Source organism: Poecilia formosa, unplaced genomic scaffold, assembly GCF_000485575.1.
Source record: "Poecilia formosa unplaced genomic scaffold, Poecilia_formosa-5.1.2 Scaffold403, whole genome shotgun sequence".
Lineage (NCBI taxonomy): Eukaryota > Metazoa > Chordata > Actinopteri > Cyprinodontiformes > Poeciliidae > Poecilia > Poecilia formosa.
Window position 1 is genome coordinate 138,635 of NW_006800342.1, and position 69,396 is coordinate 208,030.

The window sequence follows — 69,396 nt, forward strand, 5'->3', positions numbered from 1 at the left end:
GAAAGGAAAAGGTTGACTACATGCTTTTAAAGACAGATTTTGGGTTTTAAAGTCATACTCAGTCATCCTCTGTCTCAGTCAGCAGAAACCTTTAGCCACCTGCTGTTTACCAAAGAAATCACACTATGGATAAAATCACCCTGAGATCAGATCAGCAGTAATACATGACATTACCATACAAGTGTTTTAACATTTACAATTGATGAGTTGATCTGCCTCTCTATTGAATTTCATCGAAGTCTCATAATTAATATTTCTATTTAGTTTGACCGTTTCTGTTGGTTTTAGTGGTTTCATGTTTGTCATTTTTTTCTTGGTTCAAAACTGCTCTGTGTAATGGAAAATTGTGTAATATGCCCCTCACCCCTCTTCTGCTTTAGGTTATCTGCATAGTCTAGTCATGAGATTGGTCAAGAGACCTCTGCAGTGTCATAACGGCCAACATACAACTTATCCGCCCTCGTTAGCATCAAAGAACAACCTCCTTTCCTTAACAATAGACAAATGGCCAGACCATCTGTGTTGGGCTCCACAGAGTCCCTGGTACATCACAATCAGAGATTCACACCTCTTGTCCAATCAAGTCTCTCTTCTCTGACCAGAACCTATAAAAGGAAGCCAGATCCAGAGCAGACTTGACATGTTCATTTGACTCTGTATTTCTGTTCTCATCTTGNTCTGACTTTTCTGAGAACTTTGAACCGAGCAATGCGATGGCAATAGTGAAGAGAGCAAAGCTCAGTATTTTTCAGACTTAAATTATCTGAACTACTCTCAGGTATGTTTGTATGTGTGTGTGTGTGTGTGTGCATGGTTGTTTGTCCTGTGTTGCCTTGTGATAGACTTGCAACTTGTCCAGGATGTAACCTGCCTCTCGCCAAATGCTCACTAGACCTGCATAGATGAAAGCAATGCATGTATGGATGTTCATCAGACCAGGAGCATAATCTCCTTGAAGATAAAAAAATAACTCTGAATGTGACAAGCAGCCAACAACACAGATACAAAGCTGGATAAATACAATCTGTCAGGCAGAAGAAACATTGCACAGGTTCTTGTGTAATCACATTGTCCTGTCAAGAATATGTTTCAAGTGTTAACAATGTCTTTGACACACACCTGCCTCTAATGGTTTTTATTTAAAAGGACAGCGTGATCACTGTTATTTCACGCTATTAAAGACCAATGCCAATTTTCTGTTGTTTGGCTCAGAACAGATCTGAAGCATGCCTGTGTTAGTTTATGAGTCAAATATACAAGTCTTGTTATTACCTGTTAGCCAGCATGTGATGGCAGAAAGACAGAAATTCTCTCCTGTGTTGAGACTTGTGACCTGGCTTTGCTCCCCTTTTCATCAGACTTCATTATCATCCACAATATAACTGTAATGAAGGCTTTAAAAGTTCAACACAAGCACTGAACAAGATACAACTTGAAGGGCTGAATGTACGTGGGATCAACGTCAAGCTGCAGCAGCTATAAAAACTGATGTTGCTTCAGCTTTGTTTTGGGATGTTATTAGGGACTACCATATGGCCTGTTTATTTTAAGCTGTCAGTTCAACATCAGCTACATCTGAAAACAGATATTTTCAGCTCTGCCAACAAGATTTCTATCAGACTGAGATCAGAGTTTTGTGAAGCCCACTACAAAACACTCACTTTGTGTCTTTAAGCCACTTTGTAGGTAATTTTATAGCATGCTAGGGCCATTATCCATTTGGAAGATCCATAAGTGCCCAATCTTTAACTTCTTGTTTTTTTTGTGTTGGTAAAGTCTTTCCTCATGATTCAATAATTGCATGAATTACACCAATACCTTCTGCAGTAAAGCATCTCCACAACATGATGCTGTTACTGCTGATAAAGGTACTTTATCAGCTTTAGTCACCGTCTTCAATAGATCTTGAGTTTGTGATCCGCACAATTTGCACCAAAGATGGGAATCTTAGGGATTCTGTATATTCATCAAAGTAATTGTTTGAACAGATAAACATGTCAAGTTGGAGATTCATAAACCGATCTTAAGGGAGATGCGCCTCCTGTCAGAACCTTGCAAAGCCATGAAATCCTCATCTGGGCTTTCCCAAATTTCTTAGAAGTATGGTAATTTTAGTTAATGTAAAATTCCAAATTTAGAGAAAGCAATACAATTTTACAAAGTTTTTATTATTTAGACATGTAGAGAAATAAATGTTTTGCTATATTTGATTTACTTAATACGAGATCAATCAGTTTACTCGCCTGTTTAATCACCATGACTTGTCATGTTCTACAGCCCTGTATAAACATTGTTTAATGTTATTATATTAAGGTATTAATTAATGGCACTGACCATTTGTTTGCGTTCAATGACAGCAATTTGCTTACTTTACAAATTGCTGTAAAGTAAGCAGCAATTACTGCTTACTTTACAGCAGTAATTGCTGTAGATAAACACCACCACTATGATTCACTGTTTTAAATAAACTTATAGTTTTGTTGTGACTTTTACCTATTTATCTGTTAACTTCTAATCTATTCTTATTGTGCTGTACAGTCAGGTGGAATGCAATGACAATATGAATAGTTTCTATTGATGAAATAAAAAATCACGATTAAAAGAATTTCCAGTTAAGCAGACAAGTTACCAATCAGTCTTTGTGCTGTAATTTGAGTCAACAAGTGACAAAAATACAAACAGATGAAACCAAGACAGGAAGAAGTTGGATGTAACTGCTGATGTCATGGATGACATGCAAAAGGCTTTGATTAAAAGTAAGTTATGCTGCCCTCTGGAGGTCAAACTAAGTCTCTTCCTCGTTTCTTCTAGGCCTGGTTAAACACATTTAACGTACTCCCACCCTACAAACAGCTGTAGACAACAAGTAAATTGATGGATAGTAAAGGCATGTCTTCCTTTGGCAGCTGGTCTTTATACAACTTTATTATTACTTATCTGATCTCTACTATCAAAATTATACAGAAGTCTGACAGTAGAGAACTCTACTGTCCATCTTCTGGATGTTCATCAAAGTTACTTTTGCTCTCACAAAAATTGTTTAACCAATACCTCCTGCAGTAAAACATCTCCACAACTTGATGCTGTCACTGCTGATAAAGGTAAGTTATCTTTTTTCTTGCAGTCATGCTTGACTCAAGCAACTAAATGTTTTGTTGCTTGTGTGAAGCATGACTGCAAGAAAAAAGATAACTTGTAATTTATAGTCTTCTGTGGTCAATTAAAAATGATTTTCATTGCTTTCTTCAAATTTAGTCCTCAGTATCTCCATGTAATTTGTGAATTATTTAAAGTAAAAACATATTCAGCATGTCAACTTCAAATAGAAAATTTTAGGTGTTTTGCAACAGTGTATTTGAATTTTGTTTGTGAAATTTAACTGTAGAAAGCTGAGCTGCTCAGCTTTCTACAGTGTAGAAACTATTTTCTATAGTTTCTGGGTTACTATAGAAATTTACAGCATAAAAAAGAGGATAACCAAACTAATAAATGTTGATTTATCAAATCTTTCTTTGGAAAACTAAAGTGCATCTTTGCTTTGAGAAGATCTTCAGTGAGTCTGAGCTGCTCAACTTCACACTCAGCTGCAAACATCAAATGACATAAAGCAGAGAGTTATTTGACTAATTATCAAGATGTTTCTGCAGATGAAAATCCTGTAGACTTCAGACTAATTCTGACAATCAAAAATCGAACAAAGAGGGATGGAAAACTTTACTGCTTCAGTGAAGCTACTCCCAAACAGCATCATTGGACTTAAAGAGCAAGAGGATGTCTTCTGCACACCAAGAACAATTGCTCCCTAAGCCATGGTCAAAACAACACTGCTTAGCAATAATGAATAAATAAATAAATAAATAAATTTAATATTCTCTGCTAATAGATGCAAATCTCCCAGCTCCATACTGAAGCTGTTGCTGCTAGTTGGACCCAGAATGTTTCAGCTGCAATCCACATTAGGAATAAGCATATATTTTTTATTTTTTTCTTGGCCCTATAAAAGGTTCTCTATAAAGATCAGTTGACTCTCAAAAAGCAAGGCCATACATTTCTACTCATTTTAAGAATGTACACAATTTTAAGAAATGTTTTCACTTTTTTTGGATTCCTTTGATCCTGTAAAGATAAACAGGAATTGATGTCGAATGGACAGATGAATAATCTGAATATTCAGATTATTCATCTGTCTTGCACGTCAAGCAGCACAGACTTGCAAGACAGAACTTATGGTTCATTACAGCATCTCTACAGAATAACGCAAATAACCTTCAGTGGTTTGGCAGAGATAAGTTTAATCATATCTGCATATGGTAAAACCTCTGACACATAAGCAGTGTTTTAAATGTGTATGTGTGAAGATTAAGAAGGAAATGATAACGACAATTAGTTTTAGTTCCACTTGTCAAATATGGTTAAAAGGTTTTCTTCCAAAGAAGAGGGAAAATGCCAGCTGAAACTGACAGTGTGGGTTTTCTGTCTGAATAGTTTCACTACTTCTTGCTTCTCGTCTGTATTGGTAGAAGAAGAAAACTGGAAAATCTTTTATTATAAACGCTGTACAATTGATACAGAAAGAAGATAAAAAGGTCAGAGATAAGGTCAAATGATGCTACATTTATTACCTCCTGATAAGTTGAAAAAGCAGGTGTTTTTGTTTTTTAATTTTGTACTGCTTTTGTTTGAATCAAATATAGAAGTTATGATTATTTTTCCAGTTATTTTTATTCAGTTTACCAGACTGCAGTTTTTTTTATTCTGTTTATGCCCTTTTCAGACCTCTACAAATTATTACTTTTTTAATGTAAACTTTCAAGCCTCCTCTACATCTTAAAGCATATATCATGTCTGCTTCTCTATTTTCTCAGATTTTTCTATTCCAGCACAACATTTTTTTTTTTTAATAAATTCTTATTTCTTGGCTTTTATAGAACATGCATTTCTGATTACGCAAAGATGTAGCATGCAAGCTCTGTGTCTTTGTGTTATTTTAAAAACAGGAGCAACTCAAATAAAACATGAAGTTTTAATAATATATGAATTTTATAGGACATTATCCTAAATCAGTAACAGAAGTAGTGATGCAGTGTCTCCGGTTTTCCACTAGAGGTCTCCTCTTTCTGACAGGAAAATGATAAAGTAGGAAGTGACTGTCAAGTCTATCAGACAGATTCACATGAAGCAGCTTTCATTAGACGCTGTTGAGCTGAACTGTTCTTCTTTTGACTATTTTAATAACCTTTCATTAAACTGCAGCTGGAATAAAGCAAATAAATTAATTCTATCATTATTTTAATAGCAGAATTCAACAACAGTGATGTTTTTATCAGCAGCTGGATGTTTGTTGATGGTTTATATTCTCTGCATCTCAGGTACGTAGAACTGCTTTAGCTTTTTTAATTTAATTTTGTAAGTTTGTGATCAAACATAGGTTTGACTTGTTGAACCTTAATGCAGCATTTAGAAATATGGACACAGTTTGTAACAGTGTGATGAATGTGTTACTTTATAGAAAATTACAGCAAAAACAGGAAAATCAAATGTTAGTTGATCAAATCTTTGCTTCAGGTGTCGAAGGAAAACCAAACAGCGTCTTTGCTTTGAAAGGTTCATCAGTGAATCTGAGCTGCTCAGCTCCACATTCAGCTGCAAACATCAAATGGTACATTGTGAGCAAGAGTGGTGCAGAAAATGTTTATCATGATGTATCCGCACATAAAAATCATGAAAGGTTCATAATTTCAGAAGATAATTTCACTCTGACAATCAGAGATCTACCAGAGTGTGAGAGAAATATTTACTGCTGCAGTGAAACTGTTCCTAAAATGAGACCAGATGAAACCGACAGCTGTCAGCAGAACAGCATTCAGCTCAGAGTTATAGGTATGGAGACAAATATTAAATATATTTGAGTTATAAATTTACTGATTAGTAAATTTACTGATTAGTAAATTTATGCTTCTTTTATCAACAATATCTCAGACCTTCAGGTAAAGGTGTTTCCTGCCTCAGAACGACAGAAAGTGACTCTGATGTGCTCAAGCAGCTGTTCTCTGACTGAAAGCCCTGCAGCCTTCATCTGGTACCAGAATGGAGAGTTCCTCTATGAGGACTGGTCCCCCTGGTACCAAGAGCTGGTCAACAGTGACCAGGCAGTCAGATACTCCTGTGCTATCAAAGGCTACGAGGATCTCAGAGCTCCTGACGTCTCAGTGGGTCAGTGAGCAAGATTAGTTTCTTTTCTATCTCTTCTGGTCAGACTCTTCCTGATCTCTGGTTCTGTTCAGATTCTGTCTCAGGGAGCTGCTTCAGTGTGACCTACGCTGGAGGCAGGATGTGTTCCTACAAATCAGAGAAACAGTCCTGCTCCATCACATTTCCTGCAGGTGATGACACAGTCTGCTGGTTTTACATCTGCTCTAATTGCTCTAAAGTAATTGTAAAAATATTAATACTTTATCAACCTGATCACACTATCTACTTACAATAGTCTTTAAAATTCAATAATGTGTCTGATTAACATAAAAAGTAAATATTAAAACATGTTCATTATGTCCCAACAGAAGTTCGTATTGAAAGGACAGAACCACACAACAGCCATTCCAAGATGACCTGCAGCTCCAGCTGTTCTCTGACTGACAATAAAACTTCATTTCAGTTGTATAAAAACACAGAAAGTGGTGAACAGAAAGTTAATCAAAACTCTTTAGTTCTCATCTCATCACCAGAGAGCTTCTTCTGTACAGTGAAGGATCATCATGATCTGCTTTCTAATGAAGTTTGTGAGTATGAATGAATCTGTAGTGTTGATATAATGATTAAAACAGACAGAATACCATTGTTTATTATAAATTTCTGTTTATTCAGAAACATTTTAATTTGAGCAATAATTTTCATGTATCACTCTCTCATATTCAGGTGCTGATGGCAGCGACTGCTGGAGTGTGAGTTATGACAGCAGGAGAATCTGTGGCCTGAAAGGTTCATCAGTGAACATCTCCAGCAAATACTCACATCCTGAACACCAGCAGCTACAGACTAAACGCTGGTATAAAGTGAAGATAAATACAAAGCTGGAAGAAGAACTGATGGAGAATAAAGGAGATGTGAATTATCAGGATGACATGAGGAACCAACACATCCTCAGATTAAACAACCTGGAGGAGAAAAACTCAGGAGAATACGAGTTCAGAATGAAAACAGAGCAACGGAAACGGAAAGCAATTCAATTTCCTGGAGTTACTCTGATAGTAACAGGTAAATATGATGATATTTTATATGTAATTGTTTCCCATCTAAATGTGTTGCTGTTACACTACATTGTGAAAATGTTCATGTTACAAAATTTAAAATGTAAGTCTGGAATTTTTATGTTTAGCTAAACATAACGTTTGTACATTTAATTAACATTTCATATCTTAAATATGAAAATAACCCATCCTGTAGCTGGAGGTAATTCATAATAAAATTACTAAACTACAATTTAGTTACATCTCTTGAGTCTATTTTCATAGAACTACTGACTAAATGTTACTCATCTGTTCACTGATTAGTCCAACTGTCTTCCAGATCTCCTGGTGGATGTGCGACCTGCTGCAGAGGTCACTGAGGGTCAGAGAGTCACTTTGACCTGCAGCACCAGCTGTCCTCTCAGTGAAAACACAAACTACATTTGGTACTTGAACAGTCGGCCTCTGAGTCTGACTAAAACACCAAACAAACATCTGATTATAGATGCAGTTAGCAGTCGGGATGAAGGAAACTACTCCTGTGCTGTAGAGATGATCAGCTCAGTTGGAAAGACTCTGACTGTACTAAGAGGAAGAACAGCAACAACAACAGTAAACTGGGGTCCAGCTGCCAGATTCTCAGTATCTCTCCTGGTTTGTTTACTTCTCTCTGTGTTTGTGTTTTTGTGAGTATCACAGCGCTGCTTCTGGTCAACATTTTACATAAATTATGAATCTGAANCTGCTGGAGTGTGAGTTATGACAGCAGGAGAATCTGTGGCCTGAAAGGTTCATCAGTGAACATCTCCAGCAAATACTCACATCCTGAACACCAGCAGCCACAGACTAAACGCTGGTATAAAGTGAAGATAAATACAAAGCTGGAAGAAGAAGAACTGATGGAGAATAAAGGAGATGTGAATTATCAGGATGACATGAGGAACCAACACATCCTCAGATTAAACAATCTGGAGGAGAAAAACTCAGGAGAATACGAGTTCAGAATGAAAACAAAGCAACGGAAACGGAAATCAATTGAATTTCCTGGAGTTACTCTGATAGTAACAGGTAAATATGATGATATTTTATATGTAATTGTTTCCCATCTAAATGTGTTGCTGTTACACTACATTGTGAAAATGTTCATGTTACAAAATTTAAAATGTAAGTCTGGAATTTTTATGTTTAGCTAAACATAACGTTTGTACATTTAATTAACATTTCATATCTTAAATATGAAAATAACCCATCCTGTAGCTGGAGGTAATTCATAATAAAATTACTAAACTACAATTTAGTTACATCTCTTGAGTCTATTTTCATAGAACTACTGACTAAATGTTACTCATCTGTTCACTGATTAGTCCAACTGTCTTCCAGATCTCCTGGTGGATGTGCGACCTGCTGCAGAGGTCACTGAGGGTCAGAGAGTCACTTTGACCTGCAGCACCAGCTGTCCTCTCAGTGAAAACACAAACTACATTTGGTACTTGAACAGTCGGCCTCTGAGTCTGACTAAAACACCAAACAAACATCTGATTATAGATGCAGTTAGCAGTCAGGATGAAGGAAAATACTCCTGTACTGTAGAGACGATCAGCTCAGCTGGAAAGACTCTGACTGTATTAAGAGGAAGAACAGCAACAACAACAACAGTCAGCTGGACATCCGCAGCTGCAGGACTCTCTGTCTTTCTTTTGGTCCTGGTACCTTTGGCTGTTTTCTTGCATAGGTGATTATTACAGCCCTGTTAGTAATTATCAACATATTTTACTCACTGTGAACTCCAGCTTCATTATTTATGTATTTATCAATTTCACCAACCAGGAAATTCAAGCCCTCTCATCAGTCTTCTAAAAGTGAACCTGTCAACAATATGGATGAGGTAAACCTGTTTTTTCTGCTCCTTTCCTTATCCGTATATTGTCCTATTAACATTAATATGTTTCTTTTCACTCAGAAGTGTTACCAAACGCTATACCTTTATGTCACTTTAAGAGTGAAGATTTGCTCACTTGAATTAAAAATTTTGTATTTATTTTTCCTTAGATAAATACTGGTCGTATGTATGAGGAGATTGCAGCTCAACCAGCAGAACAGGAACTTCATTACAGCCAGATAGCTTTGGAGAAAATAAACCCCATTTACTCCAGCTTCCAGCACCATCAAGAGCAAGAGCATGTCTCCTATTCTGTGGTCAAAACAGGAACAAGCACAAATTCAGATTCAACTAGATGCAACCAACAACTGTGAGTCTAATCATGTATTGTGTTTTTTTTTTTTTTTACTTTCAAGACAAAGTTTAATTGTGGTTAAAATGACAGTGTTATTAATAAACAAACATAAAATATATTGCTTGTGCCTGCAACCTGGTGTTCACTTCAGGCATAAAGGTTTGTTTCTGTATTCAAATTGTACCTCACATTTCAGCAACAGGGCATTTCAAAGAGCTTTACATCATAAAACCACATAGTCAAGCATCATAGAATCAACAATCGAAACAATACATTAAGTCAAGTGTCATCATTAAATTCTTAGTCCATTATACTTCAGAGGCAAATCTAATTAGCTGGGTTTTTAGTCTAGATTTGAAGGCACTCAGTGTTTCAGCTGTTTTACAGTTTTCTGGAAGTTTGTTCCAGATTTGTGGTGGATTGAAGCTGAATGTTGCTTGTTTATGTTTGGTTCTGGTTCTGGGGATGGAGAGCAGACCAGAACCTTGGGGGTCTGGACGGTTGACACAACAACAACAGATCTTTAATGTATTGTGGTGCTAAACTGTTCAGTGATTTATAAACTAACAGTATTTTAAAGTCTATTCTCTGAGCTACAGAGAGTCAGTGAAGGACTTTAAAACTGGTGTTATGTGCTCTATGTTCCTGGTTTTAGTGAGAACGCCAGCAGCAGCATCTGGATCAGCTGCAGCTGTTTGATTGATTTGTTAGTCAGTCCTGTGAAGACGCTGTTGCAGTAATCAATGCAACTGAAGATAAACGCATGGATGAGTTTCTCTAGATCCTGCTGAGACATAAGTCCTCTAATCCTGGAGATATTCTTCAGGTGACAGAAGACCGACTTTGTGACTGTCTTAATGTGGCTCTGAAGGTTCAGGTCAGAGTCCATCACTACTCCTAGGTTTCGGGCCTGATCGCTGGTTTTCAGTTCTATTTCATCCCTACTGACAGCGTTAATGTCCTCTCCCGATCTTGATCTGTTTTTCATCATGCTGGACATAGCTGACCACGTCTGCTTCTCATTGGTCCGCTGGATTTTCTGTAATTGGTGATGGTAGCGCTTTCCGCCCCCTTTCCCAATTGTAGTCTGCTCTGTCTGCCTGTGCTGGGACTCACTTCAGTTTTGGCCATGAATGGCTCCCACTGTTGTTCGGATTGCAGGGCTGTGCTTCAGGCAGATGATGGTCGTGTCCTGTGCCCTGCCTGCCTCAGGCATGATCACCTGGTTGAAGCCTGTCAGACAACTGATGAACTGCAGCTACATGCCCCATGCGGTGAATGTGGCTTGACTGGCCCAGTTACACCCCATGTGTGTAAATGACCTTCCGCCTTCTGGTCTGGTGGCCACTCCGAGGCACTCTAAGCGCAGAACTGAGGCCACAATCTCTGACTCCTCCTAAGAAGAGGCAATCTAAGTCTGATAAGGGCCGTTCTCCTTCGACACTTAAGGTATATGTAATGGCTATATCAACTAGTCATGCTGACCTTGATGGCTGTACAGTCGGACCCATAATCTGATTTCCTAACCCTGACCCATTTCTTACTTGTTCTGATATCTACTATATAAGGGCTTAAAGGGGCAGTATTATATATTTTCACATGCTGCCATTTTATAGCACAATCAAGTAACTATGTAACCTTCAGTTGTTCTAAAAATGCTTTATATATTAAATGTCTTAAAATAAATTTGACTTCTTAACTTAAGGCCTTGAAACTGGGCCTGTACCTCTTTAAGAAACTCCTGCAAAGATAGCTTTTGGTATCTTTGCCAATTTTATATTTATCTTATTATTAAACTTAAATTTATTTTCTATTTTTATCTACCTGTGGTGTTGTTTGTTGTGAAACACTTTGGTCAGCTGAGACTGTTGTAAATGTGCTGTATAAATAAATTGTACTTTTACTTTGCTCTTTCCGAAACTCCACCTTTATAAAGTGATCACAACACTCCTTTATTAAACCTTTCACATTGTAAAACCTTTAATAATGTCTTTATCAGCGTTACACTGGGAAGTAGCTTGTATAATGAGCTCAGCAGATGTTCCACCAGATGTTTGCTAATTGCCTGTAGCTAGTCTGAAGGAGCTGAGTGGGGAAGTTCCAGGGCTGCACTGTGAGGCAGAGCTCAGAAGCTGCAGCTCAGAGAAGGAGCTAGGAGCTTTGACCTCGAACGTGGAGCTAACTCCACCCAGGCGATTTGAACAGCTGGTTGACATGGAGATTAAAGGATTTCTCAAACATGCATGAATGAATCAAAGCAAAACTCCTGGTATGTTTTGATGAGGGAATAACATTATAACATGATGCAAAGCTCAAAATACATAAAACTGCCCCTTTAACAAGAGTTCTGCCCTTAAGTTTATGTGAAGTATCAAACATCCTGGCCAGAAAAGAATGTGATCCCAATCTTGCCAACTTGAGCAAAAGAACTACTTTGTTCTTGTGGAGTATTGACCTTAATGAGTCTGTTTTCATGAGGTGCTTTAAAGATAAAACCAGTAGACACACACTGGGAGAACAATTATTTTCTGTCACCTTGGTAACCCAGTATTTTACTGCTAGAAGTTCATTCTATTTATTGCTTCTATTTAAAATTATTTAATCTTAGCTGTGTAAAAGCAAACATTTTAAAAATGTGTTCCTCGTGTGTAGGTTCCATTTGCTAAAAGAAAAGTGAATATGACTAAATAAAGGTAAAGAGATGTAACTTAAAAAGTTATGTTCTGAATGTGCTTGAGGTTGGCTCAGCAAAGAGGATTTAGTTTTTTTCTATCTGATCTGAGAATGTAATGATGTGGCTGAACATGAGAGACAAGTGTGAAATGGACATCCAGAAACATACAATTTTGATACAAAGATACTGAATTAAACCTATACTTTTGTGAACATTTGTGTCTATTTTTTTTTTTTTTTGTTTTGTTTTGTTTATTTTAAGAACTGGTCAGCATTTGCCCAATAACTCTTAAAGTCAGTCCCAGTGCACCAATGAAAACACTTACTGGACGTAAGCTGCCTTTTTGAGGAAGTGAAACCAGAGACTTTTTCATTAGAACTCTGTCACACTAACAACACAAAAACAAAGTGACTAAGACTTTTCAAGGCAAAAATGTCTTCTCCTTTTTCTTCTTCTTCTTCTTCTTCTTCTTCTTCTTCTTCTTCTTCTTCTTCTTCTTCTTCTTCTTCTTCTTCTTCTTCTTCTTCAAATTTGTTTTAAGAAGATAAAAACAAATTTCAATATGCTGTGTTGATACATGCTCTCATCACACGCCTGACCACTAATCCGGAAATATTTTTTATCTGATTTTGAAACCAAAACTGATGCATCAACAACATGTTGCAGAAGTTCATTTTGTGTAGTTTTTAAGTTTGCCGTTTTCTTAATGTTATAAAGGAATATAACTTTTCTTTTTTAGGTAAAGTTATTGAAAATAAGAGTTTCAGATATTTAGAAAATGTCCAGAAATGTGCATTATTTTAGGAGGGAAAGTGTGAAGTAATTTTATATATTAGACTTAAAAAGGAATTCATTTTTTTTAGCATATTTCATTATTATTTTAAAGTATCTTTCCAACATTAGCAACCCTGAACTACAGGATTTCAATCATATCTCGATGTAATTAGTTAAATTCTTAAATTCCTTCTCCTTTTATTCTGGTTGTGCTGCACTCACATGATTTTAGATACTTAATTTACATTCATGTTCAATGAATTACAACATACATTGTGATGAGTCTTATCTGTCAGATTATAAGTACATTTTTAAAAAATAACCTTTAGGAAGTCTTTTAATAAAACCCACACATTTTTAAAGAGTTTATTTTTTATTCTGATGAAATCCTAAATGTTTTATTAGCTGTGAGTAAAAAAAAAAATCATGACTAAGAGAAATAAAGATGTTAAAACATCAGTCTTTGTCTAATTCATTTATTTAATATGCAGTCGTGCCAACCGCCTTTTTATGAGTTGTTTTTTCTGCGTGTGTGTGTGTGTGTGTGTGCGTGTTCTTAAGAACTGGATCAAAAAATTGCAATAAACTGTAACAACAACAAAACAGAAATTGTAGCAACAAAAAACAGAAACAAATCTTATGCCAGTAGTAATAAAATTTATTACCATGTAAGTAAACACCTCAATAAGTGATAGAAAGAAAAAAAAACGATACAAAATCATTATTTGCCTTTTTTATGTTTGCAAGTAGCAGCAGGTCACATGATCTGTTACATTTAAATCTCTGCAAAAGTTTCCAGTTCACATTATGGAGACAGAAAACACTTGGAAATAGGCAGTAAGGAGTGTAGGAGTGCGTCTAAATAATACAACAATATTAATGACCTATAAATGAATACAAAGGATGATATGTGGAAAGAAAACATTACGGACGTGTAAGTCAGATCTGGTGAGTCTTCACAGCTGCCCTACATGGGTAATGAAAATAACCTCCAGCGGTTTCCGGTGGTTACTTTAGACGATAAAGTAACCATCTTTAGAAACAAAACCTCTAACTCGAATGGTTTTATAGATGTGTGAATATGTGAGGGTAAATGAAAACGTCGCTTAAATTGTTTGTCTTCAAGAGAAGGAAGCAGCAGTTTCTGTGTCCGATTCTGTTTTTAACCACTTCCTCCATTGTAAGATGTAAAAACACTTACAACAGAGGGACGTGTTTTTACATCTGTGGAAAGTTTTTATACTGGGGAAGTTTTTATGTAAACTTCTCCAGTAGTTTATATAAAAACTGTGAACCTGGTGAAGAAAGCAGAAAACACAGTCAGTTATAAGGTCAGTGCTACTCGTCTCTCCTCTTCATAAATTCATGCCAAGTTACTTTCAGTGTCAGATTTCTGTCAGGTTTAAAACTTCCTTTCACACTTATTTCAGTCGAAAGTTTCAGTGGTTTGTTCTTGCACAGAGCCTTCAGGAAGCACCAAGAATCGTTGTCTCTCTTTAGAATAGTGGTTGTTCTTGTAGCTTGTTAAATATTCATAGGTTTCTATCTGTGGCCCCTCTCTGTCGTCTCTTTCTCCCGTCAGCCTCACAGCAGCGTTTTCGCCAGGGATTGGAGCACTTCCCGTTTCTCAAACAGATACATCTGCGTTTCCCACAGCATGTTCACCAGAACCTCGTCGCTCACTTCGTCCAGCATCACCTCCTGAGACAGCTGGGGGCTCAGTCTGCACAACAAAACACACAAATTTGTTAATTACTGCAGTACTTGGCAAACCTGTTTGAATGCATTATACCTTTAAGTATCAGGAGCAATCAAATTTTAGATGCAACAATTTTTAACTTTGTCTGATTTTAGGGAAAATGCCTGTTGAAAAGAAACGTTTCTTCCGGTCATATGCTCAATTAATTCAGGTCACTTTTACAAATCAACTCATACTGATACTGTAAACCTAAAGGAAATTTTCACAAGAAATATTTATAGGACACTTTTTTCAACTTGGTCATCTCTGAAGTCTCTAAAGCCTTTAAAAAGAGATGTGATTTAGTTGATATGTTGGCAAAAAATAGGGAAGTGTCAGAAAGCTGAAAAATCAGGATATAGCAAAGAAAGTGGCACGTTGATGATCAGCTGACCTATGGTAGATGGTGTCGATCATCTCACACCAGGCTCTGGCCCGGTCCACGGCGCAGCCATCAGAGTCCGTACACTGCGCATCCAGACAGGTTTTGAATTTAAGACAAAACAGACGATGCAGAACGTTTTGGTTATGAATCAGGAGCAAAAATATAAGATGGGAAATGTCTACAACTCGGCATAAGATGAGAGTGGTGCACTCACACAGTCCACCAACATTTTGCCCAGCTCCTTGGCGCCTACGAACGTCTTGGCCAGCTCCAGAGGGTTAGACGGTCGGAAAACGTCCACGGAGGTCACCACTTCCTGTGGAGGTTTGCCTGGAAAGATACGACATCACCAGTGACTTCACCCAGAAACCACAAAACCCCTGACTGCTGTTCGTGTGAAAACGGAACTGAAAGCAAGTTGTATTTCATAGAAATTTATTTGCAGGTATTAAGTCTCTGAGCGTACGATGAGACAATTAGACCCCACACTAAGTGGACACAAAGGCAGGTAACTAAACCACATATTTTGCATTTGAAACAGCATTTTCAGATGTGCATGATGAATGTAAATGACTTTCAGTCACATCAGCTGTAGTTTTCTGTTAGACCCACCTGTTCCAAGAGAAACAACTATGCCCAGTTTCTTGATGTTTGCTTCACGACCCTGAGAAAGACAACACAGATCTGTAGAACAGCTCAGTGCAGCTTTACGGATGAGTCAACAATGCAAAGCGTGCAAATCTGCTACCTCAGCTTTTAATGACTTGTTGAACTGATGGATTTCTGCCATGGCGTCTAGCGTCGGGTTATTGGCCAACAGCCCTCCGTCCAGGAAGCGGCCCATTGGTCGGAAGTAGGTGGGTGCGGCGCCGCTGGAGCGGGCGGCTCTCCATATGAGTTGTTCTGACGTAAAGACACAGATTATGTCAAGGTGAAGACGTTTGATGCTTTTAGGTTTAAGGTTTGCTCTGGGAAAACAGATGAGCTCAGAAAGGGCCAGCACACGACTAAAGTAAGACTCATTTAGGTTTCTGCTGTGATCTTGAGGTTTTACCGTAACGTTTTTCTTCCATGCCATTTTACAATATTTCTTTTTCATTTGTTTTTAATTCACATCCTATTGGGATTAACAGACTGAATTAATCCCAGTCTGACGAAGAACGTGAGTGAGTTCAGTGGGTTTTTGGTCTTTGAGTTACTTTTTCCAAAATAAATTTAGGAACTGTTGAGAAGTCTGATCTACTACAAAAATAAGACAAAACAAAACTGTTAAATCTCTGTTATGACTATGCTCTTTCTTCACTAGATTTATCTCAAAATACTTAAAGGGGTGGTATTGTATATTTTCCAGATGCATATCACCATTTTATAGGACGGCTTGAACAACCTGATGGCAGCAGTTTTAAGCCACTTCATTAAAAGCAGCTTCAGCTTCCTGCATGTTTAAGAATATAAACTTCTTTACACACGTCATTGTTAGTAACACCACTTTAATTTACAGATGTGACAAAAAGGGATTCCTAATCTAATATGAAGACCTAAATGAGGAACATTTCAAGATATTTTAGGCTTTTCGTTTTGAACAATTTCATGACTCGACTTTGTCCTACACACCTTCATCTGTCACCTTCCTACGCTTTCTGGGCGGCTCATCTGTGTATCCTACTATCAACACATCCTCATCCTCCCACCCTGCAACAACAACATGGCTGCCACTCAAACAGAACAACTGCATTTCTTCATTCATTTAGAAAAATGACATGGGGAAAAAAAAAGGAGTCTGTGGGAGAACTGCTCACTTTGTCGCCATCTAGTGGTGCGCAAGGTCCACATATATAAAATGAGTGCGGTAAGCTTCATTTAAAGTCTGGTGGGTACCTTGTGGGATGGTGAGAGGCTTGAAGGTGGCGGTGGTGGTGTAGGAGGGCTCTCTGCGGACAGACGGAGGGTCATAGTTCCTGAAGATATGGAGCTCACCTGGATGTCTGTCGGCCAGAACGCTGGTCACCATGACCCTGGACAGACGGACAGAAAATGGAGAAATGGAGAAATGGAGAAAGGATGGCTAAGATGCTGGTAGAGGAGAAGAAGATTTATTCAATTATGAGAACAGATCTCTAAGAACTGAGATAATGACTGAATTTACTTTTGTACTTTTAGTGCATGACTAAGTAAGCAAGGAAATTATGCTGAGATAATTTGTTTATTTTACATATAAAGTATGAACAAATTTACTGATATTTCTTTGGACTCTTTTTATTTAATGACTGTTACATTAATGCTAACTATAGTTAGCATCACAGAGTCTTTTGAGGCATTCAGCCTTAAGCAAACATGGGGTGGGTAGTTTGGATCAACCTGTCTGCTGATCATGCAAATTATGGAAACACATAAAAGAAAATCATCAAAAACAATTTAAGTTTTAGGATCTGACAGTGACAGATCTGTCACATGTTAACTCATAGTCATCTCATGGAGATGAGTCATCTCCATGAGATGACTCATAGATAACGATGAGTCAGATGACTCATCGTTATCTATGAGTCATCTATGAGATGACTCATAGATGACTGAGTCATCTATGAGTCATCTCATAGATGACTCATCCGCTATTGATGGAAGTAAGACAAACTCAAATTTCCCATTTGAGTTTGTCTCAAATTTCCCATAATGCATGCTGACTATCACTAAAGTTTATGGGATTATAATCAGGTTTTTTTTTTTTTTTTATAAAAAATTCATCTGAATTAATGAATAAAATAAAATCTGTTTTGTGTTAATTCAGAAAAAGCGATATCACTAATTTGTGAACTTGAACTTCTTTCTGGAATATTTATGTTTTATTTAACATGGAGGAAGTACCAACACATTTCCCCATGTCTGTATTAGCTGTTCTGGTGAATAAAAGCATTTTATCACTTTTTGCTTTACAACAACTTTTTATTATTTTTAGTACTTGTTTTGAAATGTTCCTTTTAATGCCACAATGTGAAGTAAACCTTGGGAATCTGATGTCCGTCATCTTTGTGTTCTCTCCGAACTCTTTCTTCAGGAAGTCCTCCAGCGGTGCGGATTCGTACGGCCTGGACCCTCTGAACACCTGCTCCTTCATTCTGAAGTACAGGCAGCGCAGGTACTCCATGGACTTACCTTCACACAGAGGACACAACCCTTTAGCTCTGGTGGCGCACGCACGCACGCACGCACGCACGCACACACGCACACACGCACACACACACACACACACACACACACACGTTAGAAAAGCGAAAACACACCGTGGATTATTGCTAAAGCCAGGATGCCTCCGGTGCTCGTCCCAGCGACCCAGTCGAAGAGCTCCCTGGTCGGCCGACCCGCCTCCTTCTCCAGGGCGATCAGCATCTGGATCAGAACCAGGCCTTTGATACCGCCACCGTCCAGACACAGCAGTCTGTCTATCCTGCAGTCAGATTTGGATTAAATACTGTTAACCATTATAGAAAATTACAAATAAATTAGATAAATGACAAGACGCAATAACAATAAAGATAGAAGAACTGAAGGAAATGTATTGTGTAAACTTAGAAAAATGTTCCCACTTATACTCCTTTAAATTTTGCACATTTCATCAGCTTATAACCTCAAATAGCAGATCAACACAAATTAGAACAAAATAACAGAGTAAGGGATGCACAGATTGCAGTTTTCTGACCAATCACTCATATTGAAAAAGTCTGACCTGCTGATTCTGACTTTTGCTGATTCTTTTTTAAAAGTTGCTCACAACAGAACAAAGGGCCGATATTCAGAGGTGGATAGGATCGGTTTCTCATGCAAGTATTAGCCGATCATCCAGAATTAAAGAAATGAAATACATTTCCGCTCTCAACAAATATTTCACATACTTACTTCTTTTTCTCCATCACTTGTCCATCAATTTCAGATTTGCCAATTGCTCCTATTGCAGCCCCGACGTACATGATGTCCTCAAACCCTGTAAAACAGTGATAAAACCTGATCAACACGTGCTGTTAAAATGATAAAAAGGCGAAGAGGAGACTGAGATTTCTAAAAGCTATGAAGCCATTTGAAAAGAAACATCAAGTATATATTTAGAATCACTTTAAAATAGCAAATTACCCATCTTGATGCTGCATTTGTACTGAAAATAAATTAGTTTATATAATTTCAGAGCACTCAAAAAATTGCAAGCAATGCCTTAATGTAAATACAGTCATATTCGATAAATGGAATAATAAGAGGCCCATTTGTCAGATTAAAGGTACCGCTTGAAAATAATAAAATATGAGTTTCATTTAGCTCAAATTTACTTTTTAGTAATATTTTTTATTGTTCTGTTGTAATATTCTAATGTTAAAAAACATTTTTTCATTAGCTGTAAGTGGAAAATCCTCATAGTTAACAGAAATAAAGGCTTTCAGAGATCCAGTTGTATGTAACTGATCTATATAATCCACGTGTCAAACTCAAGGCCTGAGGGCCAAAACCGGCCCACCGTAGCTTTTCATGTGGCCCTCTGATCTAAAGGGCCACATAAATACAACCTTCAAGTTAACAACTCTATGCTAAAATACTGTTTTACCAACCAAATCAAAGCAGGTTTTATCTGTTTACTGCCAAATTACATCAACGTGAAAAGATGCTCAATATAATTTAATTTTAACAAGTACTCATGAATACAGAGTTAGCTACTTATTCATATTTTTTGCAATTTTTCGATAGATTTTATCAATATTTTCTGCCACCACGGGCCCTTTGTGAACATTTATGACCTCGATGTGAAATGAAAATAAGTTTCAGATGTGAAATGAAAATAAGTTTCAGAGTTTCCCCCACGGCATTATAAGCCTCGCAGGTCACCAGGCTTTATTTGCCTCCCTCCCACCAGGCTAAGCATCATTTACTCATTTTAATTTTTGTTTTTATTATTATTATTTACACCAGTCACGGTGATGGCAAAGAAAGGTTAAGCAAAGTTTAGACCTGCTGGGCTTAGGCAGATCTCTGGGGGGAAACCCTGAACACCCCTGATCAAAATGTGACTCATTTGATGCTAAAGCTCCTGAAACAAACGGGTCTTCTCAGGGTCCTGGCGTTACCTATGGCTCGAGGCTTGGTCTTGTTTGAGACTGGAGGAGGAGGAAGAGGAGGAGGGCTGCTGGGGGAGCGAGGAAGGCAGCGCTGGACTCCTACACTACACAGCATGTCCAGCAGGATCCTTCTATTAGGACCTTTCAGGTTAGTTCAAAACACAAGCCGACATGGCGGGCATGCAGGCATGCCACGAACACAGGACAGACAGACAGACAGAGAGAGAGAGAGATGGAGAGATACGTAACAGACAGAGAGAGAGGAGGGAGGAGAGTAAGCAGAGAGATGTGCAGACGGTTAGCAATCGTCATGCATCTTCAAAAAAACGACAAAAAAATCAATAAATGACAGGAAACTCAATTAAGCATCATTTTCCTCTCAGAACAAAATCAGAATTTACTGGAAACTTCTCTATGTCAACAACAGATCCACTTTGAAAAAAATACTACTATTACTACTAATAATAATAATATAATAATAATAATTTGTGGATCATCTAAGAGATGCAGTCTTTCGGTAAGCATTTCAACTTTTGGTATAATATCTGTTGGTATTTTAACAGTTTAAATGTCCTTAATGTCTTCTCAACATTTTTGCATAGACATGTTTACACAGAATCTGCTCTACAATTGTTCTATTTTTGAAATATAAGCAAATTAATTTCCACACCCTGGCTGTCCACAGAAATGGTTCTTCAAACCAGATTTTTTTTTTCACACTGAGAAACGAAGGAACTCAGAGTAAAATAGTGATTTCTGTGTATTTTTTAGGATTATCAGATCAATTTGTTTTGATTGTTTTTATAAAAAAAACAATGAACAATAGTCCAATTAACTGAAATGTCTGACCAGACCAAGGCGTCATGGATTAAAAATAATGTGATGAGCAACTTAAAAGCTCAAATTTTTAAGTAGTTCATCACATCATGAACTCTTTTTTAAACTGAGGGGTAGTTTTACATTAAACTGTGAAAAAAAAATTCCTCTTTTTATTCCTCTAAAGATTAATTAATAAAAACAAAAATTACACTTTAAAATACAGAATTTTAACGTAGCCTTTCCTGGACATTTTCACTTGTGAACATGCACATCTCTGTTATTTACACTGCAACACATGCTTTTAAGTCTCAGTTTAAAAATAATAACTTACTTTATTAGATTTTTTTTTTTTTTAAACAAACCGTTCTAGCAGCGGTCGCGGTTTAACATTCGATCTCTCCCACCTTTGCTGGTGCGAGCTGCGATCAGCCCCGGTGTTTCTCCCAGGTCGTTGTGGATCTCAACATCGGCGCCAAACACGATCAAACCTTTAATCAGCTCCATGTGGTCCATCTAGTGAGAACAGACACAAAAATAAAAATAGTTTTAGAAATAAACTACAGTTCTGATGCAGTAAACGGCATCAAAACATTAAATATGAAGTATTTTAATAATAAATCACTGTGGAAATCATTTTGCCATTATAGATCGCCATCACTTAAAAGTTTTATTTATTCATTTCAATAAACTGTACAAATGTCCATGAGATAGTGTCGTTTTGACCCCATAAAACGATGAGCTAGCGTATCCTCACCTTCATAGCGAGGTGCAGGGCCGTGTTTCCGTCCTGGCCCTTCAGGTTGGCGTTGGCCCCGTGGGTCAGCAGCACCATGGCGGCCTCAAAGCGGCCCTTCTTGGTCAGAACGTGGAGGGCGCTCTCACCAGTCTTACTGAGGTAGTTTATCTCACAGCCGCGGTCCAGCAGCAGGCGGCACATCTGGCAGAGAGGAAGCAAAACGGACAACCTTCCTTCTTCATTTTAAGTTTAGTTTAAAGTTTAATGTTTAAAATTTCATTTAAAGCTTAGTGGGGAAGTTGGTTCATTTAAAGCTTTAAATGAATCAACAACGCAGCTTTCTGCCATCAGCTCAGGTCATCTAACAGGCCTGTCACAATAACACGTTTCGCTGGACGATAAATTGGCCCTGTAATTATTGCGATAAACGATAATATTGTCATCTTGAGTCCATTTCCAAGTGATGTATCAGTAATGCCATAATATTGCATGTTCGCCCTCGTAAAGACTAATGAATAGAAACGCACCAGTCCACTATTAATATCTGTAACGGTCCTGATACTGAAAAAAATTCTAGATGGGGTATCTGTGACAATGTGCCTGATCATAACTGCCCCAGTTGTGTTGTTTTTACATGTTCAACATGTAAAGACATGCCTCTTAAAGCTAATGGTGTATTTTAGTGTGCTGTTCTGGAGCAGAGTTATCAAATACATTTGTAATTCAGTACATTTATGTCTGTAATTAAAAAAAAATAAAAAGCAACGTTTCAAGTGGACCCAGCTCAGTTTATCTGTATCGGATCGGTACCAGCCGATAATGAACCTCAGATATCGGTATTGGAAATGAAAAAAAGTTAATCGGTGCATTAATTTCATTAAGAATATTTAACATGGAATCTAGAAGGTATTTTAAATATCCAAAATAAAACATGACAACCAAAAGCAATAAACAGAAACGAACACACAGCTGAACCACACCGAGTCTCTGTAAACAAAGCTGCCTTTTCAAACAATATTAACCATCAGAATGTAAATTATGGGGCTCATTGTAATTGATCATGCGATTAATTAATAACATTAACAGTTTGAGAGCGTGCACAAGTGTGTACCTCGGCAGTTTTGGCCCAGTGCAGCGGCGTGCCTCCGTACACGCAGTCCTCGGCCTGCAGCTGGAACGGATCCGCTTTGAGGATCTGCTCCACGCAGCTGACAAACAAGCACACCGCATGAACAACCTCGCATTAGATAAACTGAATCATTTATAGTTTCTAATGCTGATGGCATCTTCGCTGGGATTTAGCAGGTTTGTCAAAGTTTCATTTTAGCTGAAACACTGTTTCATGCGTGTGTAAGGCTGTTTTATAATGATGTTTCATACACAATTACTGCAAAGCACAAAACGAATCATAAACACTGATTTAATTAGTCTGCAGGTCACAGGAACAACAAACGGAGCCACTTCCTTCCTGGAGACAATGTAGCTCCTTGTAGCGCAGAGAGGAAAAAAAAAAGAGAGAGAGAAAGAGAGAGAGAGAGGGAGAGAGAGAGAGGGAGAGAGAAAGAGGGAGACGGCTCCAGCTTGTTCTTTTCATAGCTGCTTGTAAACTCACCCCTTCTCGCTGTATTTCATGGCGGTGTGGATGGGGTTTCCTGTGCTGCCCCTGGTGTCGCACTTGGCCCCCCCCTCCAGCAGGGCTTTGACGGACTCCACCCGGCCCAGACGGCAGGCCACGTGGAGCGGCGTCTCTCCGTTGCTGTTGAGCTCGTTCACCCCTGAGCACAGCCGTGAGCACAGAGCCTGGACAGGAAAGTTACGTTAAAAAAAAAGGAATATTGCGTATTTATAGGTTGTAAAGAATTATTTAATTATTACTTTTAGTGATATCAGAGCAACAACCAACCCGATCTCCAGTTTTTCTAAACCGTTGACCCTCTGATACAGATTTAAGCCAATTCTGATTCCTTTTCAAGAGCTAATTTATTGGGAGAACTAAGAGCTGAATTTAAATATTTTTCTGAGTCTCCCTGCCCCCGAGTTGTCATGATTTATTTATTTTAGATGCTGAGGTCACATTGTGCGTGTCCAATCTGTGCACCCGTCGTATCAACATTTAGTATAAAATGCAGCTTCTTTTTAAACAGGATCTCTGGTTTTCCAGCTTACATAGTTACAGCTTACATTGAATCTTCTTCAATTCTGTCGGCTTTCTCTAGCTACAAATAATCTCTCCCAGACTCACAGCCTGTGTGCACTTGTCCAAATACTTTGAAAAAATGTACAATTACTAGGAGCCCGTTTCAAAATACGTTTTCCAGTAAGACTAACGCGCCCCTTGACCTGCAGAACTCTTCCCACAACAAGTCAGGCGTGATTATTTGTGACAGGCCGCTGCAGGCTTCAGCTTCACATTTTCCCAGGTGTGAATCGCCGTCGCCGACAGCTACGTATCCCGAGTGGGAAAGCAACACGACACCATGCTGTCGAGAGATTCAGGGCATCGGTTTGACCTTAAATATTCAGGATGTTTTTCAGTATTTGCTCCTGAAACACATTTAATAGCTGAACAAAACCAAAAGTCATCAATCATCAGCGCAACCCCCTCCCTTCGGACTTTAAGCGCCCTTTGACCTGGGCGTCGTTCAGGTCTCACCTGGATGATGACGGGAGACTCCTGCTTGGAGGCGTAGTGCATGGGGGTTTCTCCTTTCTGGTCCCTGATGTCGGTGCGGGCCTGGCTCTCGTCCAGCAGCTCCTTCACGCACGCCAGGTCGCCCCGTTCGCACGCCAGGTGCAGAGGCGTCTGGCCCGACGCGTCCCGCGCGTTGATCTGGCTGAGAGCAGAAATCGTAGGAGGTTTGACATTTTAAAGCACAACATCGGAGAATGACTTACTAAACAGCTATGCTGGCTGTTAAGAACAGGCTCCCAGGAGGTTCCAGTTACATCCACAGAGAAACAACGGCTGGCCGAGCTTTTAGGTTTATGGCTGGCTTGTGTTTTAACGGCGTACTGCACAGACCGACGAGCAGAGCTTTGAACATGCAGAGAATCTTTGTCAGTCTACTAGTTTGAACTTTGGGAAACTAAACAGAAAGATTCCAGAAGTACAAACAGAATATTTATATTTTCTTTTCATGATGCATAAAGCAGGCATTTAGGAGTTAGTCGAAGAAAGTAACAGTGTTGTGAATGCATTAAGAGGCTAATGGGCTTCAAGCTTTTAACAAGAACTCGTCATTGATTTTGACATTTTCAAGGCGTTTTAAATCCTTAATGGCATCGAACGCCTGTTAGCTGGAGTGGCCCATGCTGACTGTTTATTACTTCTGTTACCTTTGGAAAGAAGGAAGCTTACAAATCTTTAGTTTATCTGGGTAGACTGAACCTGTTCGTTTTTGGAAGAGTACATCTGTAAATTGTGGTGTCAAATAACATTTGATTACTTTGTCATTTTCACAGTTTTGTGCTCGGTTAGCTACCTCTGAACGTAGTTGTGTTTGAGGCACTCTCTCATGCCCGTCTCCACGGCGATGTGAGCAGAGCTCCAGTCAGGATGGTTGCGGATGCAGTCCACGATGGTCTGCACCGTGTCGGCTTTCAGGGTCAGACTCTCGTAGAAAGGTCGCAGCTTGAGGGCGAACTGGGGGAACCAGTTCATGGCATCCTCCTCTGACCCCACCTGAAACAGCCTGCGGACGGCGCAGCGGTGAGCCCAAACGTTTCCAAGAAGTGAAAGGAGAAACTGAACTTTGCCCCGTAGAAATGCGGTGAACCTAACCAGTTTGATTTCTATGAATGGCAGAAACACCTTTTCTTTTCTCTGCTAAATGCAGCTTTTGAATATTTTCACGTCTTATTTTTATTTATATTTTATTGGGATTTTATGCAATAGACCAACATAACAGAGTGTGTGACTGTGAATGGGAAGTAAAATAAAGCATGACTTAACATAATTAGGAAATAAAAATATGACTGTTTTATTTAGGGGTATTCGAGAAAAAGGGGCAGAAAAACAGGGTTGTAATAGTTTTAGTGTGTTTGCTAGTTGTTACCATTGTTTTGTTTTAGTTTAGCTTTGATTAGTTATAGTAGTAGTTTTAGTTTTGGTTTAATTTGAGGTGCAGAATTCAAAAAGGTCAAAGTATTATATTGTGATTATGTATAATACTCAACATAAGATACCATTTTGAGATGAGATGTGTGTTTATAACATTGTGCTTGCATGGGAATATTTTAGCAAAGCACTTCATGGATGTTTTGTATATAATTACATATCACAATATTTGGCGTTTTAAACCTCAGGCAGTTCACGTTTAGGAGTAGCTTTATAAAAATTCAGAAAAACACACAATAAATTCCACGAGTAACTCTAGGAAAAATACACATTGGACAGAATATTCCTTAACTTGCTCTACGGGTTTTGAAGGAGCTGAGGTCATCTCAAAATGTTCATGACCTGTTTTTCAGGTTTTAGTCTACATGAGAGAGAAAACTATAGACGTGCTTAACAATGGTGGTCAAAGGTAACCAAAAAAAAATAAAAAACAAACAAAGTTGAGAAAAACTTTACAAAAAAACTTTTGAGACGGACTTTAACTTTCTACAGCGGTGATCCATACTGACCTCAGGGCCACAGTGGGCGTTTCGGGGGACAGGAGCACGCAGTCCCATGACTGGCATTGTGTGTTTTTGTACAGGACCATGCGTCCGTCCTCCTTCAGCCGAACTTTGCCTCCTCCTCCATAATCAGACAGCTGGACCTCTCTGACCCGGTAAGGGTTGGTGAAGAGGGTCGACACGGAGGTCGACACGGAGGAGACGGTGTCCAGCAGCCGGCCCAGGAACTGCATCGCTACCTTAAAACAGGGAGCACGATTAACCAGAGTATCTCTGTGATCTCTGATGTACAATGTGTGTTAAACCAGCATCCCTGTGTTTACTAGAGCAGCTCTGTTTTCTCCAGAAACGCCTGTCAGATTCCTGTCAGCATGAATGAATGATTTATTTAGTCCACTGGGAAGTGATGTCACCATTTAAGTGGAGCAACAAGTTTTTTTGGTTTTTTTTTCAGCAGATACTTTCATTATGTTGCTACTTTTGCTGTGCAGTTACACCCTTTCTAAGAATAGAAGCGCTCCACATGTACAAATACAATTGATTTCCAATGTTGCGTTTGGTGGTTTAACCAGTAGGGCTGACTTTAGCTGTTAACAGCGCCGTCTGGGTCTGTGACCTTCAGTTTTCTATGAAGACCAAATACAAATACAGCTGCTCATTGTCTGGATGTTGAACAAACAGCTCCACCAATGATGTTCAGGTATTTCCTGAGTCTATTATCATATAAAGAGCGCATACCAGCGCTAAGCTTTGTAGAAACCACACTTCTGTCCTCCAGGTTTCTGATTTGAAGCTCCTTAATAATCGCAGTGTAAAGACAATTCGGATATTTAGTTGTCAGTTGCTGCTAATCGCATTAAACTGGTTTAAAACCAGCGAGCTTACCTGCTAGCTGCTCTCAGTGTGGCGGACAGCCTGACTTTTGACAGCGACATCAACAACCGACGCCGCAACCAAACCTGCTCTTGATTGACGCGAGCTTGTCCAATCAGAGCGCAGGATTTAGTCGCACTAGACAAGATGGGCGGGACCTGGTTGAAGGAGACGCTCCGGTTCGTTTCACTGAGGGAAGCGAAAAAAGGGAGAACGTGTTAATCTACGGGACGCATCAGTGATCATAATGGAAGTAGGTCTAACTGCCCCAATGCCCCGCCTTAGTCTTTAGATAAAAATCCTGCAGATTTAACTTGTTTACAGTCATATATAGCTGTTAAATGTAAAATTATAAAGTAATATTTAGTTTTCTTTTTTATTATTACTTAACTTGTAAAAATGATTATTATATATAATTTTATTCAGTTATACTCTATTAAAAATGTTTCCCACAACGTCCTTTTTCCTAAGTCTACAAATTAAATGATTTTCATTATATTATTTATTAACTATTTACAATGGTAATGAGTTCAAATTCTAATAGAAATTTATTTATTTTAGTGTATTTTAATCTAAATTAACTTATATTTAATCATATTATCCAAACATATCAATGTTATACCATTTAATTATATTTAAAATAGCCATAATTGTGATATTCCGAATAAATTATTTTTAATTTTGTAAATCATTGTCTGATTTATTTTGTTGTATTAAATATGTGAACACAAAATAAATAAAACAGATATGCTAACCCTTGAAACACATCTGATAAAACAAAAAAACCCTACTACTTAAGATATTAAGTCATATATCTTTACATAGAAACCTACAAATTATAACAACTATAAATTAATCATAAAATTATCTGTTGAATTTGACAAGATTTTCTTATGAAAATGTATTTATTTTAGTAGTCAGAGCTAAATTAAGTTATATTGGTCTGGTCACATTGACTTACATTTATGCCAATAATATTGTTAAATTGTTGCATTTATGAATAATGCATTAATCACCTGCAAAGGCAAAATGAGCTCTTGAATAAAACAAGAATTGGCACTAACCACTTGCAATACTTATATCTTCCACCAGAGGGTAGAAGACGAATAAAGAATTGGTGTTATTCTGAGTTTCAAAGTAAAGTATTATCTTTCTATGGTATTCAGATTTTAGATTAAATTATTAATATGGCTAAACCCTGGATTACTTCTTCAAAAACAAAAGCGCAAAAAGAAGCAAACGCCCTAAACAATTGCTACTCATTTTGGGTAAAACTTTATAAGCCTTAAATGCAAAGTGCGATCAATGGAAGTTTATAGACTTGCATAAAAGGAGGAAAGTCAAGTATTAATTACTTTCTTGTGAATTTCCACCAATAAAAACAGTAAAATGGCAGCTTTGGTTACTTGCTACTCACAGACAGATCCTTAAATAGTTTGAGCAGAAATATGTAATAGATCAAATATCCTGCAAAACATTCACTAAATACTGTTTGAGCTTTTACTTTTTTCTATAATCAAATATTTCTTAGAAAAATAGTGTTGTGTTCACCTATATTAATGCATGTATATTATATGTGCATATGTTTTATGAACAAACCACTCAGTGGATTGAGCCATTTTTCCCATATTATAAGTCACAATGTATTATTCTACTAGCAAATTATTTAACTTTTAGCACATACTTCTTCATCAATATGAAGGAATTATTGACTTAAAGCAAGTTGCTATCATGTTGAAAAGTTACTTGTCAGTTAGCTTTGTCTTCAAGTGTACAAAGATATTCTCAATAAAAAGTAGACCAAATTTACTTAGTGAGATTTTCTGTTTTGCAGGGTACCTCGATATTAAAGAATAAAAATTCACAGTATGACTTCATAGTGGCTTGAAAAAGAAATACTCATTCCTGTTGAACTTCAATGGATTTTATTATTGTTTCTGAGTGATTTGTGAAGAGGAAGAAATACAAACACAATGTTGGCTAGCATTTTAAACACTGTTGTAGAGTGATTGTGTAGTTTATATTCTTCACCAGACTGCAAGGCAAATTTCCCCTACAGACAACAGTACAATAATGTTACGTTGCGTGTTGCTGAAACGGGCTGTGTGAAATGTGTTTAGTCTTGCATGAAAAACTATTATCTGCAACTAACGCCCAGCCAAGGCTATTTAAAATTTATTTGTTGGGTTTTTTTCTAACAAAAACAGATAATAAAATCAGCTGGAAAGACTTTAACATACGTTGTGAAGCCGCTCTGAAGGCAACACTGTTCTTTCAATAGAGAAAGTATTGATCCCTAAACGTAAAGTGTGACGTTACAGCAGCGTGTTTTAGCGCTCCGAGCCGCTCGCGGTTCTTCGCATCCTCTAGTAGCCGTGGCGACCAAAGATGACCCCGTACATGTGACTTAGGTTGGCCGTGGAACCGCTGCTGTTTCTGCTCAACACACACACATACACACACACACACTGACAATGCGCGTGCTGTTGCGCGCGCGTGTGTATGTGTGTGTATGTTCCCCTCGCAGTTGGTCTTATACTACAGCAGACACAGCGGAGCTCACCGACTTTACAGAAACAAACCGATACCAGGCAGCTTAGTTGGGCCGAGCAAGCATGGAGCTCTCTGCGGCGGGAGATCGCATTTTTGCGGCGGAAGCCATACTGAAACGCCGCGTCCGTAAGGTGAGCGTCGCGCCGCTGCAGATGTTAGTGACGGCGCGCGGTCCCGTCTATAGGCTGTGACTGAGTCTGCCTTCTTATATGCAACGCTATGGAGGCCTTGTGGTTGTCGGATACCAATAGTTTGATAGCCGTCGCTAGCTTAAAGCTAACGCTCGTCCCAGCCGTTGCTTTTGTACTGAGACAATGGGCAGAGTAATAAAAGAAAAAGCGACACAAAGAAGAAGCGGCTAGCTGCAAAAGAACAACACATCCGAGCACAGCCGATGTGGGCTGTGCTAAGCAGAGAGGAGGGCATGGGTTTTTTTTCATGCCAGCTAATTGCGGCTAAAGCTATAGAGTCAAAGTATGCAGTTTTAAAACCTTTAATGCTTCAAGAATCACGTTAAAGGATGTCTGAAACGGAACTTTAAAAGCAGCTCGTGCTAAAATGTTGGTCTTTTAATCCCGAAACTTCATTAGAAGGGATTTTATCATGCATGGTTGATGAAGGCAGGACTTCTAGAAGTTTTCATGTGGGCAGTATATTCTGGAAGATGCTATATAGGTTATGGTGGACCAACGTCGGGTTGGTGTAGTAGTTGGGCTGCAGTTGTAAGTTTCAGACGAGAAATGCTTTTTACTTTGTGTACATTGAATGTGGAGAATATGTTCTAGGCATGAAAATCTAAAAACAGACCAGAATTTAGAAATTCAAACAAACAGGAGTTTGACTTTAATGCAGTGGTCCCCAATCCCGGGGACCGGTACCGGTCCGTGGACCAATTGGTACCGGGCCGTGGCAAAAATAATTAAATATATCCACTTTATATATTATCGGAGTCTGAAGGAGCTTTTATTTTGAAAAACCTTTAACCGGATTCTCTCGGTTTTCTTGTGCGCCAAAACGGAGTAATAAACAGTCAAAATGAGTAAGAAACAGTTATCTTTAGAAAGTTTTTTTACGACGGGGAAAAGGGCNCTTTAATGCATAGCTTTCTTCCAGAGCAGGGGGGGTCTGCTGCAACCGGCAGATCTAGAGACACATGTGGGTCTTCAGACCCTTTATGGGGGTTAATATTAACTTTGGCTAAAGTTATGTGGAACTGAGCAGTATTTTTTTAATATAAAGATGATTTAAAAAATAGAACAGACTTGTTTTAGCTGGATTTTGTTATGACAATGCAACAAACAACACTGATTTAACAAAGAATCAAGACTGAATGTTCTTTTTCTCTAAATGGAGAGACTCCATTCAATAAAAATGCAAAAACTCTGATGAAGGAGGATTAAAGTGTTTTGTTCTTTTAAAACTCACAGTGACAGGTAATGGAAAATTTGCAGTCAGTAACATATGTGGACACATATATTTTTGCAGAGGTTTCCCAAGTCAAGCTGAAAGTTTTTAAAAATTTTGTCACTGTTTTCTTTTTTTTTTTTTTTTTAAATAATCCATGTGATTTTCTCTTACAGGGAAGACTTGAATATCTGGTGAAATGGAAGGGATGGGCAATGAAGTGAGTGTTTTACTCCAAGTGCTTCAGATCTGGCATCCTTTCACGTTCTGCTGTGCTGCTGCTAATGAGCTAAATCCATTTCTGGTCGACTGCATGATCTCATGTTTTTTTTATTTCTTTGCTGCTTAGGCACAGCACCTGGGAGCCAGAGGAGAATATCCTGGACGACAGGCTCATTCTGGGTTTCGAACAAAAGTGAGTAAATCCAGTTCCTTAATTTCTGCATTTTTTTAAACAGTCTTTTGACTTTTTCCACATATGTCTTCTTCTATTAATTTTGTAAGTGTAAAATACGATTAGCTCCAAAATTAGGGGAAACAAAATTTTGGATTAAAGTAGAAGGTGGTGTCATTTCATGTACAAGAGATGTAGATGTAATGAAAACTTATTATAAAAATTAAACAAAGGGATGCTCTGCTCTTATTAGTGGATGCATTCTTCTCTGTAGCATAAATGTGATTTTAAGCAACTTATGTAAACAACGTAGTCAGATTTTTTTAATCAAATGAACAAGGGGAATTCAACAAAGAGTAAAGATAAAACAAAAGCTATTATATTACATATTAATAAGGCTGTTGTTTTTTTATGTATATTGTCCAATCGTCTATTTTATATGGACCAAAATCCATGCACTGAATTAACTTATATGTTTTAAGTCTTGTATCCAGTGTCCATGTTCCTCATATTTGTTTCACACAAGAGTTTCCCAACGAGAAGCAAAGTGAAATGAACAACAAAGTAACAGAACTTTTGATTTTCACAGAATAGCATGTCTGAATTAGCATGACTGAGAGCAAGTCTGCGTAAAGGTCAATAAACGCATTAAAACAGAAAAGACGAGTGCATCATGCTTTTCATAGAGACTCTCTGTCAAAGGTTATCGCAGTGGGCAGAAACGACCTCTGTGCAGACTTTTGCTTCTGCAGAGCGGAGCTTGTCTCCAGCTTACTGGAGCCACTGCAGTTTGATCACTGCGCTGCGATGAGAGTCTGCAGAGTTAGTTATATTTATAAAATCGTACAGCGTTCTCCTGTTTATCATGTTGTTACGATAAAATTATTGGAGCTCCGACGTTGCCGTGCCAACGGATGGAAGCAGAGAAAATCGCGCTCTTGTCATCACAAGGACATGGAAGATGGATAAAGTTCCCCACAAAAATAGACCTTTCCACGTTTTGCCTCGCTACAACCACAAACATTATGTTTCAGTGGGATTTTATGTTACATACCAAACTAGTTCTATGTTTGGGGTCATCTTCCTGTCAGAAGGTCTTTAACCACCTCAGTCTCAAGTGTTTTGAAGCTGCTAAGTAGATTTTCCTCCCAGGATTGCCATATTTTTAGCTCCTTCCATCTTCCCATCAACACTGACCAGCTTTCCTGTCGGAAGAAAAAGAGTCACCTGCTTCTCTGACTAATGATCTCAATTTAGCTGGACATAGGGGGGAAAACAGGGTTTAATCCTCCGTTTTCAAAGATGAAAGGGGCTTTTCGGGACATTCCCAGTCCTCGATATCAGAAGGCGTTCCAAGTAAACACACAAGTGTCAGATTATACATTCTTGCTGAGAAGACCTGCCTTTGCCTTCTCGCTTGAACGCTTGGTGAAACGGAGCAGGGTGAGGCATCCCCAGACTGTTCTTGTAGACATCATGTGGGCGTAGTGAGAAACATGCCAGATAATCTGTTACCGTTACTTAGTCACTCATGAAACCGCTGCGTCTTCCACAAAGACGTTAAAGTAGGTTTTTATTTTCATTCGTGTACTTTAAACTGGTGTTTGCCTTTTTCTGTTTCGCCTTTTCTGTTCTTCATCACTGCTTCTGACAAGTTTATCTGAGGAAACTTTCTATTTGTGTGTCCTTCCGAGCCACTTGAAAGGCCCATGCTGCTCTCAGAGATGTTTACAGGAAACCCAAGCAGTCAGAGCTAAAACTGACACATCAAATGGAAACAGAAATGGACATGAGAACAGAGAAGGGAGGATGAGAACAAGGCCCAATTAAAATGTGACTTCTGGTGCTCTATCTGCCTGCTTCTCTTTCAGTTCTAACTAATTTTTCTCTTTTTTTTTTCTTTTTTCTTTTTGTAGGGAACGGGAGAGGGAAATGCATGGTCCCAAAAAACGTGGGCCGAAACCCAAAAACTTTGTGGCAAAGGTGCGACTTCTACTTTTTGCTTTTTTTACACAGCTCATGTTTATGAATAGAAATGTCCATTATGTAGGTTTATGCGATTAGAAAGCTCCCTCTCAACTGTAAAACACAATAAAATATCCAAGTGTTGCCTTTTTTCAGCCCCTTGCAGGAAACTGGAGCGTGGCGTCTACAAGCAGGCCATCGAGTTCTTTTGAAGTCTATTTTCGATTCTCGCATCAGAGCGTGTTCTGTCATTACTAAATGAGATGAAAACAAGGTGGAGCTGGCAGAAAAACATTTGAGCTGACCTACTTTCTTTTTCACTCAGCCATTTTTTTTTTTTTTTTTTTTTTAGAAATCAGCCTGAGAATTAACAGCGCTGTCAGAAAGGTGCAAAAGCCAGATATTACACACATCTCGTGTCATGTTTGTGTTTAGGTAGCAAGGCCTGCCTTCCTCAGACGGGAACTTTGACCCACTTAGCTGCTTCTTTTCTCCACACCACGCTCAGCTCAGTCAAAGCTAATTAAACATATTTTTTCTTAAAGAAAAAAAAAACATAGATCTTCGGTATTTTTTGTAATCAATAATTATTATCATTGATATCATGATGTTTTTCTAAAGTGTTTTGATCTAAGGTGGATTTTCTGATGTCTTAAAATATAATTAACGAGATACAGTCAGTGCTGGGCACACTTCTGCTAATAGAAGAGCTACATTTTTATTTAGCCCTTTCACATTTTTGATAGCTTTAAAACTGTTAGCACATTTAGCTTCCCCCTGAATTGATTTTCTCTAGATGAATTTTGAAGCACTAATTTACTTGGCTTTTTTGTAAACTTTCAGTTAATTGAATTTTAAAATCTGTGTCAACGTTTTGGTTATTAGCTGTTAAAAATTCCTCACGTATTTAGATGTTTAATTTCATGCTTTTATTTTGAATTGGATGAAAATTGATTATGCAGCAATTCTGTTTCCTCACATTCATAAACCACAAATAAAATGCAGCTGGAAAAACTGAAATATTTAGACACAATGCTACTTGTCACGCTATTTTCTGGTGTTTGCAAAGCAGCCAATCCAGGAGCTCCGTTCAGATTCCTTGCCATTGATTGGCTGTTGCTCCAAGAATGGGAAAAACCATAGATTGTACTAAAACAGTTTCCACTGTGCTTGTTAATGCATATTAAGGTATATTTGGTGTTTGAACTATTAAAATATGCAGCTATATGAATTATTTGGGGGAGTCTCAAGTATTTTTGGATTTCAGCTGTTTGCAGGCAGTTGTGGTTGTGAATCCCTGGTCATCTGTTTACTGAAATCTTTTGATTCTAATGAATGTCCTACATAATACTTATTAATATAGAATATTTCTACACAACTTAATATCTCCACATGTACTAACTAAAAAATTGCAGCCCATGTTATACAGCTAAATAGCTCTTGTTCTTTTAATTTTATAAGATTTCTAACTTCATCGTCTTCCTCAGGGTCGCAGTCAGAAAGCAGAGCCCACCAGTCGCGCCTCCAGCAGCCGGCAGAGCACGCCTCGGTCCTCCTCAACCACTTCCAGCCGAGCATCTTCCTCCTCATCATCTTCCTCCTCCTCTGCTGCTCCTAATGCTTTACCATTCTCCTCCTCATCCTCGTCGTCGGTGCCAGCACCTTCCCCCAAACTCAACTCTCTCGCTGCCACCCACAAGTTGAAGAAAGACATTCACCGTTGCCACCGGATGTCCAGGCGGCCCCTGCCTCGCACAGACCCCACGCGGCCCGCCTTTTCCAGCTCGAGTGGCTTCCAGTCCCGCATGCACGTCTCCCCTTTCTCTGAGACCGTCCGCATCCTGAACCGCCGGGTCAAACCCCGAGAAGTCAAGAGAGGGCGGATAATCCTCAACCTGAAGGTGATCGACAAGCCAGGCAGGGGCGGCGGTGCGGCGGGGTCCAGGAACGTGCAGACGGGTCGCCAAAACATCCCATCTCGCAATCGCATCATCGGCAGGAAGGGGGAGGCCCCCTACAGACCTTTCCAGCCTCCTTTAAAGATGCTGGGCTTCCCCATGTATGGGAAGCCTTTCGGGCTGCAGTGTGGCGGGCCCATGTCCTTTCACTCCCAAATGGGGTCCAGCTCGACTACGGGACCCAGGGACAGCAACAGCAGTTCTTCACAGCGCCAGGCACCGCCTCCTTCCTCTTCTTCTTCCTCCACCTCCAGCAACGTCACAGCTAAACGCCCTCAGTCTGCCGCAGAAGCCTCCAAGGAGTCAAAATCCAGTAAATCTCCAGAAACCCAAAATGCCTCATGTTCAGAAGCAAACAAAACCCCAGTCCCCCCCTCTCCGTCTCCATCTTTGGAAGATCAAGACGAAGATGCCATGGACTGCTCCGAAGCCTCTGAGGGAGCCAGAAGTCCCTGCCAGCACAAAGCTCCCTCCACAGTTTCTTCTGTGGCTCCGGAACAATCCTCGCCCCCCCTTGAACCCAAAAGGGTCCCCACCGAGGGAGACCCTGACTGGCACCCGGAAATGGCACCAAGCTGCAAGGACGTGGTGGTCACCGATGTAACCACCAACCTTGTGACCGTCACCATAAAAGAGTTTCCCTCTCCGGCGTCAGGGCCCGCCTCACCTTCCGCTAGCATCGAAAACGCCTCCACGCCTCCTCCCGCCGCAGCGTCCGAGGACTCCTCCGTCCCGAAGCCATAAGAGATCCAATAATACAAACTGTGATGCCATTTGGGATAGAAAACTATATATATATATATATAAAGTATATCATGCCAGTGTTGCCACTTCAGCCCTGTTCTACCCACTCTACAAAGGGTTTGCCATCATTGGTTAGATACTCAATGAAATTCAGGGTTTCCCCCAGAGAACTTGCTGAACCCAGTGGTCAGTGCTCTAGGGCAGTCCACCAGCGGCCCACCATGTTTTTTTGTTAACAAATGTTAAAAGTTGCCTGGAAACAAATATACTCTCACATCAGTCTCTCTGCTCGCTCAGCACAAACCTCTTACAGCAAGACTAAGCCTTTATAGTTGCGCTTTCAGAGAGTTGAGTCGAGCGAGTCGAGCAAGCGGCGAGTCTTTTGCACTTGACGTATACTTTGGTGCGGTACTCACTGGAAAGACAGCCTTCATAGAGGGATCATTTACAGGTGAAGCTGCTCTGCGAGAACACCTTCCAAACAGACAATTCTGAGGGAAAATTAGCCGATTACAAAAATGCAGAGGTGCACCACCAGAGTGTGCGAGGATGATTGGTCCACCATCTCTGCCTTGCACCCAGTTCAGTGCTTTAAAGGGGCAGTTTTATGTAAAATCTACTTTTTTGAGCTTTACATCATGTTATAATATTCCCTCACCAAAAACATACCTGGATGTTGCCTTGATTCTTTCATTCACGTATGAGATATCCTTTGATCTCCATGGCAACCATTCAGTTGTGTAAAAGGGCTGGCTGAACCTAGCTCTGCCTTTGAGATGCAGCTCCTCTGAGCTGCAGTTTCCAAGCTTCTGTCTCTCTCACTCAGCTCCTTCAGACTAGCCAGCCAGCAGTTAGCAAACACCTGGTGTAACTGCACATCTGCTGAGCTCATTGTGCTAGCTACTTCTCAGTGGTGGTAAAAATGTTGTTAAAGTGTTAATAGAGGTTAATAGAGGAACTATGTTGTAATGACTTCCTGAAGGAGTTTTTAAAGCAACAGAGGCCTAATTTCAAGGTGCTAAATTACAAAGTAAAATTTCTTTTAAGTCATATTTGATATAATTTCTTTTAACAAGTAGTTAACATAGTTACTTGATTGTGCTATAATATGGCACTGTGAGCCTGGAAACGCATAATACTGTCCCTTTAACTATAAACCCATCTTTGTTATCAATGTTATTGGTGTGTTAATAAAAAAAACCTCCTTTTAAAATGAACGAGCAGCGCTTACCCTGGTGTTGGGGGACAAGTAAAGCCTGGTGGCCCGCCAGGCTTATAATACACTGGGGGAAACCCTCAAATATAATGTAACTAAATAACACCCAGCCATAAAATAGTACAAGAAAACATATTTTTTCAAAAAAAAAAAGAAAAGAAAGAGGCAGCTTCTATGCCTTCTTGCCATTTAGATTGCCATATTACATCCAACTGGCGCCACACACATGCCAGAAAACAGAATTTGTTTTCTTTCACTTGATACACACATGCTGGGGAGATGGGGCTGCCTGTTTGTTGCAAATACCAGTTGTCCTAACAGTGCATCCGTCACCCATCTGCTCTCATCAAGCACACTTGCTGGAAGTGAAAGGAGTTTGCCCATTACCAACATAGACTCTCCGTTCCCATGTAGGTCGCCATCGGCAACACGAGGGGGTGTTTGGTCAAGCTTTTGACCCCGCCCGACGTGATCGGACGGGGGGGTCAGTCAGCTGATGTTTTAACGAAGAGATGTGTTTTTTGCACGTAGACTCTGAAGACTGCTTCAGTACAGCGAGGTGAATGCAATGCACTTGACTGCATCGAAAAACACGTTCAGTGAAGTCGATCCGCTTCTCGAGGCCTTTCTTTTCCCCCTCTTCTGTCTTACACACATGCGTACAAACGCAGAGTAGGAACGTGTTTAAATGCAAAACCAACTTTTGAATTTGTAAAAATTCGTACTTCTTGCTTTAGTTTCTCCCAAACCTTCACAGCTTCCTTCTTCAGCTGCTTCATTCGCTCCTAGCCTCTCAACCCACGAAGGTCTCGAAGGTCCAGAAGCAACCAGCTCCACGAACCAACCACTGTTTCTGATTCTGTGATTTTTACGGCCCGATGTTTCACATCTGTGGAACATTAGAGGCGGCCGTTAGGTTTTTCCACATTTTCTGCCTTTAAGACCACAAACTTAATGTGTTTGGAATACACTAAAACAAAGTATGACATAATTGTGATGTGGGGGGTAAAAGAAGCAGGCTTTAGTACTCACCCTCCCCTGAGTCAGCATCTATTTCTGTCCAGCTCTGCCTGATTCTGCACATCGTTTCGTAGGTTTTGTCTTGGATTCTGTGTTAGGTACCGTTTAAAACTTGTGCATTTTCTTTCCTAAACCGTCCAGTTGTAGTTTTGGCTGAACAATGGGGCTTGTTGTCCTCATTTTCTAGCCTGTAGCTGGCTTTCCTTCAGAACCGCCCTGTATTTAGCTTTACCCGTCTTCCCATGTTTCATGATAGTAGCTGCGTTTCCATTACAAATAATATATATTACGACATACATGTGATCATAATGAATAGATAATACATCATACATAATTTCACTGAACTGATCCAGAATGGCACAGAATTCTGGGTAATGTAGGCAGAGCAAAGATTTTAGCTGCTCAACATTTCACGGCCAGCTTAGCAATTTTGGTGGCGTCAACTAACTCACTCACTCTTTGGTTTCCTAGCAACAACCTTTGAGTAACTTTTCTCTGAGGATGTATCAATATGAAAATTTGGGCCGATAAAAATTTGAACCGATATTGACATCCGATATTAACTCTCACATGACCAAACAAATACTGCATGACCAAACTCATCTCCCTCAACAAACAAGAGGAAATAATTAATGGTTGTTAATATTGGACCGACACCGAAATAATGAAAAATGATTAATATCGGCCGATACCGATGCTCTTGCTGATATATTGTCCATCCCTATAGTTATCTGCCATCAATAATTGTCTGAATGAAGGAGAAAGTGTAGCTACCTATTTAACTTTAAATATTTATTTAGCTCATTAAGTGGAAAGAGTTTGACCGTCAGACATTCATTTCACTCAAACTTACTCATTTCACTTCTTTGTGTTGCCACTTTTGTCCCAAATGATCCAAAATATTTTTTATTTGATGAACAGTTTTCCGCTCACACGATTCAAAATGTTTCTCGCTCTCTTCTTGTTCTTTAAAGCAAAAGAACCTCTGACGGTGATCATATTTTTGGACTCTCAGATTCTTTTTCTATGGTGCTTCCTGCTCTTCCCGGACCTTCCCAGTCCTCCACTCGGTTCTGTGTATTATACCTTTGTCCGCATGCGTTGCCTTATAGCTGTGCTCCCACTCTTCTTGCTTGGCTCTTTGGACAGCTGTTAGATAGTCGCGACTTCAGCTTGGTGACTGTAAGGATCTCATTACTGTAAGAAGTTCACACTGTTTCTGATGTGTTGTTTTTTTATTTTTATTTTGAAGGCACAGACGTAGAGGTCGTATCCGTATGTTTGTTTTGTACCACCAGTACACCGCTGTTGGATTTATTCCGTTACACGAGAAGAAATAAGTTAACTACCTTAACCACGAATGAAGATGTCTGTCTCCTTTAATCTTTTATTTAACTCCAAACATGCTGTGAACTAAAAAAAAAACAAACAGCTTTTCTCTCTTCATGGAGGGATGATTTTCAAAATATTTCTCATGTTCTGTATCTTTCTTCTCTTTTAGGTGGTGGCGACACTAGCAATTGGTAGATGTTTAGTCTGGAAAGCGTTGCTTTTCTTCTCATACGGGGGTAGCACAACTCAACTTAGTGGCCTGTTATGTAACCAAATATAATCTCCTTAATTTTTTTTTTCTGCCCTTTTGAAATTTTTTGTAAATTCATGTTGTAATTTCCAAGTGCTGGATCAGCATGTATAGGACAAACTGAAGGATCCTCGTTTTAATGTATGAATCAAAAATACTCAATTACGGATTGTTGTTTTTTAAGGGTTTTTTTTTCATATTTGTACTGTATTTTAATACGTGTTTGAAATATGCATAATTATTTTTAATGTAAGGCTATTTGTTTGAATGAGCCATTGTTAATGGTCGTATTTTTTTTCATGTGTTGAGACTGCAGGTTGTTTTTTTGGTTTTTTTGTTGTGGTTTTATGATGATTTGAAATGAGTACATTGTACCGATGGTGACGAGAAGAAGGCGGAGGGCGATAATGATATGAAAAAATGTTTGTGAAGCATGTTTTTGCAACCTCTTGCTGTACAGATAATGTATTCAGTGAACCTGTTACGTGTTGTTTTTGTGTTACTTGTAAAAGGCCTTTGAATAAAAGCGCTCTAAAAATACTTCCAAGGTTTCTTTAGTAAAATTTCTCAAACAAAGCCTGAAAGAATCATAGCAACGCTCCAGGTATGTTTTATTTATTTATTTAATAAATTCTTATAATTTTGGGTTGCATTTTATATCCAGCCTCCTAAAGTGATATTTTGTTGTTTTTTAGTAAAACTTCAGCTATAACACTGATTTTTATTTTATTTTGTTTATTGATTTATTTTGCCCATTCTTTGTAAAAAGGGAACAAGCTTGGTTAGTTTTAGAGCTTATGTTACATCAATCTCAATTGGTTATAGGTCTGAACTTTAACTAGGCCATTTGAGCACAAAAAGAGGCTTTAATCTAAACTATTTCACTGCAGCTCAGACTGTATATGTGATGGAAAACTGGGTAAAATAAGCACTCAGCATTTCAGTATTTTTCTTCATAGTTATTTTTTTGTAAAATCGCTCAAGAATTACACACATAAATCAATGCAAATTAGAGTGCAAATGAAGAGATGGGTAAAAAAATAATACTACACAGATAAGTATTGAACACTCTTTCTTGTTTATCATCATTCGAAGACGTCTCCTGTATGGAGAAACTAGTTGGATGCATTGTTCAGACTTTCACACTAACTGTCTTCAGATGTTGATGGTTCTTTGGGTTCTTTCTATTCATTCTGGTTCTTAACTTCCTTTTATAAATCCAGCTGCATACAAATCAAGCGACTGACGGGGCCATTGTCATAGTTTTGAATCTTTTGTCTGAAACCAGTGAAGAATCTCCTTGGCTGTGTCAGTTTGACAACTGTCTTGTGTGGAAACCAACACATTTATTTATTTATTTTTTTTGGATTCTTAGAATGTTCCATTACATTTCAGAACTCATTTTTTATTCAATTGTGTGAAGTCTACCAGGGAAATAGGCTGTACGACAGCCCAAACAATGTTGTTCCCATCTGCAGACCTCACTTTTGGCAGAGTGTTTTTGGGGACATATGTAGATTCAAAACCATCCTTCCTCCAAACATGTGCAGTGAAATCAAAGGTTTAATTCTCTAGTGACCAGACTATAATCTCCCAGTATTTCACTGGCTTGTCCAAATCTAGAGCAGCATCTTTAAATCATGCTCTAGTAAGTTTTGTTTCTTCAGCAGTGGAGTCTTGCGTAACGCCTGTCCATAAAGGCCTTTTCTATTTAGCTTATGTACTTTTTTTTTTGCAGGTCTTTCTCAAGCTCTCTACAGGTTATTACTGTCTCTTAACAATAATAGTGTCATTTTATTTTGTAAAGTTCTCGGTGCTTTTACTAGTCATATCACTTTGATGTGTTGCATAGCTACATGAAAGCTTTCTAAATATTGACAGATGTCAACAACAACAACTATGCTGTATTATTCCAGCTATCAGACATAACTTTATTTTAAGATGAGTTTGTTTTTATGTCATTGTGTGTGTGGACTACTTGGCTTGTTACCAACATCTGGTTGCATTTAATGTAAAAAAGGAAAAGAGAAAAACATGTCTATGTTTTTATTATAATCGGTTATTTTATCCATAGTATAAGCAGAAGTCATTAAAGTTCAACACCCAAATCCTCCACAGGGTGTCGCTGTTACACTGTTTTAGGATTGCAGCATTCTGTGTGTATTTTCAGGAGGACTGAGGCTTAGAGGGACATTAAGGCCATCCTGGGTTTTCATCTCTGTTTTGATGCTGCGATGAATAGTTCAAACAGCTCCTACCACGGCTGCTTGCTTTGTTCCTTTGCTGGTAGAGAGACGGTTTTGAAACATACTGTGTGTCATCTTTAGCTGTTTTCATTTGTATTTTTGGTCAGCATTCAGTCAGACCCACATGGAACCAAATTAGATGTCTCAGTAATAAGAGGCACCCTGAGTGACTCTGTCTATGTGTGTGTGTGTGTGTGTGTGTGTGGGGGTGTGTGTGTGTGTGTGTGTGTGTGCGCGCGCGTGCGCGCGCGCGTGTGTGTGTGTGTGTGTGTGTACCAGGTTTTCATATCCTTATAGGAACCTATTTCTTTCTACATGTGGGGTTATGGGGACCTTTGCTCCTTATGGGGACATTTTCTTGATCCCCATGAGGGAAATTGTTGTTTTTGGGTGAGTGGTTAGGTATGTGATGGTTAGGTTTAGGGTGAAGGTAAGGGTTAGGCTGTAGAAATTAATGGAAGTCAATGTGAAGTACCCACATGTGATGAAAACATGACTGTGTGTGTGTCGGGTTGGTTGTGTAAGTTTCTGTATTCTGAATTAGCAACTCAGTTCTTCTGATGTTTGTCTCATCAGAAAACATTTTGCAAAACTTTATAATACTGGGTGACTCATACTTAAACCATAACATTTAAATTACAGATTTTAGACTCTTTTTTTCTACACTGTTTTATTTTTTAGTTATTTCATTTTTCCAATCAATATGGTCTGTAAATAAAAAGCTATTAATGTGTAGAAACCCTGAATGTTTATTTCACTGTTACACATTACAAACATTTTAAAGCATTACTGAAAATATGTAGGCGTTTGTCGTATATATTGTTAATCTCAACAGTCATTTATCAAAGACATGGCCTGGAAAACAGATGTGCTTGCTGTTGCTTCACATTACAACTAAATAAAGCTGCACAACCTGAAGCTCTTCATGTTTACGCAAAATCAATTTTAGGTTGATAAATCTTTGCAAATTACACGCGTGCAGTAAGTATGTAAGTTGTAAGCTCCAACTGTTGTTATAAGCTTGGTCTAAACAAACTTACAGTAACTCGTAGCCCTTCTTCTAGTCATGTTGCAAAAACGTTCTAGGAGGATAAAACAGAAAAAGCTGCTTGAGTTTGTGAAATTGGTATTATTATCTCCGTATTCCTCTTTCCCCCAAAACAAATTATGTGTCTGTGACCCAGTTTTGCATTAATTACATATTAGGCTTGTGTCACATCTGTGAATGCACAGACATGTGACTTGGCATGCATGTCGGCTTATAAAATGGCATGTGTGCATGCGGGCTTAAGGATAGGTTCAACTGTAAGTGAGCTGAGTCAGAATACAGATTATTTTGAGGTTTTGTCTTTGGTGCCTTTCAAAAAGTTTCGTGACCTTATTCTTTGGGGCCGGCCCAAAGAATAAGCTGCTTAGACATTGATGCACGTTTCTCCTCAACTTTAATGCAGGATCTATGGAGAACGGTCTCGGATAATGAAGAATGAATAGGGGGTTCCAAATGAACATATTTATATGTGTACTGTATAATATGTCCACTAAACATATTAGTTAACATTTAGGTATATACAAATGTCAACAGCACTTCTAAAGTTACAAAACTAATCTTCATGTGAATATATCTGTGTAAATATCAACCTGACAGAACATTTAATCATTGACAGTTCTATTTTAGTCTGTACTGCTAAAGGCTTGTCATGTTATCCTCATGTGTTGTGTGATCATGTCGTCTTACTTGGTTCTCATATACAATATTCATTTTGTTGTTGAGGCATGTTGTCTTGGTTTGTGACTCCGGTTTGCCGTTTAGCCCTGTGATCATGTGATGTCATCTCCCAGGATGTATTATAATAATGCTTCTTTTTAATTATTTTTAACTGCTTAACACTAAACTAAACACAATATATTCACAAAATGAATGAAGTTGTTTGATTTTTGTAGAAAACGAATCTGTAAATCTTTGAGGGTTAGTTGTTTTCCATTTTCTTGGTATGAAAAATATTCAGTCTATTATCAGAAGCTACTGCAGGATATGGGACACTTTATGTGGTTTAATGAACACTAAGGTCCACTTTTAAATAAAAGTAAACCCTGCTGTTTAACAAGCTAATCTTGATTAATTAATTACACAGATTAATTGAACATTTTCTTTTTATCTTTTTTTAATATTCCGTAGTAACACTTTGGACACCTCGGTAGTCCCGTATTATAAACGACATGTCAGCGTTGATGCGGTGAGTGGTGGACGTCCCTCCAAATTAAATTCTGCTTAGGGCAACAACCTCAGTTCGGGTGACTAAGTTAAAAAAAAAAGGGTTTCTTTCCAAAACTCAGATTAACATTACATTCCACGTCCACAGCTAGCGTTTTGCTGTTTTTCGTCCACTGCCCTTTCAGTAACAGAGATGCACAAGGCGAGGCACGCGCTCTCACACACGCGCTCTCACACGCTCGCGCGCCCACAGATCCATCACGGCCTTGTTTGTTTCGCGCAGCTGCTGGAAGCTCACCTCAACTCTCACCAGTCACGCTCCTCCTCCAGCAGTCGTCCTCATGGCAACGCACGCACGGAGGAGAGAGCAGCTTAGCAACGCAGAGACGGAGAGCATCCCCGTAGGTCGAGACAGCGCGGTGCCATCGATATCACACTCAGAGGGAGGAAAGAAAGACAGGACGCAGCAGCGCTACTGGAATCAGCTGAAGTCGACGTAAGCGTCATGTTTTCTCCTGAAAAAGAAAAATGACACCTCTTGTTTTCGTTAACACTTATTGTATTTGTCGTGATTGTAAGGCTCTTCGTGTAGCGCGTGTCCTCCTGCTCGTTGCGGTACGGAGTGATGCTGCATGTTTGTGAAGGCGATTGATCCGGTCTGTTTTCCTCGGCTTTCACAGGCGTGATGAAGTTCGTGGTGGTGCTGGTGGGAGCGGGCTCTCTCGCCTTCCTCGGCGCGGTCATCTGCATCATCGCCAGCGTTTATCCCCGAAAACGCGGCGTGACCGCCGGCGATAACGGCACCATGACCTCAGAGGCTCTGATCCAGCCTCTGGAGTCCGGGTCGGTGGCTCACGCCGGGCCGCTGGGAGCTCTGCACGGCCCGGGGTCTTACGAAGTGGACAACGGACTGGGCGGCATCGACCTGGAGGTCCCCACGCTGAACGAGCTGAATCTGGGGAAGGAGACGGCAGGCGGGTCGGCGAAGCAGTACAGCTTCAGTCGGCTGATTTGTACTCCTCTACCTGTTGGGGAGTGTAAGACCAAAGATCTGAGGCAGAAACGGGAGCAGAAGCAGCAGCAGGCGGATGAGCCTCCGTACGGGAACGGGGGAGACGAAGACCTCCGGACGACAGCGGAGAACCTCCGGCAGATGGTCTTACAGCAGAACGACCAAATCCTCATGGACCAGCGGACCATCCGGGAGCTGACGGGAAAGCTGAGTGAGTGTGAGAGTGGCCTGGAGGACGAGAGGACCACGCCGGCGCGGAGCGTCGGGGTGTGGAGCGGGAACCGCCGCGTGATGGCCGGGGACGACGTGAGCTCCACCTCGGCGGCGCAGCTGCAGACGGCCCGGGCGGTGGAGGAGCTGGCCAGGGCCATCATGGACCTGAAGGACCGGATCGAAAAACTAGAGGTATGTAGGCCTACGTTGGAGGGAGAAGGGGGTGGGGGGGCTTACATTTAAAAGAAATAAAAATGACAAAAACATGTTTAAAAGGTTGGCTAAACGTTCTTGTTGCTTTTCATAAAATATGCGAGTTTGAAAGAAGAACAAGCAGGCGTGTCTCTATAAAGTTTTGGAAAGGGACACTAATTACCCTGGAGCGACACTCTAAAACTAAGTCATGATATCATTTTTATCGTGGGAAATCAAAACTTTACACAACCCAAATCTGTTGGTTTCAGTAATTAGGTGATTGCAACAAATGGTATCCATAATTTTTAAATAAAGTCCTTTTTATTATTTTTCTGACCCAATTCTTGGTTTTATTCAAGTCATTTAAAAAAATATATGTTTTTTTATAACATGTCATCTTACCTAGTGTTTCCCGTAATTATTAATTACAAAAATTGTAATTATGAAACCTTTATTCCAGTTTTGAAACACAAAAGGGGACTTTTTTAACTCTTTTGAGGCAGTTTCACCTCCTTAGAACTACATAAGCATAAAATCTACAACACAGTCAAGCCTTGACTTGATTATTCTACCCTGGTTATTAATTCTTTAGCTAAAATAGATTTTTAAAATTTCCCGTTTTGTTCTTGTTATTAGAACTGGATGTACAGTTGTGTTTCTAATCCTCGTTTTTAACATTCATAGCAAATTTTAAAGTCGGTTTATTATTCAAAAACAGTTTGATGGCTGTACTCCGCAGTGTCGAGCGCCCCCTGCTGGCCTGGAGGTCCTAAGTAGCATCCTAGTTTGCTTATTCATCGGGCAGCTGCTGGAAAAATGAGGCTAATAACTGAATCATCTCACAAAATGCTGTCGCACAGGCTGCCTGTCCGTCTTTATTCCTCCCTCTCCGCTCTACAAACCAACTCATATTGACACAAATGCTCATCATGCCTTGCTCCCGCTCCCACATGCTCAGGGGAAATCTTTCCACGTAAGCCGGCCCTCACACCCCAGTGCGCCCCACCTCCCATTATGTCGGCTGCCTGCTCAGCATCCAACACTTGGACGTTGTTGTAAATAAAACATGAAGCTGGCCGGACGGGAAAAAGGCTGCTGAGGTGGTTCGGGGTTTAGAGACCGAAGGCATGTGTGTGTGTGTGCTCTCAGATTGAGAAACAGAAGACATTTATCCACGCACATGTACGCATGTTTTGTTTTTCTACCTTCACATTGACTTCGGTTCATTACTAAAGCCTGACCTTAACGCTAAACCCAAAATAAACTCACATCAAAACTTAGCTGTCAACGTCACCCAACCCAAAAACTGCAGCTCTTCTTATCACGACGGACCTCGTAAATCCATACAACGTTGGAAAAAATGGGGCCTTACAAGGTGTAGAAAATCTTAAGCACGCACACATACACACACACACACACACACACACAGACGCATCTGTGCATCGCTGCCAGCCCTCGGTGAGCGCAGTCACAAGGTTGTCTCCATCAGTGTGAATTTATATCCTTGATGTGGAGATCCACCGCCTCAGCAACTCTCTTGATATTACACATCGCCCTCGCAAACGTCTCATCCACTGCATCGGATTTGTCTCTGTTTACAGCAGCCTCGCAGACACGTTATTTATTATTTTCTGTAGCTTATGCTCTGCATCTTATTAACGGCTTGAGTGATTATTAGTATGGCTGCAGCTCATTTTAAAACACTTACTTTGCAAAAAAAAAAAAAAAAGCAGTTTTAGGAAGTGTTTTTTCCCCCTCATATCCAGAAATTGTAGACAACCACTGACCAGTAAAATGAGTTTATAATGTTGTTATGTGTAAGATTTTAATCTTAAAAAAGGCTTGACACAATGAGGTTTAATCCAAATCTGTCATTATAAGGCCATGGATCAGACCAAACAAATGGCTTGATGGAAATGAAATCCTAGAACATCAAATGAAGAGCCCATAAAAAACTTAGTTCTACTCCAGATACAATTTCTGAGAAATACAAATTTTAAAAACTGCCTTAAAAACATTTTCACATTTTGTTATATCACGTCTGCATCATATAATCTCAGTATAAATCACAGAAAATTGACGCAGCATAATGGCATTATAGCATGTAGCACTGTTGAGATGATGAAGGCAAAAAAAGAACAGAATCGTCTTAAAGAGACACAGACCCGATTTCAAGGCATTAAATTTCAAAGTCAAATTCCTTTTTTATGTATGATACATATGTTTATGTAGCATATTTATAACAACTGAAGGTAGCATAGTTATTTGATTGCGCTATAAAATGGCACTAAACAAATAATACCTTTTAAAGGTTGTTCAAATCGAACAACTGGGGATCAGATTCAATGTTTAAAATAAGAGCAAAGATGCTGAAGGGTTTCCATATGTTGAGCCACACAGTTATGATTAAAGTTAATATCAATTTGTTTGTAAGGTTTGTACTTTTCATATCATCTATTGTTCAGGTTTATTATGTCATCCCTACACGCAAATGTCTTACAGAGCTAAATTGGGGCCATATGTTTGTTCAAAAGAAAAACAATTTGTATCTGAAAAAATAACTGAGACTGGAAAAAACATGTTTGAAATTGAAAATATTTGAAACAGAAAATTAAGATTTGAAACTGAAAAAAATTTTCAAAACTACTTTTCATATTCAAGTTTTTTTCAGTTTCAAAATAATATTTCAACTTTAATTTTTATTTTCAGTTTCAATTTTTTTCTCTTTTGAACAAACTTTATGGCCCCAATTTAGTGTCATAGATTCTTCTAAGTTTTCTGTTTGTCCTAGCATAAAGATAATCAAGCTGAAACTGCTGGTAAAAGCCTCGTCTTTGTTTCTACATAATATATGTCTTTTAGTACATCTGTTGTTTTCCCTTCTTCTTTGTTAACTTCTGTACGTGTCTGACCTTTTGTTTCTCCGCACTACTAAAGACTATTATCTTTCCCCTCCACTCTACAGGCGGAGATAGGTCCCGGAGCCCTGAACCTCACAGATTCGTCGGTCGTCGGTAGCAGCAGCAGCGGTAGCCACGTCGGCGGCAACACCCAGACCGGGGACACTGGCAGGACTCCATCTTCGTCGGTCGGCGGCTCTCCATCCCCAGCAGCGGGGGGTGCCCCGGGAAGCCGTCGTCCTGCTTCCCCGCACTCCCACGGCTCCAGGCCGACTTCTTCCAAAGGTTCCCCCGGCCGAGGAAAGAGTGTCTGGAGGGTGGAGGACCTCGAAGGGGAACTGGAGAGGAAGATAAAACTGCTGAAGAAGGAGCGCCAGGGCATGAGGAAGGAGACGCAAGATCAACACGAGAAGATCGACAAGGGCATCGACTCCGTCAACCACCGCATCATGGAGCTGGAGCACAGTGAGTGTCTGTGGGAGTAAACCGATACCCACGAGGAAGCGGATAACCGCATCCGCGCGCTCTGACATGAAAGCACCGAGAGCGGCGCCCGAAATGAAAGTTTAACGAGCGCCGCGGGTGAACTGGGTCATCACAGCAGTGGAAAATACACCGTGTGGATGAAAATAAGATGGCTAATGAGGGCTGAGGGTTGGGAAATGTCAAGCAGGGACAGGGGGCACGCAAATAATACAGCTATAAATAGAGTCCATTAAGTTCGGATTTAGTTTCGTCGTTAAACCTGTGTTTCATCAAGTCTCAGGGCAGAAAACCACTGGAAAACCGAAAATGATAAATAGGTGTATTTCAAACAAAAATCTGGGAATTTAAAGGATAAAGAGAGAGATTAGCAAAGGCAGAAAGCTTCAAGAACACTTACTTAGTCCCTTTTAACCAAACGGTTTTATAAAAGTCAAAGTTTATTATTTATCCAAACACATTTTTAGCACTAAACGTGGGCTGGTTAAGGTACAGCAAGGCTTTGTAAGTTTATAGTTTAAAAAGTCTTAACATGTTTTCATCACACCGTTGCTAAGATACAAGGCCTGAGGAGTGACCGAAGTTTTCTCTAAAAGTAAGAAAAGGACGTCTTCACCCTTTCTTTTTTTACTAGAGAGAAATTTCCAGCTCTTTGGAAAAGTGGTGTAAATACATCAGTTGTTCTGGTGTAGAAACAAAAGTAGCGCTACCAATCTCTCTTATCGATGATGTATCAATGTTTTGCTGCTACAGCTGATAAAATACCGGGAAGTTGAGCAGCTAGCTGAAGGTTAGCTACTGCAGCAGATAGCCCAACTAATTAGCCACCCAATGTGTGTGTTACTCTATGAAGAGCAGATTGGTACACACATATAGGTTTGTCACTGAAGCATTCACCTGTCAGCCCATCTTTTTCATTGTTTCTTGCTTTCTGACGACCTCTCTTCATTTCCCCTGCTCTGTGTCTCCACAGCGCTGACAGAGCCTTCGTTTCCCGACGGCTTCGTCCTCTCCTTCCCCATGCGGACCAGCTACATGCACGGCTTGGTGAGGAAAGAGATCACCGAGATGTATGCCTTCACTGCCTGTGTGTGGCTCAAGCCCAAAGAGGGTGGCATCGGGACCCCGTTCTCGTACTCCGTGCCCGGGCAGCCCAACGAGCTGGTCCTGCTGCAGGGAGTACACAATCCGGTCGAGCTGCTCATAAATGACAAGGTAGAGAGCTTTTCTCACACTCATCAGTCGTAAATGTTGCTTTACCCTCAGGGATGCAGCGATCCACTTTTTTCCCACTTCCGATACCAATATTTATATCTGAGGTTTAATCTCAACCGATACCGATCCGATAGGACTGGAAATGACACGCTACAGAAGAAATTTGCTGAAGTTGAGCGGAGTAAAAGTCCTAGAGGTTTCTTTGAGCTAAAGCTGAATAACGGTGGGCGTCACAGCCATGCTTTCCATGGTGAGATGTTTAAACACCCTCACTTTTCATGCAGTGTAGCTAAAAAAAGCTGTGTTTCTACGGCGTTGTCTTCGTGTCACCAAACTCAGTGTGCGGTGAAACCGATGTGAGTGCATAAGTCTTTGTAAGCAAACAATAACTTGCTGCGTCGTGCGTTTTAAGTTTCACATTCGGTCGCTAAATTTGCGTCTGACATGTTGCGCTCCTCTCTGACGTTCCTGCTTCTCATGTATGGAACACCAAGAGGGCCAAAAAGCTGTGTGATTTTATGTCTCTGTTGTATGAAAAATATTTTGTTAACATGCAAGCAACTGCGTTCGCAACTTAAAGCGTAGGTAAATAAACCTCACCACCAGCTATTAGCAGACAGATCGTTTTCATCCAGTCAGAAAGACAAAAAAGTACTTGAACTTTGCAGTCTAATAATGTGCTGTTAAGCATGTTACACTTACTTTGTGCATTTCAGGTATCATCTTTATATTTAAGTTACTATACGATGTGATAGCCATATGATAGCTACCTGCCTCACTTTGATTAAAGTAGAAGAAAATGTCAACAAAGGCAACTGTTATTGTTTACAGCTGCAGGAGGTGAAACAAGTTATTCACCACCATCATGTGTTTTTCTTTTTGTGTGTGTGTGTGTGTGTGTGTGTGTGTGTTTTGTTTTACCTTCAGGTGGCGCAGCTTCCTCTGTCCTTACCCCAGAATGAGTGGCAGCACATCTGCGTCAGCTGGACCCTGCGAGACGGGGTGTGGAAGGCCTACCAGGGGGGCAAGATGAAGGGCAGAGGAGAGGGACTGGCTGCCTGGCATCCCATCAAGCCTGGGGGAGTCCTGATACTGGGACAGGAGCAGGTGGGCTGGACGGATGGATGGATAAAATGTTGGAGAACAGGCCATTTTTGTGGAAATGATGTTTTTGTAATGAATGAATGAATAATAGCTACAGACACAGTGTCTCCTCAGAAAAGTCTTAAATTCATGTATCTAAAATTAAGGCTGTAAGATGTCAACTTCCACTTTGAAAAAGTGGAAGTTGACCTTAAAAATGTTAATCATAATTCTTAAATTTTGTTGTGGCAGAACTTTTAAAGCTGCAGTGTGTAACGTTCATAGAAAAAAACTTTTTACATATTTGTTGAAACTGTTCTATATCTTTACAGAATGGTTTGACTTAGGTAATCTGTGAAAAGCTCCCGTGTCTTTTCCCAATGCTAGCTAGAAACAACCAATCACAGCCAGGAGGCGGGTCTTAGCACTCTTTGCTCTTTGCTGCACTGCAGCTAGCGTAGCATGTTGTGAACTCTCAGGCTAGTCAGCATAGCCACCGACTATGGTGGATGAACAGTTTTTCTGTGGCGGTAAGTTGTTTCTCTGCCATTAGCACATTGAGTAGCATTGACTGGCAGCGCTAAGACCCTCCTCCTGGCTCTGATTGGTTGTTTCTGACTGGGAGCGATGCATGTGACTTACTGCAGCATTAATCTGGTACATTCTATGTACTTTTTTCCTGTGAGGCAAAAGTTTGAATGCCACAGAAATCTTTAACTGAAAAAAACAATAGGTAGACTACATTGATCAAACATGTAAACATGAGGCGGTTTAGGCAACTGGTAACTGGCTGCTAATATACCCTAGCTAGCTAGCTAGCTACCTTTTTATGTCTGTCATGAGGTAGCGTAAATTTAACATCGGTTGGCTGGACAACGTTTGTCTTCAACATTGGCTCACTTCTGTTGCCCATCCACACGAGGCTGGGTGCAATCTGCAAAGAAACCTTTTCACTATGTGGGTTAAGGCTGTAGAGAGAATCACAAAACATGCTGTTTTCTAATGTACATTTCTGTCACTTTAAGATCATTAAACGTCTGCAGAAACCCTGTAGACAGGACTTCTGATCAGCAGATGAGAAGCTGGTGCCTGATGAACGTTAGCGATACTAATCCGTACAGCTGGTTGCCACCTTCCTTCATTAGTCAGTCAGCTACATTACATAACCATGATCAAATCTTGTGTTAACCCTCCTCGCTGCTGTCAAAGAAACAACCCAACGCTCATTCTGCATCGCATCGTCCTTTCTCTGAACATGTGAAGCACACAGCAGGAGCTTCCAATTCAATAAAGCGATGCGCCAATGCTAAACAAGTTGATTTGATGGGTAGGTTTTCGATGGCACTAGCACTTTATTAATCTCTGCTGTAAACAGCTGATGGATTGTTGTGTGGATGTGTTGACTAGATTTTATTGGAAAATCCCCCCACGCTCCCCCTCAAGAGGCAGCCCTGGAGTAGAATAAACATTTTTAATCTTATTTTTGTAGAATCATCATAAATCAGTGCTTCTCAGCGAGGCTTGGGATTTTGATCCCTTTTCATTACTATTTAACCAGGAATGAGGACACAGTAGTAGACCTGACAGCATTGCAGCTCGACAGACTTACAGTAGGTCAGTGTAAGCGTGAGTTGATGATGATAAAAAAGGTTTAAAACACAGTTTTTTATAACCCCGATAATCGTCTTTTAACCTCTCTTCCTTGATGGTCACGTTATTTTTGTTATTCAGACAAAATGTATCAATGATCAATTCATCCACTTCTACTGTATGTAAGAGTCACAGACAAATGTTATACATTTACATCATTTCCTACAGTTTTTATGCTTTTTTATCATAACTGTTTATAAGTTTGTGGTGCTAAAAGTTCACTGGATGAATATATTGGCAAAGCTCTGCTTATGATGAAATAAGCAAACATTCAACTGACATTCAGCCATTTGTTGGTTACAGTGGTTTGTTTTTCTACTCCAGGACACGCTAGGCGGGCGTTTCGACGCCTCCCAGGCTCTGGTTGGGGAGCTGTCCCAGTTCAACCTGTGGGACCGGGTGCTGAAGCCCGCCGAAGTGGCCGCTCTCGCCGACTGCAGTTCCTCGGCACTGGGCAACATCGCCCCCTGGACCGATCAGGACATAGACGTCTACAACGGCGCCACCAAGGAGTCCCTGGACCCGTGCCACGCCGCCCAGAGATCCAGCCCCTCCGGCCCCAAGCAGTGAACGCTTCACGGTGGGGGGAGGGAGAAACCAGCCAATCATTGCTCTGTTTGGCGGTCTACATTCAGATGTTTAAAGGTGTACCAAACCGGAGTTTAGAGTATATTTTGCTTCAAGGCGGGTCTTGCTGGTCAACTGAGGGGTTTGTGCTACTGAGCTGTAAAGAGTGGTGTATTCGTTTTGTTCTTTGTGTTGGTGTACAAGCACATGTGTTTACTTCTGCAGCGAGATACGGCGCCTTCAGTCACAGAATCACTTGTAAAGGCAGAACAGTGGATGAACTTCTGGCTTTTACAGCTTCAATGAAAAAGCTGTAAAAGCAAAACTGCGTTTCCATTGACCATACAAGTGCGCAAATTGGAATTCGCTAAATGGAAACAAGAGGCAATTTCGATGAAGCTTACGTTTTTCAGTAAAAACGTTTTGCGATAGGATGAGTTGCAAAATTTCGCAAAACTACAGCAGGAACACTGTAGGTGGTAGGAGGACATATATGGCGTATCTTTTATCGACTTATTGTGTGAACAAACGTATTTGCGCGATTTCAATGCCGTTACTTATTTGACGGCAACACAAAACTTGCGAAATTGTGTTTCTTTTCCCGACAATTAGCAGAAAATCAAGAAATTTTTGCGCACATTTGCAAGGGAAACGCAGCCGGAGACACGTCTTGTCATTTAACACTTAGGGGATTGTACAGGCAGAAGGTCTGATGGCTTCGTGTTAGGGTTAACACGAAGGATTATATTAGGTATGAAGCTGCAGTTATTCCATTTCTAAGGTTTCTCAGACAGCACAGTGATGCCAGGTTCTGTCTCCGCTCGTCACGGTCATCCAAAATGCTTCAAATGAAACCTGAGACGCTGTTGTGCTAATTTTTGACTTTTTCACTAAGATTATAAAAGAAGAGTCGTTTTGTTTTGTTTTTGTTTTGTTTTTTTCTTTTACCATATATGATTCTGTTGAGTAACTGTGATTTTAGGTTTTCTATAGTGCACACCACAATTTAGTAAAACATTTGACTCTAAATGTGCAAGTGTAACGTCCTCTTGGTAATGTTGCTCTGTTCTTAGTCCGCTCTCCTGCTTCGCTGTAAGAATGTCTCACACTTCACCGTCCCACAGTTCAGGGGACGAATTAAACTCTGCTGCTGCACAACACATATATCTCCTCTGACTTCTAAGAAATAAACACTTTGCCTCCCAGACTGCGCGTCGGACACAAGCGGTTACAGCGTGTTTGGTGAAACTGTGATGCTCCCTGAATGTAAACCAGATGAAATAAGTATGTCTGCATGAGTGTTTCCTGTTTGTAAAAAAAAGAAAAAAAAAAAAACACGAAAAAGACAAACTTGCAAATGAATCAGATTTTCCCATTAAGAAATATTTCAGTAGGAAATTATAACCTCTCAGAGAAAATGCTTAGTGGTAGTGGATTGATTGGATTGATTCTTGAGTTATGAAGAAGAAATCTGTTATATAATTGGCTGTTATGTGGAGAAAAAAAACGCCTTTATCTCATGCCTTTATCTTACTGAAGAAGAAAAAAAGAGAAAACAAGCAAATAAACAGAAAAGATGCTTTTGAAACACTGCAGCCTTTCGTCCTCCACTGTGTCTGATTTTCTCAGTTTCTCATTTCCACTGACTTCACGCTGTAATAGGAAAGTTGCATATTTATATTTTCCCTTGAAGTTGAAATCACACATAGCCTGACAGAATTAGAACAATCAATTTTCAAATAATGTTTTAATTTATTCAGAGGTAAAACAAAACTCTATTATCTAGTCAACACTCTGCTGAAAAATGACAGCTCTGCTTTTCCACCCCAAAAAAACCCTCCTCTCTTACGTTTTGTTCTAAATCGTCGCCTTTGCTTCTTTTACTCTTCTTTCTCCATCACCTAATTTGCATCATCGGGAACCTTTTCTGTATGTTCCTGTTTTAAAATAAACAGAAATTAAAATATAAAACCATCACAAGACCGTTTGAGGAGGTGCAAACATAAAAACAACAATGAGAATCCAGATGTCCGCTGCAGGCTTAGACGCGTGAGTAATTTCATTTAGCTGTGGTGGGATTACAACATAGACATGTTTAGAGCATGAGAACACATGTGCATATGTGTGAGATGGTAACAGCGCTCATTAGAGACAACCCCAGAAAGTCTGTCTGGTGCTGGGAGCAGACATACGCCGTTACTCATGACTTTAACTGGGACCATGTTGATTCGTGACTGCTGGTCGGCCCACACATTTCTTGGCCGTTGACAAAGCAGCCTCCCGCTGATAACACACCAGAAAATAATTAATCTCTCCCGAGATTAATATCCTTTTGTCCTTTGCAACTAATTGAAATCTTTCAAACGAATACATTAATACTTAATCTGTTTTTCCCAATATGAGGCTGCTTCTAGTCTTTGACCTTCTGAGCTCATTTTTTTGACATTCTTATAGCTCATTACAGCAAAAGTTTAATGCTGCAGTGTAACTTTTATAAAAAAAAAAGAAATGTTTTACATATTTGTTAAAAGTGCCACTATGTCGTGATAGTATAGTATGAGTCAGAGAATCTGTGAAAAAAAATCTAGCTCCTCTGCCTTACCCCCAGTTCTCCTCACTCTCTGCTATGCTACAGTGTCTTCCCGGCGGCTAGCCCATCATGAATGCTAAGCTAGTTAGCATAGCCGCCCATGATTTCGATGAATGGTTTTCCTGTAATAGTAATTTCTTTTCTCCCTCCATTAGCACATTGAGCAGAGTACAAGAGGATGATTGACAGCGCTAAGACCCGCCTCCGGGCTCTGATTGGTTGTTTTTGGTCGGGAGCTGTGTATTTCTTCAGATGGTAACAGCAGCTCAGAAAGAAAGTGAAGATGATACATTTTTCATCACAGATTATCTGTCATAATATAGTGGCAGTTTTAACAAATATGGGAAAAACATATTTTCCATAAAAGCTACGTGCGGCAGCTTTAAGTGTGAAGAAGAAGCGTCTAATTCAGAAGACAAAAAAATGAGTTAGTCACCTACAGTCATCAGCCAGTCACTCGGTTAGATAATCAGTCATTGCAGATTTTATTTTCTTCACAGCCTGGTTGATATTCTTGGCTCCGTCTTTCTGTTTATATCGCCTTTGTGACAGCTCGCTAGCAGAGTCACATGGGGTCTTCCTCTCCCCCTCCCCAACAATCTGCTTCCTCTGCTGCTGAATTATGGATACGGCCCACCTTCATTACTTCTCCGAGGGAGGTGATTCATGATTTAAAAAAAATATGCTTGTCGCCTCACCCAGCTGAAGGAGCTCAAATATTCATTTCTGCTGCAAATATTCATCACTGAGTTTTCTTTCATATTGCCTGCGGCATTTGAATGGGGCATGAGGAGTTGAAGCTTCCTTCAGATTACGAAGGTAACAGATGGATTTTAGTGCCAGTGAACACCTTACCTCACTGCTGTAAAACCTGCTGTAAAGCTGCTGTTATAACTATGGAAACAACTTCAGTGAGACACTTCTTACAGCCGTCTACCAGTCTCTGACTGTGGTCAGAATCTCATTAATCTGGGCTTTGACTCACCCAAGATTGCAGTCCAGCCCTTCTCTGTTGGACTTCCTGGTATGTTTTGGAATATTCTTAGTGAGGGGTACCAGAGTAAAGGGGCCTGAATACAATAAAAAAAAATTTCATAAGACAATAATCAATAATCAATAATTTTGTTTTTCTTTTTGCTTAAAGTGATTATTGCACAAAAAAACCCCACCAAGTTTTTTTTTTTTTTTTTGAAAAAGACGTTTTACGGGGGACAGGGGAGGGAAGGAATCACTTTTGGCAAAAATTACATAAGACTTAAGTTTTAGTCCCACTTTTGAAAGTTCGCGTTGATGGCATGCGAGCCGTAAGAAGTCATATTCTCAAAATATAAGCCATACCCTTCATAGCAGGTTTATACCAGTACTTGGGGACACCTTCCAAATCGTTCAGTTTGTGTGGAAGGTGGCGCGCGCCCCTCCGCGCCCGGTTTACCGCGTCAACTATAAACATAGCTTTAGCTTAATGCCATTATTTTGGGAAGGTGGCGATATTGAAGTTTGTTTTAGCGTCAGAACATGTGGAAAAGTTCAAGTAGAAAGAGTACTTTGTATATTCTTCCCTTACCTCAGCATATTTTTATATTTCCTTTCAAAAACAATCCTTACAACAATCTACTTTTTAACGTTTATTTCCCTCGCCACTGGATTTGTGGAAGTGCATAGAGGTTGCTGCAGAGCCACAAAATATAATATACACAATAAAAATGGGACAGTGGACTCCATCACCTAATTTAAATTGGACTTGAACCAGTGAGTTTGTCTTACCTCGAAATGAAATTTGTTGTGACGTCAGTGTCACATTAGGTATAACTTGTCATTGAAAACACAACACCATACAGTCTGTATTTGTATTTGTGCTGCAAATAAAAGTTGTATTGACTATAAACACACACGGCTTTGTTGATGTCATATAAAGCAGAAGTCAGCTGATGGAGATTCCTGATTTCCTCATATAATGCTATTCATCAGAGGTGTACATGAGAACACAGTAAATGAGACTGGTGGAACTGGTTTATGAAGGCAAACTGCAAAAACTGGAATGGTCACATGTCATCCTAAAAGACCTACGGTGGTTAATGTGTGCCAAGTTTTCCGAAGCCTTTCGAGTCCCAACAATGTCCTGTTGTGATCTACAAAACTGCTTAATTATTCACCATTACTGCTGAAAAAGATAATCAGGCAGCAAGATTTCTCCTGAGCCCAGCTCGACCCATTAGCCAGGCAATGGCTTCACAGCAGCCTGTTTCATTAGCAACGCTGGAAAGAGGAAGTAAGAGAAATAGCATTTCCTTCTGGAGCTGAAGAGACAAAAAATTGAGTAAGTCTAAATATATTTAATTGAATTCGCATTCACTGTCAGGGTTCTGGTATGTCACATTTGTCACACCAGGGTTTGTGTTTTGGTTTTGTTTTGTGTTACGTACTCCAGAGTTTATCACTGATAGAAAACACCTTACCGTATTTAGTTATTGTTGGGTTTTGTTGTATTGCTTCACTCTGTTGTGTTTAGTTTCTTAGTTTCTTCCGGCATTCTGTTCTGGGTACGTTTGGATTGATTTCTCTTAAATCGGTGTTAATTTCCCCCACATGGTGTCCAGTAAGGCTGGGAGTATTGATCTAAATATTGATACTACCAATACCACGTTGAGTATTGGTATTGGATCAATACTAGAGTGATAAGATCAATATATTTTTTTTAAAAAAACATTTCTTTTCAAGAAAATCTAGGTAAACTCTGTCAAGAAATCAGCATGTTACAATGACCAAGGTGTGAGGTAGCAAATTGACGATCTTTTCAAAATCCTACCTGGACAAAACGGTTTCGATTTTGGTCATTTGTAGACCAAACTATGTCTCAAATTATGTATTGAATTTAATTGAATTTCATCCTCAGACCGTAAGCAGTGAGTTAAAGAGTCACAATTCATATGGTGGGTGTCACAAGAGCCACTTGAGTAGAAAACTATTACCTCCTTTTTTAATTATTATTATTGAACCTCAAGAAATTCAGAACCTTGCACACTTTTATTCCACTTAGGCATTTCAACAAAGGATAAACTTAGTGGGAATTATGTTAATTGAAAGCATAGCAGTGAAATTAAATAGCAAATGTCCTGAAAATGGAATCAAAGGACAGGAGATATAGAGAAAAGAAAGGGTCTTAGTATTCAGCCCTGAGGCTCCCCGCAGTCACAAGACACTGCAGACTACAAAAACTCGCTCATGCGGACGTAAAAATTGTCAGTCAGGTGAAATCAAGTCCAACCCAAGGCTGTACCTTTAACACCAACGCAACTCTCACAACAAGAATCTGAGCTAAAGGTTTAAAAGTAACATAATTACCAGTATCAGTTGGTAATTATATATCGTTAAAAGTTCTTAAAAGAGCAGATTCCCATTTGTGAATCTTTTTACAACCAGAGTAACACCTCAGAATACCAGATTTGTTTTCCTCTAGAAATTAATTTTATCATGTAAAAAAATTACCTTGTCCCCTGTATTACTAAATGGAAGTAAAGTTTAGAGATTGTTCTAAAATAATAATAATAATAAAAAATTGATCAAGGATTGTTTCTAAATCAAAGGCAGCACAACAACATGCTTTAAAGCTCCAGGGACTAAACCTGTGGCAATACTGCTTTTAAGAACAATCAGGAGGTCCTTTAGTTTTAAAAATATCTTTAAAAAGGGGAATAGTAGGGAGGCGGAATCATATCACCAGGCAAATTTAAAGGTTTTGTTTGATCAATAAGCTCCTTCAGAACTGTGATAGACACAGGCTCAAAGCGGTTCAAAGCAGCAGAGCAAGAGGCTCAAACAGAGCATTTGTATGAAGCAGGTGAAATGAGTGATGTGCTTAAGGAAACTTGTTCATCAAAGAAAATTCTTACAGATTTCAGATGAAGGTTCAATCTGACAAACTTTGACCCATTAATGATGGAGTTTATAGTGTTGAGGACAGCACATAGCTTTTGACAAATAATATTTGAAAAACATTATTGTTGTTGATGAATTATAATATCTGTCTTTCAACAAGTCAAATCACACCTGAGGCTTGTCCCTCTTGCACCTGGGCTCAGTTCTCCTGCAGGCCCATCTGGCAGAACAAGTGATGTTGATCAATCATGGTTGATGTGTTAGTTTGGGATAATTGCAGTTTTAATGGTACCACACTATTACATGACAAGACACAAAAGCATAAACGCTCACGTCAACTCTTCAGTATCTCTGAGAAAGCAAAAGAGATACTGAAAGCGATACAGACTACAACACACTTACTTTGTTTCATCCTTTTGTATTACTTCTATAATATTTGTTTCCCCCACTAAATTTTAAATAATAATAATAATAATAATAATAATAATAATAATAATAATAATATCTGTGTTCATAATATGCCACAAAATTCATACCAATTCATTCTAAATTTTGGGAAGGCCACTAGTGTTAAATATTTTTGTGAAATCTTGTGCGGAAAATTTTTATTACATTGCTATGTTTTTATTGTCGGTAGAAAATCGACCACTGGCTAGTATGATTCATTAAAAGCTGCATGTCATTGCCTGGCGAAAAATAAAGAACGTGTGCATTTAAAACATCTTTTCCCCTTTCCTTCTTATTTTTTTTTCTTTCTAACAACAATATATTCTACTTATCTCAAATAACTACATTAAAAAATATATATATATACTTTATTACAAGTTTGGGGACGACGGAAAAAGAGGAAAACCGCAAGAGAGCTTTGCTTGTAAAGTGGGGCGGGGTTTGATTACGTTGACTTTTACGTTGAGTGACAGCGTTTTAACCAATCAGAACCACGCCTGGCTGTAACGGGCGGGGTTTCCTGCTTGCTCCCTGTACCATGTTTGAGATGTCTCCTTAACAACCGATGCGAGTCAAACAGGAGAAGTTTTCTTCAGACAAACGTTTGGTACGTAAACCTTTTCAGTCACACATTACGTCAACACTCTATGTAAAACATGAGCTAAGTCCTTATGCTGCAGCCAGTTTGTTTAAACTTGACGAGTTAGAGGCAGAAAATACCCCCCTCCATCAGCTGTTTGCTCTAAATACAAGCTAAGCTAATTAGCTAGCTAGTGAAACCTTCTTCAGTTACTGTTATTGACATGTTACGGTCAGTCCAGCTTTACAAATTATCAGTTGTATTGGCATTGTTAAAGCCATAGACCGTAAACAAGTGCGTAATGTTTATTGTTACTGGCTTGTTGAGACTCAGTATTACAAGCTAACCTGTCGGCTCATGTTTTAGCATCGTTAGCTTCTAAATTCTCTCTGACTTCTGTGTTGCCCAGTGAGTCCATATTCCTTATATTATTAGTATTTCTGTAATAAGACAGAACACCTGTTATTTCAGGAGTCGGAATGGCTGGGACTGGTGAGGGAAAGAAGGAAGAGGCCGACTACAAGAGACTGCACAGCTTCCCTCTCATCAGAGTAAGACAGCACTACAAACTTCTGCTAATTTTTGCCTAAACACGGTCAAAAATAACATTCGATACATGCATGTTTACTTTTGTTAATAAGGCATTGCAAAGCTGTATGAACGAGCTCTAAAAGATCCACGTCTTTTGGTTTAAAACTGACTTAATTTAGGAGCAATAAAAAAACAAACATCTTTCTGCAAAGCATCTCCAACAGGATGCTTTGCAGCCCAGAGCTAACTGTGAAGACCTCACTCTGGGCTGCAAAGCATCCTGGACAGATCCATTCAATAAATTAGACATCAGAATTTAATATAATAAATATAAATGTATATCAGGAACATTACATATAGGTCAATTACACACATATGAATTAGTATTCACATGTATTCAAAAATTGCCTAAAATTATGGCAATTTTTCCACTTAAGGGTAATGAAAACATGACTTTAAACATTAGTATATTACATCAAACCAATAAAAAACTAAACATTAATGCAAAAATGCATTATCTTGAATAGGTTTTGCTTCGCAGTCCTCTCAAGGCTTCCCTATTTTGACTTTACAGTTATATGCTAAAGATAATTTACATGATATTATCATTCGCTAAATTTGACATGGTTGTACATAATTACGAACCAGTGAATTGAAACATATTTAAGTGCAAAACGTAACTTTATTTTGGAAAAAGGAAGGATTTTATTTTGAAGAACGCTCAACAGGATCTGGTTTTGCCATCTTCCCACCTGTTGTTTCCAGTTACTAGGATACAAACAGCTGTCGCCGTTGTTTCTTCAATAAAAACCGACCATGAAATGTTCAGCAAAGACATCTGAGCCTCCGTTATGATCGCAGAAGCTTTCACTGCCTAATATTCCCCGTATTATGTGAACCTTTTTTTAGCTGCACTTTTTCCTTCCACCAAACTATCTGTGAAGATGCTTAAATATGGTGAAACATGGTGAAAAAATGTTTCCATAGTAAAAAAAGAAAACATTTTTTCCCCCTTTTTTATGTTGTTGGTGTCATTCAACATTTTAATTGACATTGAAACTAGATGAGGGTTTGCCATCTTTCCTGCACCAGCCTGTAAAGCTCTGTAACGTCGTGTTTCTCTCCAGCACACAGACATGCCAGAGGAAATGAGGGTTGAGACCATGGAGTTGTGTGTAACAGCCTGTGAGAAATTTGCTACCAATAACGAAGTGAGTGCATTCTCCTGTTGTTCTTTGATATTCCGATGTTGACCAGAAGTTACTGTTTTTTTGTTTTTGATATTGGTATTAGCCATTCAAATCACACAAACCCAGTACTTACACAGTTAAGCTTAATGAAACTTCATGAATTGATGGAGCACAATATTTTTATATTTATGTACAAATGGGCGTGTCACAATAACAGATTTTTCTGGATGGCAAATTGTCCCAGAAGTTATTGCAATAAATGAGAAAAGCATTACAATGAAGCAATTATGACATTGAATAAGCTGCTTCGTTGGGTAATTTTCATGTGAAAAGGGAGAACATAAAGTTTATGCTTCTTTCTGCCCCTTTTAATTTCTGATTTATTTTTTGTTACACAAGCTATTCATATTTGTTATTGAGTGAATGAAATAAAGAAAAGAAAACTGTAACAAAGCAGAAAAAAATTTAATTGTTTTTTTTCCCTTCTAGAGCGCGGCTAAGATGATAAAGGAGTCCATGGATAAGAAGTTTGGAAGCTCATGGCACGTGGTGATTGGCGAGGGCTTCGGCTTCGAGGTCACACACGAAGTGAAGAACCTGCTCTACATGTTTTTCGGTGGGAGCCTGGCTGTCTGCGTGTGGAAGTGCTCTTAGCGCCGGTCCCCTCTCCGTGCCCTCCGCCCCGCCGACGCGCTCACCACGCTGGGAATCGACGCCGGCCCAGACGCCGGCTCCGTTTCACCCACGGCAGATCAGTTCGTCCGAGCTACCAGCCACTGTGGCAGAGAAAGGAAGTACTTGTTCATGAATAAAATACCGTTATTTCACCTTTCACCTTTCAGAGTTTGACTGCCACTTTGGTCTGGTAGAGATAAAAAAAAAAAAAGCTTCCTTCCCTCTTTTTTTTTTTACCACTGTTCATTTTTTATTGTTTTTACCCTTCATTTAAGCCATCTTCTGTTCTTGAACGTCATTTTGAATGCTTTTGAGCTTGCATGTTCAAGTAATTAAAAAAAAACAAAAAAACAAAAAAAGAAACACAGCCAGCCAGGGTCTCCAAAGTCCTTCTTCCTTCTTTTTTCTTCAGGGGAGTGCACGTGAGTGAATGACTGATTTCCACGATGGTGTGTGCTGGACACACATTTTTTCCGCCTCTTAAAAACCTTATATCGCCATTTTCCTCATTAGTTTCGTGTGGCATTTATTTAAACGATTTTCCCGTCCACGTCGTCCAAAACGTTTCACACGTGTCTTTCTCTCTACAATGGCACTACTTTCAATAAATTTTGTAAAAAATTTTTATGTGTACATATTTTAATGCAACTTGAAAGGCATCTTTTTAAAGACCGCTGTTGTTTTTCTTACGACTAAGGGCTCAGAGTCTCCTGAGCCAAACAAACACTAAACCTGATTCACTTTTTCTCCTTGCTGAGGTGTGTGTGTGTGTGTGTGTGTGGCCGCGTGCGTGCGCGCGTGTGTGTATATGTGTGTGTGTGTGAATAGCCTGATTAATATCACCCGTCTGAGTGACAATAGCATTGTGATTGTCTCATGTTGATGCCAGTTATGATGATCCAGTGCAATGGACCATTATTTGTGAACCTACTTGATTGTACAATAAACTGAAACTTAGAGAAATTAGAAGTCAGAGTATTTTTTTCCTTGAAGTGTTTATTTTAAAGGTATAATTGTATGGATTTTTTGGTGCACTGATCTGACCTGACAATTCCACTCTTTGCTACCGATTCTTTTTTTTTGTCTCTGAAAAGTTGCTAAATACAACTTTATTTTTCCTCAGTGAGGAAAAAACTTTTGATACATGGAAAAGAATATGCTGCTTGAGTTTGTCCTCCTTGGTGGGTAATGTCACAGTTTTAAATAGGGATACATGATATATCGTCACTGACATCGGTATCGCCTGATGTAAATAAAACCAGGTTGATATTAATCAATATTTATTTCCATCTTGTTGCTATTTGTTTCTGGAGGCGTGACGGTGGTCATGTGGTTTTTGTTTGGGAAGTTTGATTGAATTATAAATGCAGTGGTAAAGTCAACAGAATAATTTGTTGTTTTTTTTCCTTCCACGGTGTCGAAAGGCAGGTTTAAAAGAAATGTATAAAAATATCAGCCAAAACGGCAACATAAAATATCGGCTATTGATATCGGCCCAAATTCTCACATCGGTGCATTCCTAGTTTTAAAGCGTTTCCTCCTTTGGTTTTATAGTTCTTTATGTGAAATTTGCCGCACCCACTGAACTTTTTCACATTTTGTTTGGCTGCAGCCACAACTTTCAGTATATTTTATTAACATTTTCTCCTGTAATTATGAATTAGTTGAAAAAAGACAGGAAATTTTAGAGCGTAACCTTCAGATATTACCCAAGTATTACACAGAATCCACCGGAGTGTCGTTCAGAATCAGTTTAGCTAAATCTGTTCCGTGAAGCAGTCATGTTGACTTTGGAGGAGCTGCATAGAAAGACCTAGAAAAGTGGGTGGGGTTTACAGGAGGTCAACAAACCGCCAACAGAAAGCAGAGTCACAGATTAGAACGGTCAAGTCAAAGTCCAGACCATAATCCAATTGAGAATCTGGGGAATGACCAGATCACAGAAGTGATTTAATCTGACAGAAGTATTTAAGTTGAAATGTCACATTTGAAAAAGAAAGCACGCGCTTCAGAAATCAAACCATACCAGTATGTGAAACGGCTTTTTTTGAAAAGAAGCAAACACAAAGGACTATTTAAAAAATTAATTATAAATGTTTAGAGTACAAGCAGGAAAACTGTGTGAAAGACATGCCAGTGAATGAAGAGAGATTTATTTTAAACTTGTTTCAAGAAGCTGCTGAATTTCAGAACAAATCATTTCAGTTCAGCTTTTAACGACCTTGTAAATAGAGAGAGAGAGAGAAAAAAGCACAAACACCTGCCATTTAGATGAGGATGGCTTGAGTTCAACAAATCTGTTTATTACTGCTTGTGAAATATGTGCATTCCTACACAAAATCAACCCACCTGCAGCACAATCGAAAAAATTGCATCCCTTAACCCCCGCCAAACCATAAATGATGAAATGTGACTTTATTTGATTGTGTTTTTTTCTTCTTCTCAAAGACAGGAGGGCTTTGCGACCCAGCAGTAAAGCTGCCGAGGCCATCAGTGTTGACATATCAGCAGAATTTGCCAACTTCTGTGTCATCACCATAAACGCAGGTCAGGTCAGGTCAGGTCAGGTCAGGTCATCCTGCTCTCTGTGCTCACTATCTCTTACCCTTTTTTCTGCAAGTCGCATTAAATGTGATCACAAATATCCTGAACACGTTGGGGTGAATTTATTGCCACCTCTGAGGTCAATAACATGCCATATCCGGATTTCTTCTTCTCTGCTTAATTCAGAACCTTTAAAAGTCCTCATTGTTTCTCTGTTTCTACCAGCTTTATACATTTAGAGCATTTTGTAGTTTTTGTTTCCTTTTTGTTGTTGCAAAATTCAGTCAGACTGAATGACAGGTGACTTTAAACATTAGTTTTCATGTTTATACAATTAGATCCAGGTCTGACTTTGAATAGGCCATTCTAACGCATGAATATGCTGCAGTCTAAATAAGTCTGTTGTAGCTCTGTCTGCATTTTTGTAGGTAATTGTCAACTGGAAGCTGAACCTTTAGTTCAATCTCAGCTGTTTTGAAGCTTAAATTGTTTTTTTTCTCCTAGAACGTTTAATAGGATAACAGAAAAAGTTGATCCACTGGCTTTTTTGTAATGTTTTGGATCGGTTAAACCACTCAGTTTGAATTACAATCAATCAAAAACAGATCCTTACTTCTCCATATTGCTTCTGATAAAATGCATGTCCATGGCTCACAGCGTTACTGTAAATGGAGGACAAACATATTATCAGTCTTGGTGATATTTGAAGAATGCCGTCTCCTGCTTCAGCTTTCTGTGCTGTGGGATTGACATTTGATCTGTACATGCTGATGGAAGTAGTTAAAATGGAAATCATAAGCTTCTTGTCCTTTTGACCTGCAAAAGGCGCCTGTAGCTCTGGGAGACTGAACAACCACTGCTGACACCCACACAAGGCACGAAGCGCCAGAACTGGTCAACAGTTTGTTCTTGTGGTTTACTCGCTCCACAAAGTTTATTGTGAGTTTATTTGCATCGACAAAACTTTGTGGGGACATTTAGACTATCTTTATTTGTTAATTGTGAACAAATAAAGATTACTCTGTAGTAGTGATAAAACAATGAGTGTCAGAAAGAGCAGGAGCTCCTTAAAGAGACAGATGCCAATTTAGAGACGTCAAATTGTAAAGTCAAGTTTCTTTTAAGACATGTTTTATATGTGCAGCATTTCTATAGCAACTGAAGGCAACATAGTTTCTTGATTGATTTAACATGTAGGGTGAATATCCAAGGCTCATGAACTCCACGGTTTGGTACAGTTCTGCTAAAAACAAGTTCGTTCACCAGATTTTGGATGTTGACAAACAGCCCCACTTTTCCAATCGCTGACCCAATTCTGCATACAAACACCCGAGTGTAATGACTGAGCGTGTTTGACAGGGATACCGTGGGATTGATGGGATTGATGCCAGCATAATACACTGATAGCTTTCACCTGGATTTACCTAGTTGACCTATTTCACGGGGAGAGTCCATTACATTCTGCAATTACTGTAACAGCGCCGAGACTAATCCGGCGAACAGTGTGTCAGTGAACATGCCTTCATCGCAGGCGTGGCCTCATCCATTATTAACCTCAGAGACTTTTTACGTAAAGCCCCACCTCTTCCTTGTGTCTCCTCCACGTGCTTAAATATTTATGCAGAGAGCCACAAAGTCACACAAAACACTCTAGTTTGTTTGGTCTGAAAATCTCTCCCCAGTGTGAGTGCAGAGAATGGAAAATCTTTCTGAAAGAGGCTCTTTGGGGCTTTCATTGAATTAATAGTCACATTTCTGTGTAGGGGAAATGCTGAAAGGTGTCCACACTGCTCTGCATGGTTCTATTTCTGCTGCTGATCTTCTCTTCCTCTTTGCTGTTTTTTCCCCAAATTCTGTTTCACTAATGTTAATATTTCTGATTTGACTAAAATTTGCTAAGCAAACCTTTGTCTCAATAGGCAGTCAGATAAATAGATATAAAGATGGAGCACTACAACAATAGCTAGCTTAATATTCAGCTAAGTTGCTACAAAGATGATAAGGTAGGTGTTCAGTGGGATAATTAAAGATATTATCTCATTGAAAAATCCATCATGTACCATTATCTACATTCCCTGGATGTTTAACCTGTTGTTTGAAAGTGTATTTGCCACTATGTTCAGTGGGTGAGTAACTTTGTGCTCTTGGCGTGAGAAATAGCGGCCCTGTTTCCTTTGTGCTAGCTGAAGTTAGCATAACCGTAATTTTAAGCTGACAGCCAGAAATAAATATCTATTGTTTTCTTAGTAGAGATGCTGACAAACATGTTAGCTATATCACTGCTGTAGAGGAGGACAGAGGTAAAAAATAACATGTAGTTAACCCAGGTGTTACTTATTGTTCCAGCTTACAAGCTATCGCTAGCACTACAGGAGGTTAGAATGGGTGAGAACAGGCTTAGGCTGTTAGGCTCCTTTTTTTAGAGGAGCCTAAAAAAAGACTCAGTTTGGAGTCATAACTTGCTTCAAGACATGTTCATTATTTATTGCAGTGTATATTGTTATTGTTTAAAACTGTTGATTTAGCCACCACGATTAATGCGCCTTGGTAATTGGTTACATGATGTTTCTTATTCTCCATCCTTATCAGATGACCTTGTTTCTCAATTTGCAGTGGACGGTCTCAATGAATGTCAAATGTTATTTTTAGCATATTGGATTTCCATGCAAGGTTTTATACCAGTATATTTGAGGGAGTTTGGGATGCAATGTATGGAAGAGTACAGATGGAAGGTAAGCTTCGTGAGATGCTGCTGAAAACACAGCATGACCGAGCAAGGAGGTACAGAATGATGTGTGCAGTGAGGCCGGTAGCCAGACAAAGGTTTGGATTGATCTGCACGTCTTAACTGCACTAACGTCTTTCCTAATTTGTCCTCTGTAAAACTGGTTGGAACATACAGAGACAAGTTCACCTGCAAGAAAGTTTGTGTTTTGATCTGCTCCATTGCAATAAGTTGTCTGAATCCAGATAAATGTGCACTGGCACCAGTAGCTCACCACCGTGACTGAAAGCAAGACGGTAGACAGACATTGCTGACTAAGGAGTCTCACTGTTTGTTTGTTTTTTGAACAAGACCTCCTGCTGCTCAGGTTTGAAAAGACGAGGCAGCCTCTCCCCTCCCAAACACTGTCTGATCTGGCACATTTGAAGGAGGTTAAGATTTCATCAACATCAAG

The 69,396-nt window shown here is 39.5% G+C and overlaps 7 protein-coding genes and 1 long non-coding RNA gene across 11 annotated transcripts in view; 7 read left to right on the forward strand and 1 right to left on the reverse strand.

The window, feature by feature from the left end:
* Window positions 1-670, forward strand: part of LOC103154829 (uncharacterized) — a 1,983-nt gene extending 1,313 nt beyond the window's left edge. The window contains exon 3 of the long non-coding RNA XR_477970.2: window positions 1-670. This exon is cut by the window's left edge and continues 851 nt beyond it. This is a non-coding gene — a long non-coding RNA (uncharacterized LOC103154829).
* Window positions 671-4,994: 4,324 nt separating this feature from the next.
* LOC103154851 (uncharacterized) lies at window positions 4,995-7,916 on the forward strand. The gene is made up of 7 exons (XM_016663067.1): window positions 4,995-5,369; window positions 5,807-5,880; window positions 5,980-6,213; window positions 6,285-6,383; window positions 6,561-6,779; window positions 6,916-7,254; window positions 7,567-7,916. The coding sequence occupies exons 1-7, from the start codon at window positions 5,335-5,337 to the stop codon at window positions 7,914-7,916; spliced, it is 1,350 nt and encodes a 449-aa protein (XP_016518553.1). The 5' UTR covers window positions 4,995-5,334.
* Window positions 7,917-7,975: 59 nt separating this feature from the next.
* Window positions 7,976-9,575, forward strand: LOC107833533 (sialoadhesin-like). The gene is made up of 4 exons (XM_016663068.1): window positions 7,976-8,294; window positions 8,607-8,958; window positions 9,054-9,111; window positions 9,276-9,575. Exons 1-4 carry the CDS (start codon window positions 8,126-8,128, stop codon window positions 9,477-9,479), a joined length of 783 nt encoding a protein of 260 aa, XP_016518554.1. The 5' UTR covers window positions 7,976-8,125; the 3' UTR covers window positions 9,480-9,575.
* Window positions 9,576-13,548: 3,973 nt separating this feature from the next.
* On the reverse strand, window positions 13,549-27,312 carry pla2g6 (phospholipase A2, group VI (cytosolic, calcium-independent)). Of its 3 annotated transcripts, none has more exons than XM_016663084.1 (18): window positions 27,185-27,312; window positions 26,306-26,534; window positions 25,162-25,371; window positions 24,333-24,513; window positions 23,292-23,479; window positions 22,791-22,887; window positions 21,698-21,880; window positions 21,348-21,456; window positions 20,134-20,265; window positions 18,923-19,007; window positions 18,310-18,473; window positions 18,031-18,181; window positions 16,910-17,046; window positions 15,780-15,934; window positions 15,644-15,695; window positions 15,246-15,361; window positions 15,041-15,114; window positions 13,549-14,631 (listed from the first exon to the last, which is right to left on the reverse strand). In XM_016663084.1, exons 2-18 carry the CDS (start codon window positions 26,530-26,532, stop codon window positions 14,493-14,495), a joined length of 2,400 nt encoding a protein of 799 aa, XP_016518570.1. In that variant the 5' UTR covers window positions 26,533-26,534; window positions 27,185-27,312; the 3' UTR covers window positions 13,549-14,492. The 3 variants fall into 3 exon arrangements, with proteins under 3 accessions (XP_016518570.1, XP_007576311.1, XP_016518571.1); XM_007576249.2 differs by having other exon boundaries at window positions 26,306-26,538; XM_016663085.1 differs by lacking the exon at window positions 27,185-27,312 and adding an exon at window positions 26,609-26,685 and having other exon boundaries at window positions 26,306-26,538.
* A 2,293-nt stretch (window positions 27,313-29,605) lies between these two features.
* Window positions 29,606-36,856, forward strand: cbx6a (chromobox homolog 6a). Of its 2 annotated transcripts, none has more exons than XM_007576251.2 (5): window positions 29,606-29,856; window positions 31,306-31,349; window positions 31,479-31,544; window positions 33,440-33,506; window positions 34,976-36,856. In XM_007576251.2, the coding sequence occupies exons 1-5, from the start codon at window positions 29,788-29,790 to the stop codon at window positions 36,188-36,190; spliced, it is 1,461 nt and encodes a 486-aa protein (XP_007576313.1). In that variant the 5' UTR covers window positions 29,606-29,787; the 3' UTR covers window positions 36,191-36,856. The 2 variants fall into 2 exon arrangements, with proteins under 2 accessions (XP_007576313.1, XP_007576314.2); XM_007576252.2 differs by lacking the exon at window positions 29,606-29,856 and adding an exon at window positions 29,883-30,447.
* Window positions 36,857-44,683: 7,827 nt separating this feature from the next.
* nptxrb (neuronal pentraxin receptor b) lies at window positions 44,684-55,379 on the forward strand. The gene is made up of 6 exons (XM_007576254.2): window positions 44,684-44,962; window positions 45,147-45,883; window positions 48,852-49,251; window positions 50,243-50,484; window positions 51,412-51,591; window positions 53,542-55,379. Exons 2-6 carry the CDS (start codon window positions 45,152-45,154, stop codon window positions 53,785-53,787), a joined length of 1,800 nt encoding a protein of 599 aa, XP_007576316.1. The 5' UTR covers window positions 44,684-44,962; window positions 45,147-45,151; the 3' UTR covers window positions 53,788-55,379.
* A 3,044-nt stretch (window positions 55,380-58,423) lies between these two features.
* Window positions 58,424-69,396, forward strand: part of LOC103154837 (extracellular serine/threonine protein kinase FAM20C-like) — a 61,679-nt gene continuing 50,706 nt past the window's right edge. Inside the window, exon 1 of the mRNA XM_016663072.1 lies at window positions 58,424-58,691. The gene's annotated coding sequence lies outside the window, so the exon portion shown is untranslated. The remainder of the gene's footprint in view (window positions 58,692-69,396) is intronic.
* LOC103154838 (dynein light chain 4, axonemal) lies at window positions 61,196-64,636 on the forward strand. The gene is made up of 4 exons (XM_007576259.2): window positions 61,196-61,304; window positions 61,749-61,828; window positions 62,936-63,019; window positions 63,488-64,636. Exons 2-4 carry the CDS (start codon window positions 61,757-61,759, stop codon window positions 63,650-63,652), a joined length of 321 nt encoding a protein of 106 aa, XP_007576321.1. The 5' UTR covers window positions 61,196-61,304; window positions 61,749-61,756; the 3' UTR covers window positions 63,653-64,636.

Excerpts from the sequence above, each read along its gene's own strand:
- LOC103154851 (XM_016663067.1), top strand. The coding sequence starts at position 5,335 with ATGTTTGTTGATGGTTTATATTCTCTGCATCTCAG. Across the intron at positions 5,881-5,979 it reads CATTCAGCTCAGAGTTATAG|ACCTTCAGGTAAAGGTGTTT; the intron begins GTATGGAGACAA and ends ACAATATCTCAG. Across the intron at positions 7,255-7,566 it reads AGTTACTCTGATAGTAACAG|ATCTCCTGGTGGATGTGCGA; the intron begins GTAAATATGATG and ends ACTGTCTTCCAG.
- LOC107833533 (XM_016663068.1), top strand. The coding sequence starts at position 8,126 with ATGGAGAATAAAGGAGATGTGAATTATCAGGATGACATGAGGAACCAA. Across the intron at positions 8,959-9,053 it reads TTGGCTGTTTTCTTGCATAG|GAAATTCAAGCCCTCTCATC; the intron begins GTGATTATTACA and ends TTCACCAACCAG. Across the intron at positions 9,112-9,275 it reads CTGTCAACAATATGGATGAG|ATAAATACTGGTCGTATGTA; the intron begins GTAAACCTGTTT and ends ATTTTTCCTTAG.
- pla2g6 (XM_016663084.1), bottom strand. The coding sequence starts at position 26,532 with ATGCAGTTCCTGGGCCGGCTGCTGGACACCGTCTCCTCCGTGTCGACC. Across the intron at positions 19,008-20,133 it reads GACCAAGCCTCGAGCCATAG|GGTTTGAGGACATCATGTAC; the intron begins GTAACGCCAGGA and ends ACTGTTTTACAG. Across the intron at positions 17,047-18,030 it reads ACGGACATCAGATTCCCAAG|GGTCATGGTGACCAGCGTTC; the intron begins GTTTACTTCACA and ends CCGTCTGTCCAG.
- cbx6a (XM_007576252.2), top strand. The coding sequence starts at position 30,340 with ATGAAGGCAGGACTTCTAGAAGTTTTCATGTGGGCAGTATATTCTGGA. Across the intron at positions 30,448-31,305 it reads GTAGTAGTTGGGCTGCAGTT|GGAAGACTTGAATATCTGGT; the intron begins GTAAGTTTCAGA and ends TTTCTCTTACAG. Across the intron at positions 31,350-31,478 it reads TGGAAGGGATGGGCAATGAA|GCACAGCACCTGGGAGCCAG; the intron begins GTGAGTGTTTTA and ends TTTGCTGCTTAG.
- nptxrb (XM_007576254.2), top strand. The coding sequence starts at position 45,152 with ATGAAGTTCGTGGTGGTGCTGGTGGGAGCGGGCTCTCTCGCCTTCCTC. Across the intron at positions 50,485-51,411 it reads AGCTGCTCATAAATGACAAG|GTGGCGCAGCTTCCTCTGTC; the intron begins GTAGAGAGCTTT and ends TTTTACCTTCAG. Across the intron at positions 51,592-53,541 it reads TGATACTGGGACAGGAGCAG|GACACGCTAGGCGGGCGTTT; the intron begins GTGGGCTGGACG and ends TTTCTACTCCAG.
- LOC103154838 (XM_007576259.2), top strand. The coding sequence starts at position 61,757 with ATGGCTGGGACTGGTGAGGGAAAGAAGGAAGAGGCCGACTACAAGAGA. Across the intron at positions 61,829-62,935 it reads ACAGCTTCCCTCTCATCAGA|CACACAGACATGCCAGAGGA; the intron begins GTAAGACAGCAC and ends GTTTCTCTCCAG. Across the intron at positions 63,020-63,487 it reads AATTTGCTACCAATAACGAA|AGCGCGGCTAAGATGATAAA; the intron begins GTGAGTGCATTC and ends TTTCCCTTCTAG.